The following is a 72,089-nucleotide window of genomic DNA, read 5'->3' on the forward strand; positions in this document are numbered from 1 at the left end:
CCGCCGCGCAGATAGTGCCAGTCAGGTTGACCGGCACACATGAATTCGGAATTGAGGTAAGATTAGTATAAAAGTATGCATATATAGATTACATGTTTAGCGTGCATGTTAGGAAGCCTGTTAGATTACATTAGATATGTATGTTGGCTTCGAACCATCCGACTGTGTCACATCGGTATAGGCTAGAGTATGACTAGCAGTTGGAGTATGACCAGTATGACCGAGTATAGGATGACACTGTATCACATCGGCACAGGCTAGAGTATGACTAGCAACTGGAGTATGACCAGTGTGCTGAGTATAGGCTGATACTTAGGTTGGTGGTTCCGTACTATTTGACGTATCACATCGGTACAGGCTAGAGTATGACTAGCAGCTGGAGTATGACCAGTTTGACCAAGTATAGGCTGATATTGTAACACATCGGTACAGGCTAGAGTATGACTAGCAGCTGGAGTATGACTAGTTCGACCGAGTATAGGCTGTTACTTGTCAATAGTACCGTCCCTATGAACGTTCAGGACTCAGTATCGTGTTGGACACGGTAGTTAGGGTTATGGTCAGGGGTATGGGCGTCTGATCATGACCGGGATTTATGTATGACTATTATTATGCTTTTCTTACTGAGTTTGTCGACTCACAGTGCTATGTTTATGTGTAGGTAAGGGCAAGGCTAAGGTTGATGGACCGTGAACGAGCCGGTGAAGATTGTACATGTCTGGCGGTTAGGCCTGGAGCGTACGATCATCGGGACAGCGAGGCTATTTTTGTAGTTACTCGCTAGGCGACAAGTATTCTGTATAGACAGTAAACTTTTGTAAATGGTTTTTTAATCGGGATCCCGAGTATTTTGTATAAATATTTTACAAGTTTAATTAAAAAGCAAAAATTTTAATTAATCACGTTTTCCATAAACCTCGTTGATTAGCAACGAGTTGCACAGTATGTTTAAAAATCACGTAATACGCCTATGCTAGTTAGGGTGTTACATATATATATGGGTTATTTGTGGCAAAACCCCCTAAAGTAGGGAGGTTTTTGCAACTAACCCCCAATTCTAAAATTTTTGCGGTAAAACTCCCTAAACTCAAGTTCTGTTAGCAGTTAGCCATTTCCGTCCATTTTTGGCTGTTAACTGCCATGGTGGAATGTCCACGTGTACACAGTGTACACGTGGTACAATTTTATTGGTCCACGTAAATAAATATTTAAAAAAATAAAAAAATTAATTATTTTAAATAAAAAATAAAAAAAAATTATTTTTCTTTAAAAATTAAAAAATTAAATATTTAAAATACAATTTTATAAAAATAAAAATTAAAAAAAAAACCCTAACTCCTTTCTTCTTCTTCTTCTTCTTCTCTGCTAAAAACGACACACACACACACCCGCCTCCCCTGGACACACACACACACTCCCTCTCACCGATTCAGTCTGCGCAGCCACACCTGACCGTCCTCATCCAAAGCCCTAAACCTAATCCACCATAACCATAATCCACAATAACCCTAGAATCCCCAAATCTCCCAAACCCAGATAATCGAATCCCCTAAACCCAGATCCCCGAATCCCCCAAACCCTCGACGACCCAGAACCGGCTCCATCTCCTCGAACCAGCGAGAGCAATCTCCACCTCTCCGACACCGAGGCTTTCATCATCAGAATCTCCACCTCTGCCATCGCCGGTTGGGTGTTTGAAGTGGTTGATATTAGGGTTCCGATTTTGGAGGTCATGGATGGGTGTTTGAAGGAGATGAGGAAGACGAAGTGGTGGTGGAGATTGAGAAGGAGAAGAAGAGTGGGAATGGGACGGCTTGACAGAGAGAGAACGAGAGGAAGAGTGGGAATGGGTTAGGGTTATTAGGGTTTATTTTTTATTTTTTTATTTTTTTAAAATTGTTTTTTTAATTTTAATTTTTTTTAATTTTTAAAGAAAAATATTTTTTTTATTTTTTATTTTTAAAATAATTATTTTTTTTATTTTTTTTTTAATATTTATTTACGTGGACCAATAAAATTGTGACACGTGTACACTGTGTACACGTGGACATTCCACCATGGCAGTTAACAGCCAAAAATGGATGGAAAGGGCTAACTGCTAACAGAACTTGAGTTTAAGGATTTTTACCGTAAAAATTTTAGAATTGAGGGTTAGTTGCAAAAACCTCCCTATTTTAGGGGATTTTGCCGCAAATAACCCTATATATATATATATCTATTCTATATAAAGTGTGCCTATATAACTGAATTTCTTAGTTTATGAGAAATTCATGGGTGACTTTTTATTTATATTTAATAAAATAATAAAATATTATTTATATATAATAAAATAAAAATAAAACAAATCTCATTAATATTTGAACTGATATTTGATGCTAATTATTCGACAGTCACAACCCTCTATCATAAATAGGCACGTGCCGAGGCATTAATATAGCCATTAATATTGCCCAATAGGTACTAACCACACAAATAATCGGTTTTGGGTTTGTAATTTGTTACTGATTTAATTTTTTTTTTTATATATATATATACATATGCAAAAGTAACATAAATAGACTACATATATTTAATAAACACACATAATATTCACGTACTTAATTAATATATTAATTACTTGATATAAATTAATATCATTTATTCTTTTGGGAGCTATATATCAAATAATTAAATTAAATCAGACAAATATATTATTATTTATGAAAAAATTAATTGTTCAATATGACAATGAGCATAATTTTTTCTTTAAATTGTCTATAGCTAGCTACGTCTTTTTAATCTTTTTTCTTTTAAAAAAAAAATATATGATCAAACCATGGACTCTCTAAATTAATATAGGTAAGTTTTGATTATATAGCCATTAATATTTGAACTGATATTATTTATTTTTTTATTAAAATTTCTTTAAACTAGAATTCTAAATTGCATTACTAAGAACAAAAAAAAAAAAATAATTTTAAGCTTTAAGTTGTAATACATATAAAATATATAAGATTTTTTCTAAACCTAAAATTTTTAATTTCATAATAATTAACAATCATTTATCTGTTTTTAAAAATACTTGAGCTTACCAAAATCTATAAGAACAAAATCAATGAAGAAAATTTTAACAAAAAAAATGAACGAAGAAAAAAAGTGTCATAAATATTATTGAATAATGGCAATTGCCAACACAAGAATTTCAGCACAAAAAATTATACTTGACCCCTAGACAATTATCATGATCTTCCAATCCTAATAATATAAATAATGAACAACACCTCATTAGTTATTCTAGGAGAATGATGCATGGTAATGTCAAAAAAATCATTAGATGACAATAATATTTCTCTAACAGTGATACCCTAAGTAAGAACTAAGAAGTATTGTAGCGTTTTATTTTTAAGAGCATGAATAATATTAAGACAATTGGATTCCACAATCAAGCTCTTATTCTCCTATTTAAAAAAACACATTAATATACATGTAAATGATTCTTAGTTTTACAATAATAAATTATTAATAAACTCACAATTTCATAAAATTATAAAGTAGTAATTTCAATTAATTTTTAAAAATAATTTATAATTTTTTTAAAATATTGGTTATAATTATTATTTCCAATTTTATAAAAAATAAATATAATTTTTTTTAAAAAAATAATTATTAGAAACTTGCCATAAAAGGTTATTAGATTGTTACCTTATTAATTTTTTTTAGTGCCCATCTATGGGTTTTACCCATTTAGAAGTGTTCCATATATATATATATATAAAGTATTTTAACTAAAACATTTCACATTATAATTTGTGAAAAATAGATTTTTTATCTACAACTTTTAGATAGATGTTATCTTTAACTGTCAATAATTTAGAGATTGATTTTTAATTTTCTTTTTTATTTCACACACATTTAAGTTGTGTTTTCTTTAGTATTTGAACATGAATTTTTATTTTATTTTTGGATTATCTTAAGAGCATATGACACTTAAATTATCAAGTTTTCTTAAACACTATAATATATTACATCCAGTATTTACTTTTAATTGTCAAAATTATAAATTACATTATTTAAATATACATAATAATAATCTCACCTAATAAGTAATAATATTTTTTCTTTAATTATTAATTATATTTTTTAAATAAAGTAAAAAATACCTAACATAAAATTAGTATACGTGCCCTCGCACGTAACTTTTTACTAGTATATAAATAAATGTGGAACATTTAAATTGTAACTTGCTGGTTTTGTAAACTTCATATTTCAAGACAAGAGTGTGGTTACTCTTTACCCCCATTAGTGATAGAGGTATTACATGCCTTTAGAGCTATCTGAAGAATTATTCTTAAAGTGGCCCATAAGTTACTTAATTATGCAAAGCTTTAATTTTAATTCCATAGAAGTATCTTAACTTAAACCTAAACATTCCATAGTCAACAAATTCTCTAAAATCTTCCCATATATTTTCACACATTTGTTAGATCAAAATCTGCAAAAACACAAGGAGGGTATTTTGTTCTGGTGAGAATGATTCATTTACTTTTCATGCTTGTAATTGGGGAAATGGCACTAATATTGACCCTAATGTTCAAAAGTCCTATAAGGAAACTGGTCATTTTGAGTATGGATCAGATGAAGCAAGGGAGAGGGCCATTAGTGATGAAGAGTGTGGGAGGAACAATGGTTGTGATATTTATTTCAACCATATATGTTGTCATGGGTATCCAAAAACGTTCAACTGATGCAGCAGGTGTGGTTAATCCCACTGATGAGGTTCTAAAAGCACAACATCTTTTACAGGCATCTCTTATAGGTATTACTAATTAACTTTTATTTGAAATCTCAACTTATCACCTTTATTTGGCTAGGTTTCAATTTTTATATATATTTTTTAATACTCTGTCATACTTTTATTTTGATTATCTTTAGCCTTTGATTTGAATCAAAACCCTCCAAAAATATAAGGAAAGAAATTTGAACCAAAAATCACACCTGAAATGATGTTGGGTTACCCTAAAAAAGTTAAAAATAAATGATGTGGCTTAGTTGTAATTGACAACATTTTAATTAAGCATGTTATGAATTTGAATGAAAAGTGAATAGTTTTATGAGTTGAACTTTACTTTACAATTTTGAATTTTGATTAAGTACATTGTACTTGATTAAAATATAAATTAAACTTTCTATATATATAAAAAAAAAATAGATAAATATAGGTGGCGTTTGGTAATACTTTTATTTTTAAAATTTTTAATTCACAAGAATGAAAGTAAAATTTTTGTTTTAAAAATTTTATTTTTAGAAAATTAAAATGTATTCTATAACAACTTTTGTTTTTTAATTTTAAAAACAATTAAAAACAAAAAACAAAAGTGTTCTATAAATTTCATTTTCATTTATTGATTTTATTTAAGTCGGGAGTGGGTCCAAGTCTGGGATCGGGTCTAGGTTCGATTTCTAAGATCTAAGTTGAGTCGGAGTCTAAAAAATTTATTAAAAAAACTATTTAAAAAAATTTTGAAAGTATTTTTTTTTTTCTGTTTTTAAAATTTAGATTTTTAATTAAAAAATTAAAAAGTAAAATCAGTTTTATAAAACATAATTTGAAAAAATATTTTTATTTTTCTAATTTTAAAAATAAAATATTAATTAAAAAAGTGTTACTAAATTAACCAGTCAGTTTCAAAGACTAGTGCATGTACTACTGACACAAAATGCGATAAAATAGACATTCCAATATTCTATTTTTTCTTTTCAGTAATTTTCATATATTTTTTAAATAACCACTAATCAACACATTGTCTTTATAAAACTTAAAACCAAACAATAAAGAATAAATGCAAGGACACATGTTTTCGAAAATATATTTTAACAAATGTTAAATATTATAAGGACAATCCAATTCATTTGACTCTGATTTAATGTCCGTCTCCTTGTTTAAGCCATACTAAGTTTGATTATCTGCAAAATTGGCTTCATTTGATTCAATAAATCTCGATATGATTGAGATTTAAAATGTGATTATTGTGACAATCTTTAGCTGTTTTTTTTTTTTTCTCTGTTCTTTAAATAGGGTTCTCCTTGTTTCTTGCATTGATGATAGACAGACTACATTACTACATCCGAGAGCTGAGTCTACTCAGAAGAGCTTTGGAAGCATTTAAATGAAGGATGAGCTAGATTGATAATATAATAATGTGTCAAAAGACCTTAAAAAGGGTCATAACTGTCCTTCAATGGTTTCTCTATGTAGATATACAGCTCACAATGATTAATGGCTTTTCCAACTCAAGCATACTGGTTTTTATGTATAGCAGACCACATAATACATAATTAAGTGGGTATAACTTCTCACAGTATGGATAGAAAGCAAAATAATCAAGACCCAACTCAGCCTATCACTGTAAAACATGTGACAATGAGTGTTTTGGTAAGGATAAGGTTATTACAAAATGTTAGCACAACCTATCCACTTGGGAAAGTATACTTACCAATTTAAACAATTTAATATGCTCAAAGAGATTTTGAACCCTTATCTTCATAACATGCAATTACAGTCAAATAAAAGCACCTCTCTGTTTGTTTAAAAGGCCAATACCCTGTCTTTATTGATTGACCTTCCAACAGCACTTAGGGAATGAACGAAAGAAAAAAAGAAGGCTAATCCCAGTTGAGATTAGTTGACTTTTTAAAAATTTTAAGTTTTGGTTTTAGACTTTTTATGCATAATTTATTCCATTTTCCTTTAGAGCCGCCTGTGGTCAAGTGAGAAAAGACAAGAACAAAGGTTATGGTACAAGTGGATAATGGTTGCTACACAAATTGAAATTATCAAAACAAGTATAAATATATCCAACTGTAACCCTTCAACTGCCAATTATGGGTCTACAAGCAAATACACGAACCATTATTTAAATTATTTTAAAAAAGAAATGATATTTTGAACATTAACAAGCTGCTAAAAAGGGTCTTCAATATTTAATAAAAAAATAAACACAAACCTCTTTAAAATAATCACATAAAGGTTAATAGTGAGATGAAAAGGAAAGCGTGCTTAATACTTTTCTAAGTCGGTTGTCCGTAGCTGAGTGGTGGAAACAAATTGAATTCCCCACTAATTGTGTTATGTAGATTGGAACCATAGATAGTGATATTCAATTTCTCTATTTCTCTCTCTTTACTGTTCCATTCCAAACCAAATGCCGGTTTTAGATACTAAGACCAACTTGGGTTAGTGTGACAGGAACCACTTCTTTGAGATCTTATAGGCCATTTCAATTGGAGTGCGGGCAAGTTGCACAATTGGATTAGTAAAAATACAAGATATTTAAAGAAGAAAGACTACAAAGACTTATTAAAAAAAATTGCCTTATTGACATGGTAGAAGAAGCTGACCCACAAGAGAAAAGTCTACTGAGATTGATGGTTCTAACTTATAATTTGTACCAACCTTAATAGGGTAGACTGATCTAGAAATTGACTTTCTAGAATTCATGTTATTCTAATAATAAAGAAGAAAAACTAATGATAATAAATAGTAACAACAACAACAATAATAATATTCTAGACAGCTCAAGCCAGCACATGAAAATCATTAGTCCCTCGACACTTTCATTTTTTGTCCAAGAAAATATTAAGAGCAGGGAAATATGTAGACTGAGAAACAGTTAAATTGTACAAGTTTTACCGAAGATTGATGAATATTTCTTATTATTCTAAGTTCGATCATTAATAATAACCAAACTCGAATTCATTTTTCTCATTCAATAATTTTGAAGATGTGTTACCCTGTTTTATGTTCTGTTATTCTTTAGTATTATTGAACTATTTTTCAGTGATCTAGACTTTGAAAATATGAGAGAAAGAAACAGAGATAGAGAGAGATTGAATCTGTTATTTCTCATTCATTAGAAAAAAATGAATACAGGGCAGCCTCTTTTATAGAGCAAGGCAAGCAAAGTTAGTTAGGAAAAGAGTAACTAACTTATCCAACTAATTAACCACTAATAATAATATTAACTGATTCTAATAGCCCCCTTAAGATGGAGTGTAAATGTTAATAACTCCCATCTTGGATACAATGTTATTGAAATGAGAAGGTTGGGGAGGCTTTGTAAAAATATCAGGTATATTGTTGTGGGAGCAGACATGCATTAGTTGGAGGGTGTCATGTTGGACCTTTTCTCTTATAAAGTGACAATCAATTTCCACATGTTTGGTGCGTTCGTGGTAGACGGGATTTTCACTAATGTGAATGGCAGCCGTGTTGTCACAGTATAGCTTTGGTGGAGAAGAGATGGAAACGCCAAAGTCTTTGAGAAGAACAAGGATCCAAGTGAGCTCTGATGTAGCATTGGCCATGGCCCGGTATTCAGCTTCAGCAGACGAACGAGAGACAACGTGTTGCTTTTTTGATTTCCAGGGAATAAGGGAACGCCCAAGGAAGATACAATACCCTGAGACCGAACGCCTTGTGTCTTGAAAACTACCCCAGTCGGCATCAGCAAAGAAGGAAAGTTGTACATTGGCTGGGGAAAGACTTGTTTCGGCGTAGGCAGTGATGTTGGGGGTACTATTGGAAGGGAAAAAAAGCCCTTGGCCTGGAGTTTTTTTGAGATATTGTAAAACTCTATGAGCAGCATGTAGATGAGGGACTCGTGGACAAGTAAGGAACTGACTGATATGATTAACTGCGTAAGTGATGTCCGGTCGTGTGATAGTGAGGTAAATGAGTTTACCAATGAGGCTACGGTAGGCAGTTGGGTCAGTCAATGTGGATCCTTTGTCTTTGCTGAGTTTCACATTGATTTCCATAGGAGTAGAAGCTAGTTTAGTACCAAGAGACCCTGTATCAGTAAGTAGTTGTAAAGTAAAGGGTCTTTGGGAGAGTGAAATGCCCCCCTTAGTTCGACCAATTTCAAGGCTGAGGAAAAAACGAAGTTTTCCCAAGTTTTTGAGTTTAAATTTTTTGTCCAGGGAATCTGTAAAAGTTGCTATGTCAGATGTGTTGTTACTTGCAACAATTATGTCATCCACATAGATGCGAATTGCTAAGAAACCTGTAGAGGTGTGTTTAATGAATAATGAGTTATCGGATTTGGATTGTTGAAATTCATATTGAATGAGAGTGGTGCTGAGCTTAGAGTACCACTGCCGTGAAGCTTGTTTGAGGCCATATATGCTCTTTTTGAGTTTGCAAACCGAGCCAGGTGGGGCCTTGTAACCAGGGGGTATGGTCATATAGACTTCTTCATGAAGATCTCCGTGGAGAAATGCATTGTTAATATCTAATTGGTGAACATGCCAATTATGCATTGCAGCAAGAGCCAAGAAAATTTTTAAGGTATTGAACTTGGCAACGGGTGCATAAGTTTGGGAGAAATCAATGCCTTGCCATTGGTTAAAACCTCTGGCAACAAGGCGAGCTTTGAACCTAACAACATTTCTATTTTCATCATATTTGACTTTATAAACCCATTTACATCCAATAGCCTTTTGTCCAGGAGGAAGCTTGGTGATGATCCAAGTTTTGTTTTTTCTAAGGCTTGAGTTTCATTGTCCATAGCTTCAATCCAATGTTTAAAGAGGGAAGCTTCAGCATGGTTTTTAGGTTCACAATGGGAATATGCTGCAAGAACCGTAGCTCGAAAAGGAGGGTGGAGTTTAATGTATGATAAGAAAGGTTCAATCGGGTGAGAAGTTGATTGAGTATGGCATACAAAATCTTGTAAGTATGCTGGTTGTTTACTGGTTCATCCAGTTTTGAGGGGTGCAGCGGGAAGAGGATATTGCTGGTGCAGCCATCCGAGGCTGTGGCAACTTGCTGTGGTTGTTGCTGGTGTGAGAAACCAGCAGATTTGTTACTGGTGCAGCCATCTGAGGCTGTTGCAACTTGCTGTGATTGTTGTTGGAGTGAGAAACCAGCAGGTTGTGTTGAGTTGTTGCTTGTGCAGCCATCAGAGGCTGGTGCAACTTGCTGTGGTTGTTGCTGGTGTGAGAAACCAGCAGGTGGCTTTGGTGGGTTGTTGGTGCAGCTATCTGTGACGGGTGCAATATTATTTGTGGGCTGCTGGGGAGAAGGAGCAGCCATTTTGGAATGTTGTTGTTGTATTTGTTTAACTGTGGGAAGTACAGTTTGAGGAAATATGTCATCCATTTGTGATGGAGAAGTGGTGGAAAATAAAGAAAAAATTTGTTCATAAAAGACCACGTCTCTTGAAATGTATACTTGTTTTGTTTCAATGTCCATAAGCATGTAGGCTTTCATGCCTTGGGGATAACCAATGAAAATAGAAGCCCTACTGCGTGGTGTAAATTTGTTTCTTTTAGAGAGAAGGGTTGAGCCATAGGCTAAACAACCAAAACTTCTTAGATGCTCATAGTTAGGAGCCGTAGTATGGAGGACTTCATATGAAGTGAGTCCTTTAAATAACTTTGACGGTGTCCTATTAATGAGGTATGTGGTAGTTTGTACTAAGAACGACCAATAAGACAATGGTAAATTGGATTGGAATCCAAGTGCACGAGCAACATTTAGAATGTGTTGGTGTTTTCGTTCTACCACAGAATTTTGTTGTGGTCGTTCCACACATGAGTGGTAATGAAGTATTCCCTTGGATGTGTAAAAAGATTGAAGGTTGAGTTCTTTTGCATTATCCGATCGAATGGCTTTAACATTGATTGAAAATTGAGTACATACCATGTTAAAGAAAGTTGGAATTATGTGTTGAACATCATTTTTATATTTGAGCATATAGACCCAAGTAAAGCGAGATTTATCATCAACAATGGTAAGGAAATACTTATATCCTTCAACACTAGTGATATGAAAAGGATCCCAAATGTCCATATGCACTAAATCGAATATGTGTGGCAAAATTGTTGTTTGAAATAAATGGTAATCCTTTTTGTTTAGCCAATTGACAAATATGACAATGGTTATTGGTAAGAGTAGAAGAGGAAACACTCTCTTTATTTAAGAATTTTGAAATGTTTATAGATGGGTGACCAAGGCGATTATGCCAGCCGTCTACATTTTTGTTTTGAAACTGAAAAAAAGTAGCAAATGCAACAGGGTCACGGGCCGGTGCACGGTTTGCTGGTGCATTTTGCTGAAGCAAAAAGAGCTTGCCAAACTTTTCAGCTTTCCCAATCACCACATTCGGAAAAAGATCCTGAATGATACCAAAATTTTGATAAAAAATGACCATATTAGAACTGTGATGAACAAGTTCAGACATATAAATGAGATTAATATTGAATTAGGGTACATATAATACATTATGCAGAACAAGATTATTGTTAATGTGAATGGTACCCGATTTTAATACCTCAGTTTTGTGGCCATTAGGAAATGTAACATACTTAGGAAAACGATGTTGAGAAAAAGAGGTAAAACAAGAGAGGTTAACAGACATATGGTGGGTAGCCCCACTATCCAAAATCCATGTAAAAGGAGATAGAAACCTGTTTTTACCTGCAAGATTAGAGGCAGAAGGAGTCATGGCAGCAAGGTCAACATGAGGAATAGAATTGCTTAGTTGTTGACTGAGAAGGGAAATCAATTGCTGGCATTGAGTTGAGAGATCAGTGGGGATAGAGGGGATCTCGACATCAGTTTTGGTGCTAGCAAGGTTGACCTTGGCCTTCCCTTCCTCTTGTCTCTTCTTGTCACCATATCCAGTAGGAAACCCATGTAAAAAATAGCATTTATCAACCAAGTGACCAGGTTTGCCACAGTTAGAACAACATGGATGGGGTTTCTTGGATCTTGGATTGGTGGGAATAGAGGTTGAAGCAGCATCCATGGGGAAAGATTCAGAAGAACTAAGAGATCTTTGGCGTTCTTCTTGGATGATCATGGCAAAAACCCTAGATAAGTTGGGTATGGGTTCATTGAGAAATATTTGAGCTCGAACCGAGGCAAAAGATTCATTAAGTCCAGTCAAGAATTGGAGGACTTGGTTTTGATTGTAGTAATCTAAAAAGATTTTCATTGCACCACAAGTGCAAGAGGTGATGGGTTGAAATTCCTTCAACTCATCCCAAAGAGATTTCATCTTGGTAAAATAAGAAGAAATCGATTGATCTCCCTGTTGTAAACGGGTGAGTTGAGTTTGTAATTGAAAAATGCGAGGGCCATTGCCTTCGTTAAACCGTTCAGCTAAATCATTCCACATATCAATTGCTAAATCAAAGTACATGATGCTTTGAGCAATTTCTTGAGAGACAGAGTTAACCAACCAAGACATAACCATATTAATGCATCTATGCCAAGAATTGAAAGAGAAATTACCGATTTCAGGGCGAGGAAGAGAGCCATCGATAAATGCAATCTTGTTCTTGGCAACAAGAGCCATGGTGATGCCACGTTTCCAAGACTAATAGTTGTTGCCATTGAGGATGGTGGAGACAAGCACCAGACCAGGATGGTCACCTGTGCCGAGGAAGAAGGGGTTGGAATGGTCATCGTTGATAGATCGATGAGCAGGAAGAGTGGAGGTGTGATTAGCATCGTCAATGGCGGAAGGATCTTGGTTGTCTGGGTTGGAATTACTCTGCGATGGAGGTCTAAGATTGGTAGTTCTTCGTGGAAGAGCAGAGTTGTTCACGGTGGGAGTTGTAGCAGGTGGATCAGATGTGATCTCAGGTGCTGGTGTATCGATGAGTGATGGAGGAGCACCATCCTGTGATCGAGTAGAAGGTCTGGCCATGGAGGAAGTGGGCAGAGAAACCTCTGATACCATATGAGAGAAAGAAACAAAGATAGAGAGAGATTGAATCTGTTATTTCTCATTCATTAGAAAAAAAATGAATACAGGGCAGCCTCTTTTATAGAGCAAGGCAAGCAAAGTTAGTTAGGAAAAGATTAACTAACTTATCCAACTAATTAACCACTAATATTAATATTAACTAATTCTAATAGAAAATAATCTATACCTAAATAACAATTATCGTTAGAAATAAATGTGTTAGAAATAGATAGATTTATCAAGTAATTGAGCAGTGTGTTATGAAAAGGGTCTTAGAGCCTGTTTGGCTGTGTTTTTAGTTTTTAGAATTGTGTTTTTAAAAGTGAGAATAGAAATTATTTTTTGTCATTTTAAAAATTTAATAGTGTTTGGCACAAGTTTTTTAAAACTATTTTTAGATTTTTTTTCTTAAAAAAAAAATTAATATTTTAACACTATACAACGACAGGAACCCATTTAGGTCCGCGTTCGGGTTTGGTTCTGGGACTAAGATCAAAGTATGTGAGCAAAAATGTAAAATATAGTATGTTCGATAAAAAAATTATTTTTGAAAATTGAAAATAACATTTTGATATTTTCTGTTTTCTAATTTTTTAAAACTCAGTTTTTAAAAAACTGTTTTTAAAAAATTTTGCCAAACAACCCCTATTAGTTTTTAAAAATTGTTTTCAATTTTAAAAAACTTAAAACAGTTTTTAAGTTATGAAGTCAAACAACCCCTTAGTTACAAAAGAATATTCTAGATACTATTAAGTTTGTTCTTGTTGTTAAATTCCCACATAAGCAATTCTTTTAAGCACTATCAACTACATAGGAGAACCAAAAAGCTACAACAATATTAAAATGTTGTAACTGCCCAACTCATCAACAAACTCATTCACTGGCATCTAACAGTTCTCTACCTCTATAAAATTAAAAGAAGCTTCAGAAGGCAGTACTACCTGACTAATCTTGCATCTCAATTAGAGAGAGAAGTAGCTTGAGGACAGAGAACCAAAAAGAAAGAAAAATAGAGAGCTAGAAAGGGAAAAGTTTGAGAGAAACTTTGTAAAAGAACACAGAAAGAAACAGAGAGAGGTTTTTGAGATTACCTAATATGATTTGTAGCTCGAGTATTCATTTGATTTTTGTAACCTGCTTATGATTGATATTGCATCATCAAGCATCTAAGGCGAGCTTGACAGAGACGTAGCCCTAATTTTTGGGTGAACTCCGAGATCAAATCTCTTTGTGTTCTTGTATGTTTGTTTTGTTTATCTCTAAGCAACAAACATTGATCTAGATCTTTGTTGTTGTTTGGTTCTGGTATTGTGTCTGGGTTTTGCAGGTTCGAAGGCTAGGGTTTGAAGCTTGAGATTGAGCTTGTAGAAGGAAGAAGAAAAAGTCTTATTCGAGTATGGTTTTGGGGTTGAATCAAAAGTATTCTTGATTCTTCATATCTTTGATTTTATATCAAATTGATACTGTGTCGTTTTGGGGGTTGCAAACTCCATTCCGTGAAGTGTTTGTAAAGGTCATTATTTACCTTGGTTTCTAACTTGTTAGTTTAGTTGGTGTAGGTATATTCTCGGTATTGAATTTCCTACAGCGGTATCAGGGCTTGATTCAAGCTAGGAAGATTTAACAAAATTTGGAAACAAGATCAAGAAACAAAAAAGAAGGCAATTTGTTCTATTGGGAACAGATAAATAAGATTACTCTAACCTAAAACTAATTTGTTACATTCTTGTTTTGTGTTGCTGTATTTATGTAACATTTGTAACATTAAAGTGGATGTAGAAAAATTTGATTGAATAGGAGATTATACGATTTAGAGGAAGAAGATTTGAACCCTTCTTTCTTAGAACAAGCTACTAAGGCCAAAAAATACATAGCAGAAAGAATTACTTGAAACTGTTACTGGACTAATCATTTTTAAGTTGTATGATTCTATTATCAAGATAGTTGACAAAGTAAATACTCTAACACATATATGGAAAAAACTAGAAGACCGGTTTCAAAGGAAATCTTTGATTATCAAGATCTTTCATAAAGAAAGAATCTTTGGATACAAGATGAGCTCCAACAAGGCTCCTGATGAAAACTTAGATGTGTTTCTAAGGTTACATATTGAGATGGCCAATTCTAGAAAAAATGAGGCGATGAGTGATGAAAATCAGGATATCATCTTCTTAAACTCATTGCCTGAATCCTATAGAGAGGTGAAGAATGTCATTAAGTATGGCGGGACAAAGATTAGACTGGAAGAAGTGACCTTAGCCTTGAAGTCTAAAGACTTAGAGATCAAAAGTGAGAAATAAGAAGGTTCTAATAGTGAAGTGAATTTCAGCAGGGATCACCGCAAAGGAAATAACTACATCAAAGGAAGATCTAACTCTAAAGGTCCACCAAATCCTAATGGCTGCTACAGCAGTGGAAAACTAGGATATTTTAAAAGGGATTACTACTTTCTAAATAAAGGAAAACTTAATAAATATAAAGGGCAGAGAGATAATTCAAACTCTAAACCTCATAGTACAGGCATTGGTGCAGTATATATTGATGCATCATCTTTTAATGATGACTGGATTTTAGATTCTAGGTATACTTTCCATATGAACAATGGCAAGAGTTACATGTTTGATTATAGGGAATGAAAAGGAGGGAAAGTGATCCTAGGGAATAATTTGACTGGAGAGATTAAAGGCTCCTGATCTATAAAATTCAAAATGTATGATCGCATAATCAGAATCCTAAAATAGTAAGGTTTGTGCCTAATCTATCTAGAAATCCAATTTTCATTAGGGTGCTTGATGACTTGGTTATTGCGAGTAAAGTAGAATCAGGTCAAATGAAGCTAAGCAGTGGAGTTCTAGCAATCATGAAAGGCATCAAAAATGGTGGACTATACTTTCTACAAGGTACCCCTATTGCTAGTTGCAACAACATAACTCTTTTGAGTTGAAGCGTTTCCTTGCTTACTTTGTGATGTATCTTGTAGAGTTCTTACGGGGAGACTAGCATGACTCCTGCTCCGGCTCTCTTTGCATGTGTTCCATCCCTACATGGGTAGTTTAGCTCATCTTTAAAATCATCGTGGATGGTTTTAGCTTCTGCTTGAGTTTCCATTCCAGGAGCAATAGGCGTCTCTTCCCGAACCATGAGCATTGTCTAAACCGAGACATTGTAGCATCTCCTTACACTTTTCTAGTCACCTCTGATTACCCCAACACATCTGTTGTTGTAGAGGAACTCCATACATAAGTGTCGTATTGAAGTTGTTGCTCTAAATTCCACTACGACTGGGCGTCCTAGTATTGGGTTGTATGTCGTGGGGCAGTCCACTACTACAAAAGTACAATGCTTGAAGGCACAAATATTATTTTCTCCTTTATGAGTGACACGTAGCTGGATTTTCTCCATTGACATCAAGGCATCCCCATTAAAGCCTTGCAACTAGATAGGGCAAGGTGACAAGTCCGCCTTAGTGATCCCACTCGCCTAAAAGGAAAATTTGAACAATATGTTCACAGAGCTTTCGTTATCCACCAAGATCTTGAAAACTCTCTTGTTTGTTATCTGGGCTTCAATGACCAAATGGTAATAATGGGGAAAATGCACTTGTTGGGCGTCCTCTTCTGTGAAAGTGATCGGCAGACTCATTGTCTGAAGATGCTGGGTCGGTGATTGTACTAATGCACATGTTTTCCCCTCTCTTTCTAACTCCCTCAGGTACCTTTTCTAGGAGTTTTTGGTGCCTCTCGCAAGGTGCAGTCCACTAGATATCGTTGTTACATTTCCATTAACTGGTGGTGGAGCTAGCCTTAGGGGATATAGGTTTCCTGGTCCTGGAGCCACAATAGTTACCGCAACCAAAGTTGGAGGAGCAGGGAGTGTTGGAAGCTTCATTCCTAGGACTTTAGGGTGACCAACCCCCTGCGGAGGATTTATGGTACCTTGCTGTCCGGGAACAAACATTTGTTCATGAACAACCCCTTGTCGGAGATATATGACGGGGATTCAGAACCATTTCCCCAGATGGCCTGCTCTAACCATTTCTATTTCATCTTTCAGGTGCTTGTAATCATCAGTGGAGTGTCCCACTTCTCCATGATAATCACACCTTTGGTTCGGGTCTCTCTTGAAATTTCCCCCTGAGATGTCTGTGGGTGTTTCCATAATGGACCATATTGTTGGTCACTTTATAAAGAATTCTCGCGAGTGTCCACCAATCTAGAGTATTCAGTGTATCTTGGCTCATATTCTTTCTTGGCTTTCTTGGAATATTGCTCTGAGATCGACTCATGTCTTGTTTAGGAACATCCTCTTTCGATTGTCCAAGAGCCACATTACATCCGATTTGTGTTGCTTTGTACCCAAAGAAATGGGTTTGAGTAGGTGCATGCACCAACATGGGGGGTCCCATAAATCATAAGAGTATATAGAGTTCTGGGAACAAGAGTGGATGAGGAAAATTTGAGAGTGGAGGTTTCTGGGGCTCGTGTCGGAGGGATTCCAAATGCTTGTTAATATGCATCCTCTAAGCTAATAAAGCCTTATGCCTAAGCCATAAACTGGAACAGTGTCTCACCCTCCTTCTTTGCATTTGCCCCCATTACAAAGATCCTACTACGAGTCCAGACTGTAGGGCCATGAGTTTCATGTTCTCGTTCACTTTGGACTTAGTTTTCGCTTCCATCATTCATTGAATGAAACTTTTCAAGCTTTCTCCTACTTGCTGTTTGATGTTGGTGATGGATCCCATCTCAAGTTCCTAGTCACGGGCGACTATAAATTACTTCCAGAAGATGGATTGCAAATCCTTCCAAGAATGAATGGATCTGGGAGACATTTCCACCAATCCTCAACAAACTTGGTGAGAGTCAAGGAAAAGCATAAACACTTGGCGTCATCACTTACCCTCGCCATTTGCATCATCTTGTTATATTTGGCCAGGTGAGTCTTCAGATCTATGCGCCCATCATATAACTCGATTTGGGACATTTTGAAGTTCTCTGGGAGTGGATTTTCTATGATCCTCCTAACGCAAGGCTTTGAGTCTTCATCTTCAGAATCAGTTAGGGTCCCACTTTACTTTCAGACCAACTTAGTTTGTGTTCTTCCAACCTCTCTGTATCACTGTTCGGGAGATCCCTTCCATGGACCTTATCATTCAAGTTGCTCCTGAGGTCATTACCACGTGGCCTCGCCTTCTCACTTTTTGCTTTTTTGTATTTCGTGTCTAAACGCCTCTTGAGGTCCACAGTGGACCAATTGTCATCAGAATACTGTCCCTCTGCCCCAACATCCTGGTTTACTGAATTACTAGGGCAGTCCTTCCTTCCCTTGGGTTTTGTTATTTTTGTACCAGCCTCCTTTGGCATCACAAGGCCTTTTTGGGCAGAATGACATCCAAGCCTAGAGGTGTTGGCCTTCTTATGTGCCTGAGAAGGCCTGTTGACTTGATTCATATTCTTCTGAGGAGGTTCAAGAGCATGAGAGTTCTTAAAGTCACCCACTTTTGTTTTCCTTTTGTCCTTTGTGGGAGCAGGTTCCAACATTAGCAAAGTTTTCCTTGGTATTTCCTCTGACGCACTCCAGCAAAGGGTCATTGTTAGAACCTTCATCATCTAGATCTCTGAACTTTGTCTCACCGGCAAGCCATCATTTTCTCCATCTTATGAGAAAACTTCTCTTGACGGGCTAACTTTTGTTTTGTTTTGAGTAGCTCATTGGACACTCGGACCACCTCGGGGTCATGATCATAGTGATAGACGTGTTTGTAATATCCATCTTTGACATAATCGTCTTTATTTTCATGCTCTTCATAGTTCTCAGCATCCCTATCATCACCAACGTGATCATGCACGTTGTCTAAGTTATCCTCTTGATCATTCACGTTGGACGTATCCTTGCCTTTCACACCGGTCGGTTGAGTGTGCCTTGGAGAGAGGGGATCTACATCTTATATGACCGTCTCAAGGTGACCTTGAAAATTCTTTTTGAGAATCATCTTTCGAGTGAACACCATCGCATTAGCTATGGTTTACATCTTTCTTTAGCTCTCAATGAAAGCACTAAAATATTTACCGAGATTTTAAGAAACTAGATATTTTAGGAGCTAAAGAAATAATAATTTGCAGAAATTAAGAGAGGAAGATTTTTTACGTGGTTCAAGTGTTAATAAATATTAGTCCATGAGTCAGTCTATTAGCCTCAAAGGGAATATTGATGTGTTTACAATATTTTGCAGGAAACCCTAACTCTTTACCCTTAATTTATTTTCAAAGAAGAAGAAGATCAAGGGCAATCTCAGCAGAGTTTTAGCTATGTGTTTTTGGCTTGACCCCTTTGCATGAGAATAAAGGGGTATTTATAGGCTAAGTGGCGGGTATGGACAAACCCATCACCCACCTAAGATTTCTATATTAATCCCACTGTTGGAGTAAATTACATGCAATGTAGAGCTCTCTAGTTGATCCCGTGGGTAGCATTATGCCCGTGTGTGTAGCAGCTGGATAATGGGGACCATTTTGTACCACTTGGACACGTGTCACATAAAAGTTTAACCTTTGAAATCAAGGGATGCGTATCATTCAAAGCTTGTTCCTTTATAAGCTAAAGTCTGTAGTGTCCATGTGGTAAAAGGATGGTGGTGGTGCATGCACTACCATGCTCAGATGTAGGAGACAAGATCAGATTCTGCCAGGAAATAACTGTCACTTTGATGGCCTGTTGTGTGGAAAAAGTCAATATCTGCGATACACAGTGAGGGTCAATGTCCACTAGGTCCTTCAAATATAAGCTTGGTGATACTCCAAGCAAACTTCCCTGTTTGATTCTTCCAGGTTCGGGAGACAAGCTTCCTTTTCTGCCATCTGAATTTGGGAAGCTAAGGTAGTCGTGGATAGGCTTTTACGTGCCCCTTCATTTTGGAAGATTCTTGGTTCGAGGATACCTTTCAGTGACAGAGCAATTTTAAAGGACTTCAAGTAATAGACGATTAATTTTACCTTCTTTAATAAATGTCATGTGTCATACCTCGTAGAAACGCAGATAACAACCATGGGTAAGGGAAAATGGTGGTTTTACAACTAAGAACAATAGGAATGTTATGTTTTAGGAAAATACTTTCCCTTGTTTACCTAATGGAACTCCTAGTACAAGAAAAGAAGATACTAACCTTGCAGGTACAAAAGTTCAGACAGATTCTGTTCAGGTGGAACAAAATGAAGATACACATGAAATGGTTCAGATGGAACCAGCTCAGACTCAATAACCTGACAACATTGTTCAGGTGGAAGAAATTGACACTCAACAAGAGATCAGGGATGAAGGCACACAAGAGGACCTAACATATTATCAATTGGCAAGGGATAGGGCTAAGATGACTCAAAAACCTAATCAAAAGTACAATTGTAACATCTGGTGTGAAGAGTTGGCCTATGCACTAGTAACAAACTTGGAAATAGACAACATGGAACCTAAGACCTATGAAGAAGCGGTTAAGGGGAGGAATTCCAAGGAATGGAATAATGCAATGCATGAAGAGATGGGATCTCTTAAGAAGAATAGATCAAATGGATGTCACCACTACCTTTCTACATGGAGAACTAGGAAGAGATACATGACCCAACTAGAAGGGTATTTAGAGAAAGGGAAAGAAAACCATATTTGTAAGTTGATTAAGTCCTGGTATGGAATTAAACAGCCCCTAAGGCAATAGAACAAAAGGTTTGACACTTTTAAGATGAAACAAGAGTTCTCAAGAAGCTACTATGATACTATTTTTTACTATAAAGGCACTAATGTCAACAGTGTCATCTACTTGTTGTTATATGTAGATGGCATGTTAATTATCTTTAAGGAAAGGTCTAAGGTTGATGGAATGATAAGGTTACTAAAGACTGAACTTGAGATGAAAGACCTGGCGATAGCTTCTAAGACCTAAGAATTACTACAAAGAGGGACCAGAAGCTTGGGGAAGTGTTCTTAGCCCAAGAAAACTATATTAAAAAAATCATAGAGGAATTCTCTATGAATGGATCAAAAACAACTTCTCAATCTATTACTAGCTAGTAAAGACTAATTAAGGATCAATGTCCTAAGATAGAAGTAGAAAATAAAGCCATGAGGAAGGTCCCTTCTACTCAAGTTTAGTTGGAATAATAATGTACCTAATGGTTTATACAAGACCAGACTTGGCTTTTGCTATTAGTACCTTGAGCAAGTACATGTCTAATCCTGAGAAAATTCATTGGCTAACAATGAAATGGGTTTTTAGATACCTAGCTAGAACAACTAAGATTGGCCTAGCCTACAAACAACAGAAGAACAACACCGCTATTGAAGGCTATAGTGATGCTGGAGGTAGGGATAGTAGAAAGTCTACATCATCCTATATTATCGTGCTTGGAGGAAACTGTGTGAGTTAGAAACTCTAACTTGTAGTTGCTTTTGTCAACTACAGAATCTGAGTATATATCAACTATAGAGGCAATAAAGAAAGCTATATGGATGAAAGGATTATTAGAAGAAATAATTACTGAAAGAGGTACCTAGAGTCTACTCAGATTGTTAGAGTTGTGTTCATCTATGTAGAAGCCCAGTGTTCCATGACAGAACTAAACATGTAGAGATAAAGTAACTTTATTAGGGACAATGTGACATAAGGGGAGGTACAGATTGTGAATGTCCCCGCAGAGGATAACCCAACAGATATGGGGACTAAGATTGTGACTATTAGCAAGTTCAAGCACTGTAGGAACTTACTGGGAGTTGACACAGGTTGGTGATTGAGAAACGAACTCAAGCTTGGACCCTTAGAGACAAAGGAAAACTAATCTACGACTGCCCATATAAAAATTTAGGCAAAAATTGTTGTTAAATTCCCATATAAGTAGTCCCTTTCAGCACTATCAACCACTTATTAAAATTACATAACAAAACCAGAAAGGTACAACAATATTAAAATTAGATACAACTAACTGCCCAACTTAAGAACAGACTCATTCACTTGCATCTAATAGTTCTCTACCTCGATAAAATGAAAAGATGCTTTAGAAGAGAGTACTATGTGATCAATCTTGCATCTCAGTTAGAGAGAGAGAGGAAAGAGATCGAGAAAGAAAGAAAGAAAGACAGAGAGTTAAAGAGGGAAAAGTTTGAGAGAAACTTTGTAAACGAAAACAGAGAGAGGATTTTGAGATTACATGTTGTAATTTGTAGATGGAATCTTCATCTGATTCTTGTAACTTGTTGATGATTGATAGTGCACGATCAAGCATCTAAGACGAGTTTGACGAAGACGTAGCCCTAATTTTAAGGTGAGCTCTGAGATCAAATTTCTTTGTGTTCTTGTGAGTTTGTTCTGTTTATCTTTAACCAACGATGATCATCTAAATCTTTGTTGTTGTTTAGCTCTTGTTTTGCTTTTGGGTTTTGCTGGTTCGAAGGCTAGGGTTTGAAGCTCGAGATTCTTAAAGAAGGAAGAAGATGAGGTCGTATTCAGCTAGGGTTTTGGGGTTGATCGAAAGTATTCTTAATTTTTCGTGTCTTTGATTTTATATATACATTGTGGTTTTGGGGTTGCAAACTCAATTCCGTGAAGTGTTTGTAAACGTCATTTTCTACCTTGATGTTTAATTTGTTGGTTTAGTTGGTATAGGGTTATTCTCGGTATTGAATTTCCTAGTGTTCTCTTACTACTTCCATACGTGATTAGCTTTTTTGTAAAAAAAAGAAAAATATAGTGATAAAAACAATTGGTATCGAACAGGACTAATTTTTTCATTTTTTCGCTTCGAAACTTTTGCAGGTACAATATCAATTTCGACATTCTCAAATGCCACTAAGAAACCTCTTTTTCTACCAACTTTAACAGAACTACTACTAATAGTATTTACATAATCAAACATTGAGCTAGGAAGCTCTTCCAATTGAACTCCCATAAACGACATCTCTAAAGTGTCGTTTATATCACAAAACTCATCGCTTTCTTCAACGACATTACTCCTAACTGTGATCCAATCTTGGTCCGAAGACCAATTCGAAATTGTAAAGACAGAGTCACCACCAACCAATCTTTCTATTCTTTCAGAAGCAGAGCTCAAAGAAGAAATTTCATGGTTCTCTTCATCAAACGAGTCCCAAACATTGTGATCAAAAACACTCTTTGGAGAAGAAGAAGAAGAAGAAGAAGAAGAAGAAGAGGCTACAAGCTCCTTCACTTGCTCTGTCTCAGATTTCATCTCCTCAAAAAATGGATGTTTCAGAAGCTCAGCAGCTGCCATTCTCTGTTTCGGATCTTTTTTAAAGCAAATTTCCAAAAAATGCTTAGCTTTCTCGGAAAACCAGCTCGGAAACACTGGTAAATCATCTGAAAACCCGATTCGGTAAAGAGCTGATAAGGGGTCATCTACCTCCGGCCAAGGATTCTCTCCAGTGGCCATTTCAATGACTGTGCAGCCAAGAGCCCAAATATCAGCTTCAAAACCCTGTTCTTCTCCCCTGACTACTTCCGGTGCCATGAAAACTGGTGTACCGGAAAACTTACCCAAGCCCGAATCTCCATCGCCGGTAACTTTCCCGACCGTTGTAGCACAGCCCAGATCGGAAATCTTGACGTTCTTACTTCCCATCAAGATATTCGAGCTCTTGATATCGCAATGGACCAAACCATTCGAGTGAAGATACTCCAAACCATGGAGAATCTCCCATGTGTACCTTCTGATCTTGGTCTCGTCTAGCTTCCCTCCTTGCCTCCGGATTTCGTCTCTTAGAGTGCCACGTGGGAGATACTCCATGAAAAGATTGTAGAAAAGGCAGTCGTTCTCGTTTGTGATATCAAAGCCCATGTACTTAACGAGGTGAGGAGAGTTTAGGTTTGAGAGGAAAGATTGCTCTTTTTGCAAGAGTTTGGAGAAAGAAAGCTCGGTGGATTTGACTGCGAATATGTCACCGGAAGATACTCCGGCGGCGAGGTATACAGCGGCGGTGGAGCCCCGGCCAATCATGTCTCCTCTTGTCCATTCCATAAGATCAATAAGAGAAGAAACTGAGAATTGGGAGTGTTTGAAAGTCTATTCTCTCTTTTTTGGGGGTTTTTTGGTGTCTTTAAACTTTAGATTACTAAAGCGTATATATATAGGCCTGTCACGTGTTTGGTACTTTGGTTTGCTCAATAGTCTTAAATCAACCTTCAAATGGCATGAAAGAAAAAGACTTGAAAGAAAAAAGTAAATTACAAGTTAGTTGACCTTTCCCACTTGCCTCGTAAACTCAAAGTCTCGCTGTGTTCACATTGAAAATTCATCATTCCGTGTTTTGTTTATTTTTATGAATTTGACCTCTTAAGTTGGATTGACTTTATGTTAAAGTCAACTAGAGCATTGGATTGGTTTTGTTTGGTTTGGTTTAGTTTTTATATATTTTAATAATTCAACCCACCCAAAAAAAGAAAGAATGAGATAAGTTCAAAGAAATGTCTCTTGAGTTATTCCGAAAGAACAAAGCATCTTCATTACTTCACAAGTACGTCAGCACAAGAGCCGCGGCCATTAGTGGAATATAGGCTAAAAAGGCCATGCATAAAGAAAAAGAGGGTCACCGATTAATTAGTATAGTATTATCATGTATTATAGAGAGTCACTGACAAAGGGATCCTAAATAACTGTGAATTAGTGTATAAGCTACACAACCCCACCATTGGAACAAACCACACTTCAAATAAAAGCCCTTACCAGAGAATATCAAAGGAGTTTAGCAAGAATTTAATTGGGAATTAAATATCTAATATGGGTCAAACCGAAAGGAATAATTTAAAGTGATTAGAGTGCTTACGAGAAACAATGCATACAACCAAGTTGAAAGACAGCCGTTCTTCATGATAAAATTGCAATTTAAATTTAAATTATTTTTTTGAAAAAAATAAATTAATTAATTTTTCAAAAAGGGTAAAAAAACTGAACTTCCGGATCTTGTGGTTCCATAACCATGTTGTGAGAGTTGAAATTAAGGTAGATCCACTAGTTGTGGCTTGTTTATCGGGGTATGTGGATGGAATACATGTAATGAGAATCCTTATGGTTTATTCACATTCCAAACTACCAAATTTTGTGAACCACATAAGGCCATCATCAAGGGCTTTGGCAGTGGCGCTTATTATTCAGAATTTTAGGAGCCAAATTGATTATGTTATTAGCATAAAAGGCCACTTCTAGAACTAGTTTTGAGTGAAAATATTTAAATATACGAGTTAATTGTGGCATAACTACTTATAGGGTCATCTCACTAGTAATTAATTCTTCAAAATTATTTTTTGACGGTAAAATCTCTAAATTCAAATTATGTTAACACTTATTCCTTTCTATTCCTTTTTAGTAGTTAATTGTTAAGTTGACTGTCTATGTGTACTTAGGATATTATCCACATGGACACGGTGTACACATGTTATAATATTATTGGCTCACGTAATTAAATATTTTAAAAAATATATATTAAAATAAATTTACTTAAAATAAAAAATAATTCATTCTAAAAAATAAAAAATAAATAAAAATAAATTTAATTATTTCTTTTTCCATATTTTTCCTTTCTCTTTTTTCTCACCCTCTCTATCTAAATCTCAAATCCTATTTTTCATAATCATCCATTGCGCTGAAACCATCATAACCATCCATTGCGACAAAACCACCATTACCCACCATCTTCGCAGCCTATTTTTCATAGTCAAATCACAAAGAAAAGGTTAAACGAAAATAAAACAAAATTTAAACAATCCAGATTTAACAAACAAACAAACCCCAAATCTATTTTACCATCTCCTCTCTCTCACTTTCGATCTCTCCCATTACTCCACCACAACCATAATTTTTTTTTTGTCCTTTTCTCCTTCTTCATCCTTTCTTTCTTGAAACTCTAATTTCTCAATCTTGCTTTTTGGGTTAGAACTAGTGGAGAGGTGAGAAAAATTGGAAGGAATGTTGTTAATGCTTGTTATCTTATTTTTTACACTATGATGTGGCATATAGTTGAATGACACGTGTCTTGCATTTCTCAATCTGGGCAGATAGTTTTAGTCTTAGCAACTCACAAGGATTGATATGAAGGTCTAAATTGTACATACATAGCAGGATGTCCGGATAGAGTCATCAATGGACATTCGACCAGCTCAGTCCTGTGATCAACTCGCATGCACCGACCAAGAGATATGAGTTGGTAATTTTAGTAGTGATCGATGATATCTCCAAGCTTGCATGACAGGAAGTAATCCGTACTTTTGTGGGATTGATCGTACCTTCAAAGAATAAAGGCAATCAGCCTAGACTTGCCTGATTTCTTCATTGTAATTATGGAAACATATTATTTTCCTATTTTATTTCTTATAGATTAAGAGAAACCATTCTATGTAATTAACCCCTATAAAATGGTGGTTGCATCTCACTATTGGGGGACACAAATTTAATTAAAGATAACACTCAAGAGAGAAATATTGATCTAAGAGAGAATTACTCAGAGATCATTTGTAAAAGCTTTCAAGAAGGAATACTTCATTCTTTGTCTCACAAGTTAATACAATAAAAAGATGAGTAGGTTATTAATACTATCGCAGGGTCCAACCTCTAGAAATTTTGATATTTTCTTTACTAATTATTGTTTGCTTGCTATTATTTATTTAATCTAATCGATTTAATTAAGATTCACTGTCGTTGGCTAAAAGCGAGGTTAATATTTTGGTGCTTCCATTAAGAGCAAAGAAACAAGTTTTTGTCTTAAGTCTTTTACAGGGCACAGGATGTTTGTGCAAACTCGAAGGGGAGTTCAAATTGATCCAGTCGATCTAATGGTGACAGATCTAAACGTGTAGCCACCTAAAAAGGCAAGAGATGTACCAGGGACAACCCTTGGACAAGTCAATACTAAACCACCAACGGTAAGCCATGGAGTGACTTCCCCTCTGCCTAGGTTCAATCCAGGTGTGCAAGAAACTGGGAATACCAGTACGAAGATCGAGCAGATCACTCCTAGCACTGAAATCTTGTCCATCACAAACAGTCAAAGGCCAATTGAAGATGATACTAAGCTTTAGAACTTACGAGCTACTTTACGGTTAATGCAAGGCCATAATAACATTCTGCACCATGAGCACACAAGATATCCAAAAAACTATCAATGTCGATAATCATTATTATATGTTCAAAAGTTTAATTCCCATGATTTGTCAGTTCACTGGATTTAGACTGACATGATAATCGGCGATAAGGTATACTTACACCTTGGATAAGTGTTATATCCTTTCCAGAATATTGGCAAAGTTTACCAGTATCGGATGTATGAAGTATACATTTGAAGGAACCGATATTGATCTTTGATAAGATATCATAAACTTACTGTTATATCTTTCTAAGTCAATATCAATGGTTGATCTTAGGTCTATGGATCTTAATCCTGATATGGTTAGGTTCAACTTAGCTGTATTATTTATGTTCTTCAAGTTGTTTATGGATGCTAACCTATGGTTCTGGCAGATATTTACATCTTGGGAACCTTGTAGTTCAATTGAGTGGGATCGTTGATCATATATATATATAGAATCTATAGCTTCTATAAGTATTAAAAAGTGAAATGATGATTTCCTTTGAGCTTGGCTGAATAGAGTTAAATGATTGAGGCCTTATTTCAGTAATTATATTAGTTTACTGAAGTATCATTTATACGTAGATAAGTGTTTTAAGGATAAAATACATTGAAGGGTAGAACGGTAAATTTTTCCCTATTCAGTGTAGATCATCTATAGAGGATCTTTGACAATTATGACTGTAACAATGGATAATCATAACGTATCTATATCGTGGTACATATAGAGCGTTCTATATAATTGAGAGTGCTATTCAATTCCAAATCTATAGTGGTGCAAGGAAAAATTAATAAGTTAGAGAATTTACTTTATAAATTCTAGATCTACTTATTTAAAGCTTGGTCATATAGGCCCATAGTCCCCTCACTAGTTGAGATAACACTGCTTGTAGACTCAGTTAATTGATTTTAATTAATAAATTATAATTCTAAAATTAGACTATGTCTTATTTATGAATTTTTACTAAGCAAGGGCTTAATTGTGAAGAAAAGAGGTTTTGGGGTCAGTTTATTAATTAAGAGACTTTGCATGATCTAATTAATAAATGATATAAATGACAATTTTATTTGAAAATTAATTATAATTATTAAATAAATAGTTTTGGCATTTATAGGATTGAATAGGAAAATATGGTATTATTGAAAGAAGAATAAGTGGTTAAAAAAAGTAGCAAAATTGTAACTAGAGATTGCTCCTTTTCATGTACGACCATTAAGTGATTTTTGCCCAGTATTTTATTCTTTTTAATGCATATAATTCAGCCCTAAGCCCTAGTTGAAACACTGAAAAAGGAACATGATGTTATCATCTCATTCTCTTGTCCACTTGACTATTCAACCTACCAAATCTAGTTTTCATTCTCTGACAACTAGTAGATAAGAGACACCTTCAATAGTGATTTCAAACCTCCTTCATTTTTTTTCACCATATTCGAAACTTTGAGTGATAGAGTGCCATGCCCACACATAGCAAGTCAAGTACTCAATCATATTGAGTAAGACGGTGGTAACCAAACCTGAAGGAGAGAAAGAGATCTAGGTTCAGATCTTGATAGTGCTCTGCTACAGAAAGGAATTAAGGGCTAGAGATCTTAACGGAATGGGTCATTGTATTCCGCTGCCACCAATGTATAGTTTATTTAACCCTTATGTGTTTATTTCATTGTTTTAGAGATATTCATAATTAGGATGTTAATCAACATACTTGTTAGTAAATCTAGATCCTGGTAAAATATTCCCTAGTTGTTGTTGCAGGTCAACCACTATTTGGTTAAGTTGTTCAACCCGAGGATTGGCCTCCTCGGGGTCTTTTAAATCTAAACGTGATTCCACATGTGAAATTTTCTCATTAGTTTATTACTAGGAGCTGTTGGTGGCCTTAGGGGACGAGCTGTGGAGCTGGTTTCAAGACCTCACATCATCTACGATGTAGGTGTAGTCCCATCACCAGTTTAAGTGACTGGCGTGCCCCCAATTTGCTGGCCAGTTGTTTTGATTATTCTTTCAACACTTGAGGACTGTGTTGCCACCATGTAGAAAGTGATTTGTAGACACAAATATCTTTCCACACCCACTTGCTAGATTGGCGAGAATGTATTATGAGTTAAGTATAAATAAGAGAGACACAACAATTTATAGTAGTTCACTCCCTGTGTCACGACAATAATGGAGATACATCTACTTTGACTTTTATTTCTCACGAGATAGATTAAAGAAAAATAGCTAAGTCTGAAAGCTCTAATTTCTATAGAGAGAAATTAGAGAGAGATGATCTGACCTTATGGGTACTTTTTAACTTAAATTAGAAGCTATGAATCTTCTAACTTCATAGCTTCTGGTCACTAAGAAAAAATAGACAAATGGTCGAGACGGAATCAAAATTAGATAAGAAAAACCCAGTGCACTAGGCCATATGTCAACCTGAGCATTGAGTGCTCTTTTCAAAGCTTCTAGGTTGTTGTTTTGATACTTCCAAGGTTCTTTAAATCGAGGAAGAGGTCTCCTATCCCATTTATGACCATTTCAAAGAGAATTCTCGAGCCCAACACCAAGATAACTTGGGTGCTTAGCTAAGCTTTCATGCCCTTAGAATTGTCATTTTCTCCTTAAATTTATTTTTATCTTCATTATTTCTCATGACGGAAAAAATGTTCGGAGCGTTTTTTCAGAAAATTATTGGAAACATCTTGGGTTGACAATATGTCAACCTGGGCATTGGGTCCAGTTTCAAGCTTTAGAAAGTTTCGTTCCCTCCTCACAAATACTTGCATCTTAATCTTCCATAAAAACGGAGAATATGCCTGGAAGATTTTTCCGAAAAACTTCTAGAAAATGGCCGAGGTTGACAAAATGTCAACTTTGGAGCTGGTCCTTCATTTTGGCCTCCAATTGGGTCTGTTTCTTCCTCAAAAGTACTTTTTTTTTTCTCATTTTGGATGAAGACAAAGAAAATGCCCGAGATGGATTTTCGGTTTGATGCTCGGAAGTGGTCCAGGTTGACAATATGTCATCCTAGGCATTGGGTGCCTGTGCCATCTGGTGCTTAGTGTGCTAAAAAATGGAAGTTCTCCAAATCTGATTCTTATGCCTCAAATATATTCATGACATGTCTAATTCATGTCCCAATACAAAGTTTGACCCATTTTTACTAAGACAACATCGAAAACTGAAACCCTACTTTGGTTGTCAACTTGGACGCGAGGTGAAACCCTAGGTGCCCGGGTTAATTTATATGGTGTCGTTTCATGTATTTTTCAGCTCCTGATCCTTGAATTTGGATGCTTCATGTTGTTATGGTACATAATACTAAAAGATAGTGAGTTGGAAACAACTTGGCAAAATCTAAACACCCATTTTGGAGTTCCCAGAGTCAACCTAAGCATAGGGCTAGGGACCCCTCTCAGGTCGACTGCTATGACTTGGGACTACTCAACTCTGAGATGTTTTCTTTCTTACCACGTGTAAAATATTGATGTCCACATCACCGAGATCAATTTCCGGGTTAACATTTATATATATATAAATTATTGAATATCAAATATTAGTAATTTAACATTCAAGCATATATAAAAATGTTCAACTCTTATTCATAAACAGAAATGTCTTCATAGGCTTTTTAGGGCATAAACCCTAATCAAGGGTAGCACAAGAGCAAAATTATTTTCCTGTACTGGGTACGAAGGTGGGTCGATCAGACCTAAACATGAGTGTCTCCGACAAGATCTCATGTTGAAGTCTAAACTTGCTTAAAAAAATGTCTTGAATGACACGAAGACCTGATCTTCGATGAGGAACTCACAACGATGAAAAGACAACAGAATAAGGACTAAGATATAGGGTTGGGAGTTTCGGGTGGTCCCAAGTTTGAAGATGGCATTTATCACACCATCGTGTGGCCAGAAAAATCTCGACCGAAGTTGGGGTGGACAGCTCATGAGAAAGAGAAAGAGCGAATGGGGGAAAGAGAGTGTGAGAGAGATTAAAACGGGAGAGAGATAGAGTGCGAGGTGGTTAGAGAAGGGGGTTTGGGGTCCGCCAGCGACAGCGTGTGGCTTGTCTGGTATGGCAACCGTGAGCTGCAAAGAGAATAAAGTAGAGGGAGGCAGAAGAAAGGGTGGAGGAGATAGGGTTTTTTTTTTTTTTTTAATGATTTTTGTTTGTTTTAATTTTAATTTCTAATTTATTTAAAAGAAATTATGATTTATTATATTATTTTAAGTTTATTTTATTTTAATATTTTATTAGGTGGACCAATTGAATTGTACTATGTATACAATATATACACATGGACATTTTACCATCACTCTTAACAACCAAAAATAAATAGAATGACAAATTGCTAACAAAATGGGCTTGAGTTTGGAGGTTTAATTGCTAGTTAAGGAAGTAAAACTTTTGAAAATTTTCCCGTAATTAACTCAAATAAAAAATATTGAGAATGAGAAAACAAGAAAGTAAAAGGTATGAATCCATAGTGACAGTGGGAAAAAATTGATTTCTTTTCTTTATTTGTACTTTCGTTTTGGAGTTGGAGATCAACATCATTACATGTCATAACAAAACTTGTTTCACAACTAATATTTGTACTAATAGATTCAACAGAATAATAATAATCAAACGACATTTCATCAAATAATGAGGGATAAACAATCTCTCCTTGTTCGTGAAAAATTGAATCGAAAGATGTTGTAGTAGTAGAATCCAGAACTGGGTCTTCTTCAAAATCATTGCTTCTAACAGTGAACCAATCATCATTATCATCACTACTCCAACCCCAATCAGGTGTGCATGGAAGACAAGAAAATGTGTCACCACTACCAATCAAAACCTTTATCCTTTCCTTAGCTGCTGAACTCAAAAACGAGACATCAAGTTGAACCTCTTCATTACTACTACTACTATTATTAGACTCCGACAGTTCCAACAAATCCCACAAGTCTCTATCCAAAACACCACTAGGAGATGTCTTTTGGGCCTCATATTGTCCCAAATGAGACTCCAACACTTGAACAAATCTGTGGCCAACAAGTTCCTTAGCTGTCCACCTCTCCTTTGAGTCCCTCTTTAAACACATGCTCAAGAAGTCCTTTCCTTCCTCCGACAGCCAACTTGGAAGCTCTGGCAAGCAATTCCTATATCCTATATGGTAAAGCGCCGAAGCCGGATCATTCAACTCCGGCCAAGGTCCACCACCGGTGGCCATCTCAATTATTGTACATCCTAAAGCCCATACATCAGCTTCAACACCCTGCTGTTCCCCACGCGCCACTTCCGGCGCCATAAAAGCCGGTGTCCCAGAGATTTTAGATGCAGCATCCCACTCGTACAAATCTTCATCTTCGATCCAATCAACTCTTCTCACCAATTTAGCACAGCCCAAATCAGCAATTTTGACACCCTCTTCACCAACCAAGATATTCTGGCTCTTGATGTCACAATGAGCTAGTCCTTTCCCATGAAGGTAATCCAAACCTTGAAGAATCTGATACGTGTAGAGCTTGATCAAAGATTCATCAAGCCTCCCTCCTCGCCGTCTGATCTCATCGGAAAGTGTGCCACCGGTCATATACTCCATGCAAAGATTGTGTGTGCGAGAACAGTTGTTTTGATCATTTGTAGTGACAAAATAATCCAAGTACTTTACAATGTAAGAAGAGCTTAGCTTTGAAAGAAAACTCTTTTCTTTCCTCAAGAAAACCAAACAAGAAGAAAGATCCGTTGACTTAACGGCTAATAGTTCGCCTGAATCGTTGTCCGTGGCGAGATAGACTGTTGAGGTGGCTCCACGGCCGATCGGGTGTCCTCTTTTCCACTCCATGGAACAGAGTACATAGACAGAAGTAAAAGCAAGTGAGAAGCAGAGCTATTTTTTTTTTTTTGGCCTTGTGATCTACCTTCGGTTTAAGGAGAAAAGAAAAGAAAAAAGAGGCTTGCTATATATACAAATTAAATTTAAAAAAAAATAAAAAAGAATATGCTGTTTTTTGAGTACTAGTTTAGTTTAGGGTACCATAATCGATGGTACTTCGTATATAATTGGGACATGTGGCGAAAGGAGAGAGTTTGACATATCTGGCCGTCTAGGAGCCGCAATTACTTATCTTGGGAATAAAGCCGTCCACATGGCGACACGTGAACGCTTACGCCTTGCCTTATTAATCCTAGTTTTAAAACAGAGGTTTACTTTAATTTTATTTGGACACAATTCTAAAATTCTTTTCTTTATTGTTATATATAAATATCGTCTTAATTAAACAGCTCAAGTCATTTCATTTTTTAGTTTCTGGATAAGACTTTAAAATGCTTTTCAACGCGGAGTTTTAGATTCTTAATTGTCATTAGGACATAACGAATTCACACTTGAGTTTCAAACTACATATTAGTTCTGTTTTCCTAGGATTTTGTCAAATATTGGAAATAAGTTTCAATAAATGTGATACAAATTTTCTTTCGATATTTTCTTTAGTTAGTTGTTCCTTCAAGAAATTAGAGACCAAATATTACCAGCTGTGATCCAGAATTTACCACTATACTGTTATCTACACTCTCGGACATCAGCAGTACAATATTTATTTTATTATCTTTATGTTAAACAAAACAAACGATAAATATTCCTCTCCAAAAACGTAAAGGCAAATAAAAGCAAAGGAGACACATATTATTAATTCTCATGTGTTATAATTAATATTTGATTAGAGATAAACGTGTGGTCCATTGAAACCACAAATTTATTTATTAAGTGACTTTTCATGAAAGGAATCTGTCAAAATCCAACAAGAGTATTGAGATTTAGCCAATTCTTTTCCTCATTATCTGCCATTTTAGCCATCTCTAACTCAAACCAATTCAAAAAATTTTCTTTTTATGAATATCTTTTCCCCTCAGATAATGTATATAAAAATGTTTGAAGAGCGAAAAAAAAAAGAGAATGACTTATTGGCTTTGCTTGTTACTTGATCACTAGGATGAAAATTCTGTTGAAAGTGATTCATTGTGTCGGTGCCCATATAAATATATTTATAAAAGAAATATTTACAGCACAAAAAGAGGGCTAAATGAGTTTTTGTTTTTTTAAACTGAAGCTCCTTTACAGCTATAGACAGTAGACACAGACACAACACAACTCAATCTCATCTCACTTTAATTGAATTGTATTGTTTAGAGAATAGGGGACCAACCGCCCCAACACAAGTTTGAGATGGTTTCCAGTCTGCCCATTTAAATGCAGCTCAAGTGCTCCTGTGGATGTGAATGCGCAGCGCAAAGCAATAACATTCATTCGTACATAAACAATATAAATCTCACCTATTGGTTGTCTTCTTCTTCTAATTCAAGTCAAGTCATTATTATATTTATGATTTATGACACTTTTTACGAGAGAGAAAGTGTCCAACAATTTTTATTACTTGGCTGTTTTTCGAAATTTGAACTACCTACGTACGTTGACGCCAATGCGTGTTGCAATAGCTCTGAATCAACCATTCTTATTTTATTTATATTAAAGTCAAACAATAAGAACTATCATGTATTAATTAATGTTTGCTGAAATTGAAGGTTGTTAACTGCTAATAGAGGACAGATGGCCCTTTTTAATTGGAAAAGGGAACGATTGACTTCCTTATAGCTTTGTACAATGGAATTGAAATGCTTTAAATTTAAAAGAAATAAGATTATTTTTTATAAGTATGACTCTAGTAGAGTTTACCATTTAATTCTTTTTTTGTTGCAAAACTCTCTTACCAATTATACAAATTGTTTGCAAATATTCCTTTTAGTTACATTACGCTAATTTATAAAACAATTTGTAGCTATGAGTTATAGGCATGGGTAAAGCTACTTTGAGTCCAAATAAAATTATTGTCCCACCTAAATTTAGGACCCGTTATAAGATATTTAGGACTTAAATAAAAAAATTTAGGCCTCCATACAAATACGTCTCATTCAATATTATTAAATAATATTATTTAGTGTAGTTACAAAAAATATATTGATAGAGGGCACATTGCTATTAGGTAATATGGTGCCTAACACCCCTATAGGGTAACATCCTAAAAATAGTTAGCAATTTTCTACAATCATTATTAAGGTAAAATAAGTAAGACTTGATATTAAATTGCATCAATAACGATTGACACCTCTTAGGGGTGCTAGGCACCATGAGGACCCTGAATGAATTTTATTTCTAGTTTCGCCCTTGGTTATAAGTATTGTTGCAGTATGATGATCTATTTAACAACTTTAACTAGCCAAACTTCAATATATTGGTTTATATCATACAAATATTAATTCTAAGAATGCATACACATATTCTCACAATTCATCATAATTCATTATTAGACTGTTATTTATACATTTATTTTTTATCTAGACTCTTGAACTAAGCTAAATTAATATTATGTTAGTGCTACATCAACAAATTATTTATAGAAATTGAGCAAAATATAACTAAAAAAATTAATTATAGCAATTTTTATAGTTTAAGAAAAAATTTTGCAACAGAAAAAAATTCATGGGAAAAAACTTTACAAAGTTCATAGTTCAACGACAAATTTTATTTACTTAAAAATGCATATGCCCAGTTCAATCCACTAGTATTGTGTGGCCAATCCTTCAAATTGGATGACTAGGCTACTAATTAATCAATCCTTAAAATGTCTACACTACCCACTGTATCAGGAAATCATGCTCAACGAGTTAGGAGACTATTGGACCGGTTAACGGCGATAAATTTAGGGGGTAAGTTGAAAAGTACCCCTTTTATTAATCAGTTAATCAAATTTATCTCTAATTTTATATTTATTTGAAACATACCTTTTTTTATATGAATTGTACTCAAAATACCATAATGAGAGTCACATGGAGAGTATCCTGAAGTGATAAGGGCAAAATTGGTACAATGTTTAGAAAAAGAAGTAAAAATGATAGACTTTAAAAAAGAGGGTAAAAATACAATATAAAAAGGGTATAGAGTATAATTTCTTCTAAATCTAGACCAATTTCTTATGGGAAATTTGACAATATATGCTTAAAAATAGCATATATTGTTTTAATATACTAGGTAAACAAAAATAAAAAAAAATACTCTCCAATTAACTTTAATCCCAACATTACCCTCCCCATTTCAAACTTTCACTCTCCCTCTAACTCTCACTTTTCTCTCTCTCTCTCTCTCTCTCTCTCTCTCTCTCTCTCTCTCTCTCTCTCTCTCTCTCTCTCTCTCTCTCTCTCTCTCTCTCTCTCTCTCACGCAACCCAGACACCCCACTCACCCCACTCACTGGACCACCTCACGGACCACCCCCTCACTCACCGGACCACCCGCGACACCCCATTTCTTCTCCACTGACGGACCACCCCCTCACCACCCGACCCCAGACGTCCAGAGGAAATCGCGAAACCAATCTCAGACGACATCGCGAACTCTTCGAAGAAGAAATCATGAAACCCCAGACGACCAGCAGAGGACATCGCTACCACCGGAGACGAGATCGAGAAACCCCAATTCGCGACACCCCCAAACGAAACCCAGATCCAAAACAATAAAAAAAGGTATTTTTCTAAACTTTTTTGTTGTTTCATTACTTTTTAATTGTTTGTGCTTCATTGTAAAGTAATGTAGTTAGTTTATGTTCAATTTGTTTGATTTCGTTTGAATTTCATTGTTTTGGTATATTTTCTGGTTTTTGTGCAAAATTTGCGACGTATCGCGACTATGTTCACGACATAACGCGATATAGTCTAGAAAAGTTGGGGATTTTATGATAACCGTGTTTTTCACGACGTGTTGGCGATATACTAACGACATAATTCGCGATATTGCATTTAGTACGTAGGTTTCATGATTTTTATCGACTTGTATGTGTGTTTGGCGACATGTTTGCGATCATATGCGACATGATTAGCGATATATAACAGTTATACATAGGACTAGTTTTTCATCCTCCTTTTTGTGTTTAGCGATTCATTAGCGATATATTAGCGACATATTTGGCGATTTGATTAGGATTATGTTTCACGATGTATAGCGACATACTGCGACATGTTTCACGACATACTTCTAACAAATTTGTTGACAATTTTGCAGATGGCTCCTGAACTTAAACTTCCAATTTCCTCGCATTTCACGGGACGTCTTACCTATCGGGGTACAGATAGGTTCAGATATATCAAGGCCAAGTTTACTGAGATGGATTTGGTTGACACAGTAAAGGCTAGTCCTTTCGGACACTTTTGGGAAGCTGGAGAGTTGACTTTCTCCGGCGCGTTGGTCCACAGCCTCCTTGTTGCTATATTTTTAAACGCTACGCAAGTATACGCAATCAAGTAGTAAAATCTCACACAGGTGAGGTCGATCCCACAGGGAATTGGATTAAGTACCACTAAATTATACTTATGATTCTATTCGGTAAATCAAAAGTAATTATGGTTTAAAAACAGTAAAATTTGAAAGAAATTCAGAAAACTTAATAACACAGTTTAAAGTTGAGCAAGATGAGACGATAGGGAGGAGAATCCTGTTGTTGTTTACCCAAATTGTTAATGATTAATTACTATCCTATTCTTGGGGTGAATGACAGATTATAAAATAACCTAGCTCCTTTCAGATCTTCTAGATTCTAAATCACGTGTTATCTAATTAATTCCTTAATTAAACTAACATGAAATCAGCATTAAGCAATAATCTACTCGTCACATAAGTCATGTAAATACTTTCGTTTCACATAGAACATCGATTATCTTAATTTTAGCATTCTCAATTCTCACTTTTCAGATTTTGAATTGAGATCATAGAGCATGCACAAGGTGATCAATCTTAAACATGAAATTAAACACAAATTAAGATAATTTCACACACACAAGAATTGAGGAATGGTAATTAAACATTAACTAGGAAAACATTAAACAACAATCATCATCCTCCCTAAATGGGAAATTTAGTTCAGAAACAAATCCATAACCATTCCTATAGCAATATTCAACATAAATAAATTAAAGAAGAATAAAGAAAAGAACTGTTTTAGGATGAATTCTGGATCTTCACTTGAATCTCTATGCTCTTCCTGCCGCTCTCAGCTGTGTTTTAGGGTTCCAAATCGCTCTCCCTGACTTCCAATCGCAGTTTTCTATTTATACTTGAAATTTAGGGTTCGATGGACGAAATTACCCCCGGTCCGTATGGGATCTCGCCGCGGCGACACTTCCTCTCGCCGCGGCGAGAATGTGCCAAATTCTGCCTCTTTCTGCTTCTCGTATCTCGCCGCGGCGAGACTCTTCATCGCCGCGGCCAGATATGCAAAAACTCATAAAATGAAGTTTTTCTTCGGCTCAGCACGTTTTTCAGTGAATTTATGCACCCGAGACCTCTTTTACTCCAAAGAACCTGAAAACATAGAAAACAAGCGTAATTCCGTCCCAACACAGCTAAGAATGCACATAAATCGGATCCAAAACATAGGCTAAAAATAGCCTAACAAACTCCCCCAAACTGACTCTTTACTCGTCCCCGAGTAAACTAAGACTAAACTAAAAAAAACTAAAAATGATAGCTGAACTTTCCAACAATTAAATTGTTACCACCACCTGCACAACTTCAATCCCTCAATAACCAGAATTTCGACTTGCCAACTCTAAGAACTAAGTTGAATGTGCAGTTTACAAGTAAGTAATTCATACAAACATAAAGCATCGCAATTCCCATCAATATCACAACTGTTCTAACTTTCCAACATCCCACTAACACATGATCAATAAGTTTGAATGACATACCTCTCTCCACTAATGTTGACAAATTTCTACCTGGAATCAATAGGTCTTTTTCGGTTAAAATCACATGGCTTAGGTACATGGGTAGATGAGAAGTCATTTAGGCTAAACTATACCATAAGCACTATTAACCAAGCAAGCCTAGACATTTATTTTGCTTTCTTTCCATATATCCCAAAAACAGAAATAAGAGATTGCAATTTTTTTCTTGTGCGTGCACCTCATAATTTTCTTAACTTTTTTTTCAAGAAGACACATTTTTTTCCTTTTTTTTTTTTCATAGGCACAACACACAATATTCTTATTATTTTTTTCAATCTCTCATTCCTACACTTTATATTTTTTTTTTTTTCACTTACAGCACTTATTCCCCCCCCAAACTTGTTTCAAGGCTTATGGCATAACAAAATATGTTCAGGGTGAAAAAGAGTTTAGAATAACGAATTCAGCTCCGTGAAGTGGTGAAAAATTTTAAAACAGGCTAAGGCTCAACTTTGGGTATACTATGGATAAAACTTTTCTAGGTAGGCTTGAAAGGCTCAATCGTTCCAAAGAAAACTTGCCTAAATCACTTTCCAAACAAAAATCATCAAGGATTTCGCTTCAAGAGAGTATGTCAAACAAATTCTATTCCATGTTCAACCAGTCATTCCACAATCCAAATAGAACACAAGTGATATGTGAGAATAGCAAATGTTTTAAACCTACATGAATCACTTCCTAGCACACATCCAATTTAATTCAAACAGTTGCAAGTCAAGCACACAATTATGTTTCAATCCATTGCACAAGTGAATAACAACAATTTAATCCATCTTTCAATTTAGCTATCACGCAAGACTAAAAAAACTAAAACAAACTAAACTAAAACAAATAAACGCGAAAAAATAAATTAAGTTTCCCCCCCCCAAACTAAAATGCACATTGTCCCCAATGTGTGAAAATAAACCAGGGTGAGAGAAACTTACCTGAGCGCCACATCAGTATGGCGGTGGAGGTGGTGGCGGGTAGAATCCACCTCTCGCATCCATGAGGGCCTTTGTGCCAAACGAAGAAAACTGACCTCCAATGTTGCAAATTTTAAAGCTTTCCTTAGATTGAGAGTCACCTTCATATTTCCCACACAACAGTCTTTTCATACGTCGTCGAACAGTTCGAAATCGTTCTTTAGACTTCCCTTTCGTCTTGTTGGTAGTGACTTCTCGACCATCCTTTACAACTTCCAGTCGACAACAAGTAGGAATTTCAGTTGCAGCAAATACTTTGAAAGTCTCTTCTTCTTTTTGAACACGCAACTTTAACTCCCCCTTCTGTACATCAATTAATGCTCTTCCCGTTGCTAGGAATGGTCTTCCCAAGATGATAGGAATATTCTCATCTTCTTCCATGTCAAGTATTAAGAAATCAGCAGGGAAGATGAACTTACCAACCTTTACCAAGACATCTTCAATTATACCCCGAGGATGAGTCAAAGACCGATCTGCCATTTGTAAAGTAACTGTTGTGGGTTTTGCTTCCCCTAATTTTAATCTTTTGAACATTGATAGGGGCATTAAGTTGATACTGGCTCCCAGATCACATAAAGCTTTTGTTCGTATAGAACCCCCTATTGAGCATGGAATGTTGAAACTACCCGGATCTTTAAGCTTGGGCGGTAGTTTCTTTTGCAAAATGGCGCTACACTCCTCAGTTAATGCCACTGTTTCATAGTCCTCCATTTTTCTCTTCTTAGACAATATCTCCTTCATGAACTTCACATAACGGGGCATTTGTTCCAAGGCTTCAGCAAAAGGAATGTTGATGTGTAGTCTTTTAAAGACCTCTAGAAATTTTGTAAACTGCTTGTCTAGATTGGTCTTTCGGAGTCTCTGAGGATAAGGTATCTTCACATGATGATCAATACTGATTGGTGGAGACTGTTGTTGTGGTGCAGGACTATCAGTAGCCTTCTTTTCTATTGACGTTGGAATTGGTGCTGATTGATTTATAACTTCTTCATTTAATGGTTGTACCACATCAGGCCCATCATAATTCTTTCCACTCCTCAAGGAAATTGCTTTACATTGCTCTTTTCCTTTTTCCTCACTAGTGCTAGGTGAATTTCCTTGAGCTTGGTTCGCCACTTGAGTAGCCAATTGTTCCATTTGAGTTTCTAGAGTTTTAATAGAGGCTCTAGTTTCCATCATGAATTGGAGCAATAAATCAGCTTGGATATTGGAGCCATTAGGACTTTGTTGTTGGCTTTGTTGGGGCTGATTTCTCTGCTGGTAGAACCCCTGTTGGTTGTGCCCATAATTATTATTTTGGGAGTAGTTCCCAATGGCTTTTGCTTGATCCATTGGCACATTATCCACATCTGCCTGACACTCTGAAAAGTGATGGTTGCCTCCACATATCTCACAAATAACTTGGGCTTGTTTAGCTTGCCCTGCAATCAGCTTTGTCAAGGCCTCAACTTGAGCTGTCAATTTTGTGATGGCATCAACCTCTAGCACACCAGCTACTTTCTTAGTTTGACTCCTTTCAGTTGGCCACTGCTGATTATTTAGAGCCATCTCCTCCAATAGATCGTAAGCCTCATTAGCACTCTTTCTCATAAAAGCTCCACCAGCTGCTGCATCTATCAGAGTTCTAGTGTTACCAACCAACCCATTGTAGAAATTGTGAACCAGCATCCACTTCTCTATGCCATGATGAGGGCATTTTCTGATTAGATCTTTAAACCTCTCCCAAGCCTCATGGAGAGATTCATTATCTTGCTGACAGAAGTTGTTGATTTCACCTCGCAACTTGGCTGACTTTGCTGGAGGAAAGAACTTTGACAGAAATTTTGTTGCTAAGTCTGTCCATGTTGCTATAGAATTTGGTGGCAAGGAGATCAACCAACTCTTGGCTCGCTCTCTCAGTGAGAATGGAAACAGTCTCAGACGGATGGCGTCATCACTAACTCCATTGACTTTGAAGGTCTGACATAACTCCATGAAGTTCGATAGATGCAGATTGGGGTCTTCAGAAGGGAGTCCACCAAACTGGACTGAAGACTGCACCATTTGTAGTATGGCAGGCTTAATCTCGAAATTATTTGCATCCACTGCCGGTGGCCTGATACATGACTGCACTCCCGTCAGAGTAGGGAGAATGTAATCTCTCAAGCTACGGCCATTAGCTTGATCTTCCACGGCACCACCATTATTACCGTTATTTGGAGCATTCGCATTCACATTAGCAGCCATGATTTCTGATGTTTCAGCAGTTGCTGAAACTCTTTCTTGCCTCTTGTTCTTTCTGTTTCTCCTACAAGTCTTCTCAATTTCAGGGTCAACTGGTACTATGACTGCTTGTCCTTCACGGCGCATACACTTAGAATTCCTGAAATAGATAGAAACAATCTTGCAAGAACAGATTAGAAATTAGCAAGAAAAAAAAATAAACCAAAGTAGAAGTTAGTATAATTTTATGTAATATTAATCTTTAAACAATTCCCCGGCAACGGCGCCAAAAACTTGTTGCTATATTTTTAAACGCTACGCAAGTATACGCAATCAAGTAGTAAAATCTCACACAGGTGAGGTCGATCCCACAGGGAATTGGATTAAGTACCACTAAATTATACTTATGATTCTATTCGGTAAATCAAAAGTAATTATGGTTTAAAAACAGTAAAATTTGAAAGAAATTCAGAAAACTTAATAACACAGTTTAAAGTTGAGCAAGATGAGACGATAGGGAGGAGAATCCTGTTGTTGTTTACCCAAATTGTTAATGATTAATTACTATCCTATTCTTGGGGTGAATGACAGATTATAAAATAACCTAGCTCCTTTCAGATCTTCTAGATTCTAAATCACGTGTTATCTAATTAATTCCTTAATTAAACTAACATGAAATCAGCATTAAGCAATAATCTACTCGTCACATAAGTCATGTAAATACTTTCGTTTCACATAGAACATCGATTATCTTAATTTTAGCATTCTCAATTCTCACTTTTCAGATTTTGAATTGAGATCATAGAGCATGCACAAGGTGATCAATCTTAAACATGAAATTAAACACAAATTAAGATAATTTCACACACACAAGAATTGAGGAATGGTAATTAAACATTAACTAGGAAAACATTAAACAACAATCATCATCCTCCCTAAATGGGAAATTTAGTTCAGAAACAAATCCATAACCATTCCTATAGCAATATTCAACATAAATAAATTAAAGAAGAATAAAGAAAAGAACTGTTTTAGGATGAATTCTGGATCTTCACTTGAATCTCTATGCTCTTCCTGCCGCTCTCAGCTGTGTTTTAGGGTTCCAAATCGCTCTCCCTGACTTCCAATCGCAGTTTTCTATTTATACTTGAAATTTAGGGTTCGATGGACGAAATTACCCCCGGTCCGTACGGGATCTCGCCGCGGCGACACTTCCTCTCGCCGCGGCGAGAATGTGCCAAATTCTGCCTCTTTCTGCTTCTCGTATCTCGCCGCGGCGAGACTCTTCATCGCCGCGGCCAGATATGCAAAAACTCATAAAATGAAGTTTTTCTTCGGCTCAGCACGTTTTTCAGTGAATTTATGCACCCGAGACCTCTTTTACTCCAAAGAACCTGAAAACATAGAAAACAAGCGTAATTCCGTCCCAACACAGCTAAGAATGCACATAAATCGGATCCAAAACATAGGCTAAAAATAGCCTAACACTCCTCTTACGAAAAATGAAAGTGGACACAGAAAAGGAGGATGAGGTTTGGTTTCATGTAGGGAGAAATGACATGAGATTCGGACGGATAGAGTTTGGACTCATTACTGGCTTACCTATGGGTAGTGCCCCTACAGACGAGGAAATACACGCCAAGTCCAACGACCATCTAGTTCGGACTTATTTTGAAGGGAAGAGTTCTGTTCAGTTGGACTCCCTTATGCTCCAACTTGAGAGGTGCGAAGATAAAGATGATGCCTACAAGCTTGGACTGATTGCTTTCATTGAAGGTGTATTAGTATCAAAGGAGGGCAATGTCCAAGTTTGGCCTGAGATGTTGAAGTTTGTTAACGATCTCGGATTCTTCTTTAAGTATCCGTGGGGCGAGCGCGCTTTTTCGTAAGCTGATGGAGACATTAGGAAAGAATATGCAACATTACAAGGATAATGTTGACAAGAAGAAGGGGAAGAAGATTGCTCAGGAGGCAAAGTACACTGTTAGTGGCTATGTACCTGCCTTTCAGTAATGGGCATACGAAGCAATTGAGAAGTTGGAGAAGAAGTATGCCCACTGCAACGGGACCAAGTTCCCCAGAATGTTGAGCTGGAAAACACCGGAGGGCCAGCGGAAACAAGATGTCAAGGCAACCGACATTGCACTGTTATTCAACAGTCGGGTATGTTTCTTTACTGTTCTGTATTTTTTTTTTGAATTTATTGAAAATGAACATTCGCGACATTGTTCGCGATATGTAGCGACATTATGCGATGTCGCAAAAGAAATTGCTGCATCGCTTATCGCGACATATGTCGCGACATGTTATCGACATGTAGCGACATTGTGCTGCTTTTTGCGATTATCATAATTTTTGACTTCTTTTCACAGTTTTTAATTATTCTGTGTTTTCTTTTTTCTTTCAGTTGGTGGTGAAGAAGTGCTTGTTTCCCCGGCCCAGTGAAGAGGCACATTTCAAGAGTATTAATGAGGGTAAAGCCCCTCTTTGCTTTGAGATGGATGTGGAACAAACGGTGGACGTTGATGGTACACAGGAGTCTGTGTTTGAAACTCAAGCGAAGACCATCAACGAGGCCGTGACAAAGGAAAATTTAGTTCCACCACCACTGGCACCTGAAGTACACGAGCCATCTACTTCAGCAGGTCCTTCTGCTCCAACCAGTACAACTGTGGACACTGACCTTGCAAAGAGGTTGGATAGCATTGAGGCCCGGCTGGAGAAGCTTGAGTCCCAGGAGGAAGCCGTCATGTTGGCACAGACGGGGTTAGTAAATAGCCATCTCAGTATGAGGCGGTCCTTCACAGAGAGTCAGAAAGATCTGAAGGAGACTCTACTGGCTAAGATGGACGAGTTGATGGCAATGGTAAAAGGAGCGCCCACACCTGGAGAGCCCACACCTGCACCGCAAAATGAGGAACAAGTGGAGAGTGATAACGAAGATGTCTTCCCAGAAGATTGGGAAGCAGATGATAACGAGGCACCGTCAACTCCATTGGAAGCAATTATCACGGCCATTGGTGATACACAATCACAGAACGAAGTCCTACTTCTACCTAGACCCCCAGAAAATGTGCCATTTGTGAGGAAGAGGAAGCCGCCAAAGTACTTGAACGACTACACTGCGGAAAAGAAAAAGAGGCGAGTTCTTCCAGAGAACGTAGACCTGGAGAGACCAGCAGACCGTAGATTGCTTCGTACGTTCAGGAGGTGGTTGATTGGAGACATTCCCAATGCCCGACCTAGGAATGTGAACACCGGTGTTGGCGATGTCAAGTTCTTCACAACAATGTTTCTAAAGGCGGAGTGGCTTCACGATGATGTAAGTATTTAATAATTAATTAGTATTTTTGATGTTTTTTGCAATATATATTTTATTGTCGATGTGTTAGCGACAATGTCGCGACATTTTCGCGACATTGTTGCTGATACAGAAGTTTTTTCTTTCTGGTTTATTTGTCGACATGTCGCGATATTGTCACGACATTCTCGCGACATGGTAACATTTTTAGTACGTTCTGTTTAACGACATGTCGCGACATTGTCACGACAGTGTCGCGACACTAGGCAAATTCTTCTCACGACATTGTTCGCGACGTTTTGCGACTTTATTTACGACTTTGATTAATCTTCTCTTTTTTGTATGCAGCACATAGATGCCATATCACACTTGATGTGGAGGAGATGCCATCATTTTCCAGAGTTGTACCCTCAGCCAGGTGTGATTTTGGACACAACACTTCCACAATTCCTCATAGGCATTTGGGGCTGCGAGACTGGTGACAGAAGTACGTTTAAATGGCCAGATGCAGTGAAGCAGTACTATCTGGGCATGGAGAGCCGTTACATGCCATGTTGGAAGGATTTGAACTTCATATACTTCGTCCTGTACTTCGATCATCAAAAACATTGGGTTGCTGTTGAGATAGATATTGATATGTGGCAGATTCGGGTGTACGATAATGACTAAGCATGCACCACCGACGCACAGTTTGATGCCATCATGCTACCTTGGACTCAGTTGTTTCCACATCTGCTGAGGTCTACTGGCTATTATGATCAAGTGAACAACAACATTCTGAATGTGGACTTAGGGGACAGTAGCCAACTCAGATCAATGCATGCTAGACGCATGCCAAGTGAGGTGGTTCCCCAAAGTAGAACAAGGTAATTGTTAATATAGTATATTATTATTTCATTTTCCATTACTCTTTAAATGCAGTTCAGTCTCTAAATGTGTTTGTTGTTAATTTTTCAGTGGTGATTGCGGGGTGTATGCACTTGAGTACATCGAACACCTAATGCTGAATCGATCCTTGGACAACATTACAGATGATAACATGAGAATGTTCAGAGATCGGTGGTGTGTAGACTTGTTTTATCAGAACTTAACGTGGTAAAATAGGTACAAGGGTTGTAATTTTTTTTTGTATTTTAAGAACTCCATTACAATTGTACAAACATAGTTGCGTAGTTGTTTTTAGTACTGTACAGTTTTTATATATCGAAAAGTGTTCAATTTTAAAATTTTTACTTACATGTCGCTACAAAATCGTTAACATTTCGTTAAATGTCAAAAAATATAGATTCTGAGTGTTTGGTTTCATATCGCTAAAGCACCGCGAACATGTCGTTAAAATGTCGATAGTAAAATCATGTTTTGACTCTTCAGTTGATGTCGTTAACATGTCGCAAATAGGTCGTGAAACGTCAATACAAAAGACGTTTCCACATTAAATGGTAATTAATGTGTGACATTTATTATCCCGCCTAACCAACTACTTCACTATGTCGATAACATGTCGCCCGGTGTCGCGACATGTCGCGAAAATTGCCAGATTGCTTTGTGCATGACAAACATGTGTACAATTGTGTAATTCAATTTTTACATTTATTATCCCACCTTCCCAACTACTAGTTTTGTCTATAAAAGCCAATTGTCTATCTCATAAGTTACATATTTTCTTAATTTTTACCCCTACAAGATAATTCTCTTAGCAATGTCTACTAGAAGGAACAAGGGCAAATACCCGATTCTTACTCCTGAAGAGATCAAGCAGGAGCCTGATTGTGGGGAAATTACGCCTCAAATGCAAAAAGTGCTTGACGACATGAAACGTTTTGAAGATGAACGGCCTATGAACGAGTGGAGGTTCCTACAACTTGAAAAAAAATTTAACAAAACAGGTGTATGGCCGGCTCCACCACCAGGGTTCCCCGAAGGCTGCCGTCGCTGCAAGTTAGGTTATTTTAATGGTAAACAGGTAAAGCCTGGATCTCTATGCAAATATTGCAAGGCTACATGTCGCTACATGTCGCTAATGTAATCGTTAAACGTCGGTAGATATCGACTTTTCACTAAATGAATAAAAGTTCCATTAATGTCGCAAAATGTCGCAAAAGTAATCGTGAAACGTCGTGATTTTTAAATTTTTTCCAGAATTGATAAAAGTTCTTCCTACATCGCACCATGTCGCTAGTGTAATCGTGGAAAGTCGCAATTTTTAAATTTTTCCAGAATGAATAAATGTTCTTCCTATATCGCAACATGTCGCTAGTGTAGTCGTGCAAAGTCGCGATTTTTTAATTTTTCCAGAATTAATAAAAGTTCTTCCTATATCGCGACATGTCGCTAGTGTAGTCGAGGAAAGTCGCAATTTTACGACTTTGTCCAGAATAAATTAAATTTCCAAACATATCGTGAAAATGTCGCTACATATCGCAAAGTGTCGTGAAATACACAATTATATACAAAAATCTGAGATAGTGAGAGTAAACAACCACATACACAGAAAATAATGTCGAAAAAATGTCGATAAAACATAGTCATACATAAAAAAATACAAGTAACATGTCATAAACCATAATAATAATAATGCATGCAATTCAAAAACGAAAATGATGCTCAAACCCTGGCCTTGCAAGTAGCTTTGTTGTGTCCCAATGCGCCACAGTTTGAACATTTACGTGGTTCCTTGACTTTCTGACCGTTCGATGGAAATCGGTTAGTCCGTAGTCTTCCTGCATTGGACGACCTACAGGTTTCTTCTCCACTGGTACACCGATTCTCATGTTCTGCAAGTGTTCTGGAAGCACCCATTCATCCTCCTCGCCCACAAGATTAATTGTTGCATCGTAAGTATTCTTCCACGTCTCCTTTGTGTAATATGGGGATGACAGAGCGTAGAGACTGACATTCTGAGTAAGCACTGCGGCACATGCATGGGGACAAGGAATTTTCAACAATTGGAACATGCCGCAAGTGCATGTTCTCTCAACTAAGTTTACATCTCCGCCTTTTTCAAAGTCAGAACCGTCAGCACCTCTTCCAACATTAAACAATTGTGCACCGTTACGTAGGACACTTCTACGTCTACCATCCTCGTGTTGCTTTATCAAATCTTCCTCAAAATGAGTTGCCAAAGGGGTAACACACTTACTTGCCTTCTCGAGACGGTTAGCAAACCAATTTTGTAGTGTGAACCTTATGAACTCAACTATAGTAGTTATTGGATATGCCTGGAATTCTTCAGTCACGTTGTTAAGGCTTTCTGCAGCGTTGTTTGTCATGATGTTGTACCTGTCTCCTAGACAATAAGGACGAGCCCATTTTTCTAATCCTATATTGTCAACATAAGCAGCGATGGGAGGATCCATCTGTCGGAGCACCTGCAAATGTGTATCACATTCCCTCTTCGACCATGCGTAAGCGGCCAGCCATATTTGCGTGTTACATACATCAGTCTTGAACTTGTGGGTGACATTCATAGAAATATGTTTGTAGCATGCACAGTGGCATGCTTCGGGGAAAATAACCTCGACAACATGTTCAATGCTTTGATGCCTATCCGATACAAACACTAAGTTTTCAACCTCCCCAATCGCTTCCTTTAACTTCTGCAAGAAATACTTCCAAGAGTCATGATTCTCGCTGTCAACAATTGCAAAGGCAATCGGAAACAGTTGGCTATTTGCATCGTACGCTACAGCAACTAGCATTGTGCCCCCAAACCTTGTCTTCAAGAACGTGCCGTCGATACTAATCACAGGACGACAAAACTTAAATCCCCTCCTACAAGCAGCCAGTGACAAGAAACAGTACTTGAACCTGTTATCCTCTGTGATAATGTCTGTAATAGTACCTGGATTCTTCTGTTCCAGCACGTAAAAGTAACCAGGTAACTGACTATAAGCCGCCCGGCGTACCCCTCGAATACATAAGTGCCTTCTCTCGGCACCTCCAAGCCTTCTCATAGCTCATCTTGATCCCATACTCCTGAAACATATCCCTTTGTATGTCTTTAGCTTTGTACTTAGTTCCATCTGATTTGAACTTGTTCTTAAAGAGGTGGCCAACAACCCACGGTGCTGCTTGACGGTTATCAGCATGTCTAGAATCCAGGCTACATGTGTGTTCGTTGTGGAATACAGTAACCTCAAACATGTCACAACGTGCCCTCTTCCTCCCCCTCACTCTCCATTTGCAATCTGAACCCCTGCAAGTTGCATAAAAAACATCGGTCCCAGACTTCTTCACCATGAACTCAAAATTCATTTTCAATGCAAACCTTCCAACCACATTTTTCAATTCAGTCTTATTTGTATACAGCTTGCCAACATATATTTCCCCTGAATGTGTACCAGTAAGAGAAGTTGTATAAACATTATTTTCCTCTATGTCTTCCCTTGTCCACACAATAGGTTTGAATTTTGTACAAACTTCAAAATCAGATGGTACAGTACTACGAGGAGGACACAGGCGGCGCTGCGGGTGCACAGTGTTTCGTGATTTTCACTCCGAGGGGTTCTTCTTTCTTGGTCTTTCCTTTGCTCCCTTGGACGTGGTGGAGATGGTGGAGGTAGTTCTAACCTTAAAGAAGGTACCTCTATAGGTTCATGAACTTCCAACTCCGCATCACCATCCTCGTTCAAATCTACTATAGGATCATTGTTGTAAAATGCACCATCAAACTCATTGAACTGGTCAAATCCATTGTCAACCCTATTATCCTCATCTATATTAGTAGGGGCCTGCTCATTCATCCCTATGGCTGGATCTGTTTCTGGGACAAAACTCCCAACAACACTTCTTGGGAGGACAGTTGGCGGAGTAGGCCCCAAAAGCGCATGCCTTTTAACCTTAGTCACAAACAGTGGCAGCAAGTTCTCCACAGTCATTTTTGCCTTCATTCTTAAGAACAATCTTACTTGACTATCTTTCACTAAAACTTCCGGCGGTATCATATTGCCTTTCATGTACATATAACACACCTCTATTTTTCAGTTCATACACAATAGGGTCTATATCCAACTCTTCATACAAAATATCTTTCATCTTTTCTAAAGTAGTGTCAACCTCAAACATTAACATCTTACTTTTTGGATTATTGAATATCCAGTTGAAACCTTCAACTGCCCAAGCCCCATCATATAGTACAACTACAAACACATTTGAATCTGCAAACCAAAATGACCACAAATTATAAAAAACCAAGATGTTGCAAGATATCGCGAACCTATCGCCACGTATCGCTAACCAATTACAAAAAATATATGTCGCCAAACGTCGCGAACGTGTCGAGAAAAATAAAAATATCCACAATATAACACAATAATTCTATGTGTCGCGACTTGTGTCGTGACATGTCGATACATGTCGTTAAATGTCATCCCTAACCTCGTGTCAGCTCTTAATCGCTAAATGTCGCTAACCATGTCGAAAAATATCGCTAAAATTGCAAAAAAACAGTAAAAACGCAGACTTGCTGCATTTCGTGTTTCATTGACAAAGGGTGTCAAAAGGGTACATAAAAACCACGGATATGTGTAGATCTATTACTTTCAACATAAATACATCTAAATCAAACAATAATTACTAAAGAAATTACATACCCATTATTGTTTAAAGGAATGACTTTCTTAGAGCTTTGGTTGGGTTTTAAGTTCCCTTTGAGTAAGGCGGCCGCACACTAGCTCCGGTGGTGGCAATGTGTGTATTCTAGAGAGAGAGAGAGAGAGAGAGAGAGAGAGAGAGAGAGAGAGAGAGAGAGAGAGAGAGAGAGAGAGAGAGAGAGAGAGAGAGAGAGAGAGAGAGAGAGAGAGAGAGAGAGAGAGAGAGAGAGAGAGAGAGAGAGAGAAATCCGAGAGAGAGAGAGAGAGAAAGTGTTATGAATTTTTGTTTTTTATTTTTTATTTGTTTAGGGGTAAAATTGTAAAGGAAAAATGGTTTAAGTATATTTTGCATGATGTAAAATATGCTAGCATATTTTTAGTGTACCATTTATTTTTAAGCATATATTGTCAAATTTCCCTTTCTTATTTGCTCCTGGCATACTAAGTAAATAGGTTTGAAATATAAAATATGTAACTTTTGGGAATTTAGAAGGATTCTTGTGATTCTAGCACAAAATTAATAGAGTATGAATACATATAATGATCAACAACAATGGGAATAACAATAAAGGAGTCAAATCAATAATAGAATAAGAACATTAACGATGTTCTTTTTATAAACAACAAGATTAATTCAAAAGAATAATTAAAAATAAAGATTAACACAAATAACATAAAGATTAGTTTAGAAAACACCACCATTGAAGTAAATCCCTATTGTCTAGGAACACTAAGTGACTTTTTAATTACGGTGTTCACCTTTGCTAATCAAAGTGTTTCTCAAAAAACGTGTCAAATTAAACTTTTATTTATACTTTTAACTTTTATAACTATACATATATATCAAAATAAAAAGTTGGGATCCCACTTTAAAAATTGATAAATATATTTAAAATACACTTTACAAAAATATCGCACAGCTACTACAAAATGAAACCCAACTCGTCCTAAGACGAAACTCTTCAGGTCAAACCATGTAGACATATACAGTCATCCCCGAGTTCTGAACTCACTACTGCTCCGCCTTAGCCTTTCCTTTACCTACACATGCAAATAATAACTATGAGTCGACAGATCAATTAGAAAAGCATATCACATAATATGTCACCAACTTATATTTAGGTGTCCATACACGTATCCACAAGGCTTAACAAATGATCAAGAACACTCTTAACAGAAGTACGACCTTTGTACCATATGCACTAAGTATCGCTACTATAGTAGTGTTTGTAGGGTTGAATTGTACTCTCAATACTATTGAGTGTTGTGCACATGCACAACGTACTTTAACTGTTCTAGTGTTGGTAACACCATATCGTACTCTTTGAACCTCATATACTGTACCAATGCACTCGAAACCGCTACCGTACTAGTATTGGTAGCATAGGAATCATATAAACATCATGCATATAATACACATACACATATACATATATATATTCTATGCTAATCTTATCTCGTTTTTGAATTTAAGTGTGTCGATTGACCTAAATGGTAAATTGCGCGCTGAACAGAGGCCCTATGCCACAATTACGAAAAACGGGTAAGTAACTTTCTAAGACCTTTTCGAGGACCTAAACTTGAAACTAAAAATTTCTCTATAGTTAATTAGCATGGCAATACCCTAAATATTGAGAAAACATGAAAAAATAACATAACGGGAAAACTGCCAGATTAACGGTAGGCCATTTTAGTAAAATGGCAAGCCATTTTTCTAGGTTCCCTGCCAGTAAAAAGGATATATCATTTCCACAAAAATTGCTGGCTATTTTCAGTTGTAGAAAACAACAAAGCCTCAAATCAACCCCAATTCGACCCTGAACTTCAACACAAGCTCCAAATCAACTAATAACATCACAATAGACTAGTTCCAAGGAACAAAACCTCAAAATATGTAGAAATTCTAAAATCACCATTGTTGAGTCAAGTTTGAACTCTTGAACTCAAACTTGCTCAACTCAACAAACAACCAGCCAAATAACTTCAAATAAGCTTAATACATCATCAATTTAACTCAGAAAACTAAAGCAAAACTCAATTAACATAAACAACAACTATTTCTCTATTATGCATGTTTGAACCTAGCTAAAACTTACAAAACATAAAGGAAACTATGGCTAAGGCTTACCTTTGGATCTTCAATGTAAAGACCGTCTAGTTTTAATTTAGAAATTAGCAGATAATTAGGGTTTAATTATGAAAATTATTTATTAGTATTGAATTAATTATTTATAATGATTTATTTGAATTCAAAATGTATTTTTATGTCACATATAGAAATTTCATAATTTCGCATATTTTGTGTCTGGCAACATTGGAACGCGGTGTTTGGCTATTAGAATCACATCTTAGTATTTTTAGTATAGCTGGACAATAATTTAGATATTAGAAATGTCGGGAATAGTCGGGATTTTAGAGTTTCCCAAAATACCCCTAGCTGCTCTTTTATGTTGTTTTGTGGGGAAATGGCAAAATGCTCATTTTGTCCATTTATGCTTTGTCTTTAGTGGTTTTTAATTTAACTTAATAATCTGATTATTAGTATATTTTGGCTGAGAATTAAATTAAATAAAAAAGAAAGAAAAAGATTTATTTACTCATTATTTTCAAAATAAGGAAAAGCTCATAAAATTACATTTCTCTCTCTCTCTCTCTCTCTCTCTCTTTCAACTCTCTCTCTTTTCGAATCCCTTAGACCAGCTAGGATTCTGAAATTTGTTGCTCAATTTTGTAAAATTATAGCAGCTCTAAGTGAATTCAAGTTAAGGTAAACTTCTAGACAACTTTTCCTTTGTTTTTCTTGAATTTCAAGTTATGAAATTACGCGTGTTTTGAGAGATTGAGTTCTATAGTGTCTGTTGATGTTTGATTTAGGTTTCTGCAGTTAAGATATGTTAGAATATGTTGTTTTAAGCATGAATTGGTAGTTTTTTGAAGGTTTAACCAAGTTTTGAGTTTTAGAACTCAAACTTGGAGCTTTAATGGTGAAATTCAAATCTGAGCTTTGATTGTTGTTTTGTTGCTTGGAAAATGTTTATTGGGGTATAATATGTAGGTCTGGAAAGTTTGATTGAGTTTGGGAACGATTTGGTTAGGGGTTGAATTTTTGTTGGTTTTCTGGGTAAAACTGGCTAACCGACTTTACACTGCTTGTAAAACCGGTTACCCAGATTTTGCAGCAGGGGAAACTCGATTTTCAGCTTATCGTTTCGCGTCAATTTCAGGTCTCTAGTCGGTTGATTCCCTGCCAGTTTAGGGTATTGTCATATTAAGTTGCAGTAGATAGGTTTTTGGTTTAAAACCTTAGTCCCGGTTGTGATTTAACGAGTCACTTATGCGTGTTATTATTGATGTGATTTAGGAGCCAATAATTCGTCGAGCAGTTTTCCACTCAGGTTGATCGGCACACATGAATTCAGAATTGAGGTAAGATTAGTATAATATCCTGCATATGTTATTACATGTTTAGCGTACATGTTGTTATTGCCTATTAAATTACATTGATAGCAGTAATAGTATACATAGAGTTGTGTTGATTACTGATAAATGTATGTTGGCTAAAATATTGATCGATGTTGTCACATCAATATGGCTAGAGTATGACTAGCATATTGAGTATAGGCTGACATTATGGTTGATTATGAACGTTCTAGACTCAGTACCGTGTGGGACACGGGGATTAGGGTTATGATCGGGTGTATGGGCGCCAGGTTATAACCCGAGTTATTTGTATGTTTATGTTATGCTTTTCTTATTGAGTCGGTCGACTCACAATGCTGTCTTTATGTGTAGGTAAGGTCAAGGCTAAAGTTGACGAGCCGTGAGTACAAGTAGATGAAGATTGTACATGTCGAGGCGGTTAGGGCTCAAGCGTACGATCTTTGGGACATCAAGGCTTTTGCTATATCGTCGCTAGGCGACAAGCTTTTGTTTATGTGTATAGCAAATTTTTAAAAAGTGTTTTGTAAACGGGATCCCAGAATTTGATATATGTAATACTTTAAGTTTTTAATTAAATAAGTAAATTTTAATTAATCACGTGTTTTGTTAACCTCGTTGATTAGCAACGAGCTGTACAGTACGTTTAAAATCATGCTAACACGCCTATGCTAGTTAGGGTGTTACAATTTGGTATCAGAGCCGCCAGGTTGTCTTCTGAAGATCGTCACGACATGTACAATCATCGTCAGCAGTCAACGTGTTTTACGGTTCAGTAAGCTTTTATTGCTTAGTAGTTTATTTTTTATAGTATGATTTAAGAAAAGCCTGTTAGGAAGCATGGTAGTAGCTTGATAGTAGAATAGGCACATGTTTTTAATTTCTAAATAAGCGACATTAGTAAGTTCCCTTTGATCACAATCTGAGAACACTAGCTCTTGGTTACGCAGGCTGTTCAAATTAGTATGGACGCCACGCGAAATACCCGGAGCCAAGGCAATTCGGTTGGATCTAATGAAGGTCAGGGAGCACAGATTCCCCCAAATGTCTATGGCCGAGGTAGAGGCCTCAGGGGCAGGGCACGTGGCCGGGGTGATGTTAACCCGTCATAGGTTGCCCAAGAAGCCCAAGCTACTCAGGATGCCCAAAATTGGAAAAATAGGTTTTCAGCAATGCACGCCAGGATCAATGAACAAGATAATGAGATTCGACAGTTGAGGCAGCAGGGTGCTCCTGCAGTGCCTGCTCCAAAAACTCCAGTGGTACCTGCCCCTGCTGTCCAGGCCGAACCAGTGGTGGTAGTGAATCGGATGGAACCTCTGTACGAAAGGTTCCGCAAGCAAGCTGTTGGGTTTTTATGCCCTAAATAAAACTCATTTCAATATAATCAGATTTACTTGCTTATAAAGATCAGAAATAACATTTAATGTTGCATGGTTCACATGATTTATTTCATGATTATATATATAATGTATGAATTCTATTTAAGTCCAGCACATATGAATTTGTTAATGATTATAGTGTTGTCAGCACAGTGGAATATAATCTTAATTATATGTTCGAAAGTTTATTCCCTGATTTGTCAGAACACTGGATTTAGACTGACATGATAATCAACGATAGGTATTCTTACACCTTGGATAAGTGTTATGTCCTTTCCAGGGCATTGGCAAAGTTTACCAGTATCGGATGTATGGAGTATACATCGGAAGGGACCGATATTGAACTTTGATTAGATATATTAAAATTTACCATAATATCTATTCAAATCAATATCATCCGTTGATCCTAGATCAAATGATCTTAATCCTGATATGTTTAGGTTCAATCTCAAGAGTACTATACATGTTCTTTGATTTGTTAGTTAAGCCTACTTTTGGGTCAGGGGTGATACGTACATTTTGGGAACATGATAGTATAATTGAGTGGGAGCGCTAACATAAATTTGGAGTCTATAACTTCTATAGGAATTTAAAAGTGAAACGATGATATCCTTCGAGCTTGGCTAAACAGAGATAAATGGTGGAGATCTCATTTCACTTCGCTGAAATATCATTTATACGGAGCTAAGTGTTTTAAGGATAAAATACATTGAAGGTGTAACGGTAATTTAGTGCCTATTCAATGTAGATCATCTAATAGAGGGTCATTGATCACATTAGGATTATAACAATGGATAACTAATGACGTATCTATATCGTGGAACATATAGACCGTTCTACATGACTGAGAGTGCAATTCTAAGTTCTAAGTGTGGATTCAATAAGGAATTAATAAGTTAGGGAATTTGCCTGGTAAATTCGGTTCGACTTATTGGAAGCTCGGTTTATATAGGCCCATGGTCCCCATACTAGTTGAGACCATACTGCTTGTAAGACTCCCTTAATTGATTTTAATAGATCAATTATAATTCTAAAGTTAGACTATGTCTACTTTGTGAATTTTCACTAAGCAAGGGCGAAATTGTAAAGAAAAGAGATTCTAGGTTTATTTATTAATTAAGAGACTTTATATGTCTAATTGATTAATATATTGAATGACAATATTATTTAATAATTAATTTTTAGTTATTAAATAATTAGAATTGGCATTTAAGTGGTTAAATTAGAAAATTGGCGTTTTTGAGAAATTGGGATGGAAAAATGACAAAATGATAAAATTGCAAAGTGGACCCAATCCAACATCCTATGGCCGGCCACACTAAGCTTTTATCATTTATTTTTTCATTATTTTAATGCCAAATAAATCTAACTTAAACCTAGGTGGTTACCTATAAATAGGTAGTGATGGCTTCAGGAAAAGATGATGCTTCTCATTCCTTCAGAGAAAATCTTCTAGCCGCCACCTTCTCTCTTCTTTTCTTCTTCAATTTTGAAATCCTTGAGTGATAGAGTAGTGCCCACACACATCAAGTGGTATCTCAATCATAGTGTGTAAGACTGTAGGAGATTCCAATCAACAAGAAGGAGAATCAACATCAAAAGAAGGAGAGAAAGAGATCCAGGTTCAGATCTTGGTGATGCTCTACTACAGAAAGAAATCAAGGGCTAGAGATCTGAACGGAAGGAGTCATTATATTTCGCTGCAACCAATGTAAGGTTTCCTTAAACCCTTATGTGTTTATTTCATTGTTTTAGAATTCATATTAGGATGTTAATTAAACATACATGGTAGTAAATCTAGATCTTGGTAAAATATTTCCAAAAACTGGCCTCAGAGCCATGGTAATGATTTACTTTCATGAAATATGAATTAAAATGATGTTATGTGTTGATTTGGATGGTTTCATGTGGTTTATGTGCTTATTTGATGATAGTTTAGAAATCGCAATATATGTTACAGAAATATTTTTTATTTCGATCTGGAATTATTTTTTCTGGAAAGTAGACAAAAAATAATAAATTTATGCTTTTATAGAACCTAATTTGGATTTTTTATGAATTAGTTATGATTTTTTGAAGTTGAACGAAAATATCAGGGTTTGAAAGCACACTCGCGCGCGCGCATGGGACAAAATCCCTTCAGACAAAGCCTTGTCCGAAGCAAACCTTTGCCCCGCCCCTGTCCCTTGGTCAGATAGGCTGCATGCAGCCTTGATGCTCGGTCAGACACCCCAATCCGTGCGCACAGGGGTATGCAATGCGTACCCCTGTGTCTCAAACTTGTTTTCGTCATAACTTTTGATTCAAAAATCGTTTTTCATTGAAACAAAAGCCAATTTTTTGTAGAATTTTATGTAGAATCTGAATTTATAATAAAAAATCTAATTGTAAGAATAAAATTAATTTTTATTAATTTTTTTTTAAATTAATTAAAATTAGTTTCTGATATTAGTAGGCTTTGAATTTTGAAAATTTGATTTCTCACATAGGAGCCTTATGGTTAATTTTTGAAATTTTAGATTATTTTATTTATTTTAATTAGAAGATCAGATATTATTTTTTATTAAATTTGAATGATCTTACTTTGATATTAAAATATTATCTTTTAAAATAATCTTGTTCAAATTTCAAAGTTCGCTAACCATGTCATTTTTTTTCAAAATTTGTTATTTTTTGAAATATATTTTATTAATTAAAATTATAAGATTAGGAATATGTTAGGTTTAACATTTTATCTTATTAGACATTTTTTTTATTAAAATTATATTTTGGCAAAAATAACATGAAATTTGAAAACTTGGTTAGTTTAGTTTGAATAGATATTTTAGGGTTTCAAACCTTAAATTTTTCAAACTTATTATTTTATTTTTTTAAATATTCTAACCATATAAAATATCTTATTTTTCAATTAGTTTATTTATGTAATATTTAAATTTATTAAATTATAAGACGTAGAATATAATAATGAAATATCTAAATTTAAAATTCAAGATATTTTATTATATTATCTTATTAGAAATTTTAAATAAATTTAAATTTTGAATAAACTTGATATTTGAAAAATTGGTTAGATATTTTTTGATTTTTTGTTAGAATTTAGGAAATTTAGGAGTTTGTTGAATTTTGAATTTTTTCAAATATTCTCTAACAACCTAAATTTGAATTCTAGTTAAGATATTTATTTTAAATTTTAAAATTGAGATATTTTAGCTTACTTTCCAGATATTCCAAATCAGTTATTTGTTTGTATTGTTTGTTTATATATTAATATACAATTTTTTTTTCAAACCTATTATTTATTTGATCTAAATTGCTATGATTAACTTGTTGACAGATCCAATGATCTAATTTTAATCATAGTCAAATTATTAATAGATCTTATAAATAATTTATAACAGATAATTTTTGCTATTTGTTTCATCTGTGTAAACCTAGTAACATGATAGGGCCCATCCAAATCATTTGACCTGTGTGAGCCTATATCTTTGCTATTGGGCTTAGATGCATATAGGAAGCCCATTTAAGTTTTACTCAGTAAATGGACTAGGTTCCTAAAATAAATTTTGACATAAGTAAATTTATTTAGGCCCAATTAGATTTGGGCTTATTCAATGAATAACAATTGTTTATTTAAAGGTTAAATTCCTCTTTTTGGGCCTCGTGTGAGAGTTGGGGGCCAATAGAAGTGGGTACGACATACTGAACCCAGCTCCCCCTCACATGAACTACCCCAATTGTGAAGGCCCATTCGCCTTATTTAAATAATTGTATTAGGTTAATTATATTAGTCTAACCTAATTAAAATTGAATTAGCAACATAATTAACTTTTAAAATATATGAAATTTATTTTCATTTAATCTTTTAAAGTTAATTTTAGAAAAATACTTAGTTAATGATATATATTCTAGATAGTTATTTTTAGTACTAATTATATTTCTAATATTTAATTAGGAAAATATCATAGATTGTGAAATTAATTGTTTAATAATTAATTTTGGTACAATCTAAGTTAAGTATATTTTTCCTAGTATTAAACTAGAATTAATAATTATGTCTTCTCTATACTTAATTATTTATTTCTTGAATTTAATACATTTAATTAGATTGAAAATTTAAATATCTAAGTTGATTTTCATCATGATACTTAAATATTATTATTTCCATGTTATTTTATTAAAATTGAAAATTATTTTAAGTTTGAAATCTTATTTCAGAATAACTTATATTTGAATAATTTTCGAAATATATTTTATTTTATTTTATTAATCTTTTACCCACAATTTCGAAACTGAATTTCTTAAATGCAGAAATTTCGAATTCTATTTGAAAAATAGATTAAAGTTGACAATTATTTATTTTAATTTTGGACCAACTTAAATCAATAATTTTTTCATTTAATGATTAATTAAAATAAATGAAGTAAAATATATTATAATTAGAAAATGAATTAATTAGTTAATGAAAGTCTAGATAGATATTATCAGTTTTGCTTGAAGTATTTTTCTAGTGTATTTAATTAAATAGAAAATTAATATTTAAGTTGATTTTCATCATGATACTTAAATATTTGAAATTTTTCTTTAATATTTAATTAAATAGGAAAATTATATTTTTTGTTGTAAATTAATTTTTATTAATTAATTTTGGGCCAACATAAAATTAAAAATATTTCCAGGATTGATTTTTATTTTATTTTAACAAGCATTTTCTCGAAAATAGTATTTTTATATACTTCAATTTTTTGAAATGCAATATATATTTATAGAAAATTAAATTTGAGTTGTAAATTAATTTAAATTAATTTTGAAACAACTTAAATTGAATAATTTTCTAAATATTTATTGGAAATTATTACTAAGATGGAAATAATTCATGTTATTTTCATATCCATCTAAGTATAATTTATAAATATTAAATTAAAATTTATATTTAGAATTTTTCATTCTAAATTGGAAATTTAAATTAAAATAAATATATATTTAAAATAAATTGATTAAAATAAATATTAGAAGAAAATACACTTTAAATAATGAGCTTTATTATTATGACATTCGATCTCCATTGTTGGTTTTACATAGCTTTTGTTTTAGTGAATAATCCTCCCTAATGGAAGAACGTTCATTAGCAAGTTAGCACCGTTTAATCTCGAAAGATAAGTATATTTGTAAGTGTTTTATATAGTGTTGATCACCCTAATGGTAGCGACTGTATTTCACTTACAAAATATGAAACAATGGTGGAAGCTCATAAGATAGAATAGCCTTGACTCTCGCCTAAACGGGACAACGCTGGATTCCAATCTCAATCGAATAAAAGGTTGCTAGAATATATATTATTTTAGATGAGCTGACAACTCTATTAAATGGATGGTAGCTTTGACTCTCGCCTAAACGGGACACTGATATCAGTTTGTTGAAAACCTTGGAAATTATTTAGGATTGTATGTTTTAGTATTTTCAGGGTCCATTCCTACTTGCTATATGTTTAATAATTTCTGAATTGTGTATGAATTTATATTGAACCATCTTATTTTCTGTTATTAAATTGTAGTTTAATTTCGAATCTTCATTGTTGGTCTAACTTAGTTTGTTGTTCTAATGGGACAAATCCCTAATGGATTGTCAACATTAGACAAACATAATAGTGTTAGATCTCGAAAGATAAATATTGTAAATACAACATCTAGCTGTTCATCAATTGATGACACCTTAGACTAGTATTTACAATATGAAACAAGAAGATTGTATAAATAAGATTACTTTGACTCTCGCTAATCGAGGTATCGTTGCATTCTTATTTAAAAACGAAATTATCCTAATTCCTCTTAGCTTATTCATTTCGTATTAGCTCAATAACATATCATTGGATGAATGGTCTATAAATCTTTTCATGTCATTCTATATTTTCTCTTAAGAAATTAAATGACGCTTATGATTATATTCCCGAAATTCTATCCCGAATTGATATAAATCCTCAATCTTAGAAATCTCCTACCTGTATAGGCAAATAAGACTTAGAGTTAAATTAGTAGTGGTGGTCCAAGAAAGAATTACTCATGTATATTTGGTATAAATTTAAGTCTTTGACTTTAAATTTTAGATTCCAAATAATTTTTTTTAATACAATACAGTTTCACTTTCACAAGTGTTTAATAACTATTTTCTATCAATGGATTCAAACTGTATGGAATATGAGTTTAGTATTCTGTGACCAGGATCCAGTTGCACTATTCTAAGAACTCTTTAATGTAACTAAACCTAAGTCATTAAAAGACTACAACAACATTTTTTTTTAAATCTATGGCATTTGTATCTTGTTCATAGTGGTTTTGACAAGATCAATCTCTGCAAAGAGTTAATATGCCTATATCTACTGAAAATAAGTTCATCTCATTCGCAGATGGATGTACATTCAGGGGTGGATATGAGCTTTTCGTTGTATTCTTAAAACGATCACTCTAGATTTTACCTTATGCAAAGAAATTTGAAATGTTTGAAAAATTTCATGAATTTCTAGCAATGGTGGAAAACCAATAAGGTAAGTGGTTAAAGATCTTGCGAACTGATAGGGGTGGAGAAATAGTTAGTAGATATGCAGTTCAAAGATCATTAATTTGATTTTTGAATAATATCCAAACTTACCTCCCCAGAAAATTCGTTTTGCATATTATTGATGATTAGTTACTAGTCGTTGCCTAAGTCCTTCTATGGTAATACAATTTCAGAATGATGCAATGGTTGTATACTTAATGTAAATCATTACTAGATTCATGGATGACCTAATCAAAATCTTAAGAAAAGCTAGAACTGTTAACCATGGTTTGCATGTTTGTTTGCTATTCTAAGTGATTAGGGGTGGAACATCCCATAGTCAATAGATAAGAAAGTGTTTGTTTAAACAAATACTACTTTTCTAAGAAAATGACTAAGTCTGAAAATAAAGTAGCAAATAAAGAAGATAATTTTTTTCTTGATTCCAAAAGTGTTCTATCATCTTATTTGACATATAATAATCTCACTGCCTCTGTTGTCTTGACACAACCGAAGAGGTCAATAGCATTTAGTTTTCTTAGACATAATTCACGGTACCTTGTCGTAGTGGGAGAGTTTCAAGGAACTTCACTTCGTATGACTTGGAAGACACTATCGATTAAAATCCATTGTGAGTTTAAACAAGTAATTGATTGTCAAGATAAGAAACTAAGAAGAAAAGCCAAGAGAACTATGGTCTAATCCTTTCATATGGAGTAACCTAAAATTTTTGATTACAAGTACGTGAAAGGAGATTTTAGTTTATAAGTCTATTCAATGGACTTAACAAAACTTCCTGTTCCTAGAATTATAGGTTTGAGTTTATCTAAACCTATGGCTTGTGGTATGCATGGTAATTACTTACTCTAATGCAAGCAACTTACTTTAGTAAGATGCTGAAGCATTTTCTTTCTAATGGCAATCTATAGAAGCTTCTCGACTTCTAGGCATAGATTTTATTTATCTAAGGAAAAGTCTCAACTATTCCAGAAAAGATAAATCCATGAAAGAATTTCTTAAATCAACAGTGAGAGGTCTTAGATATGCTTTAGTATGCCTTAGACCAGACACCTGCTGTTGAGTGGGAGTAATGAGTAGGTATCAGAATAATCCAGGAGAGGAACATTGGAAGACAATCAAGTAGATCTTAAGATTAAGAAGAAGAACTATATGTTAGTCAATAAGGGTGTGTTTAAAACTCTTAGACTACACCACATCATATTTCAAGACTTTCCTTGGTGCTAGAAAGTTTGCTGATAAAATGGTGATTACTCTGGGGGTGGAGTAGTGATTTTGGAGAAGTGTAAATACGTATCTGAAGTCTCTTAGTCTACCAGAAAGAGATTGAATGTTAAAGTTGCAGGAAAGGTACTTATTCAGTCTAAGGAAAGTTCTATACATTTGTGGCACCGTTCCAACTTGCCTTAACTACTAGTGTTACTTCCTGAATAACCAAGAAGTAGTTGCCAAAACTATAGAATCCACTATCCCAAGAGAGTAGACATATAAAGAGGAATTTCACATTATCAATGATTTTGTGATTAAGGAAGAGTAATGGTGGAGAAGAGGTTGCGTTTAATTCAACCTGTCAGATCCTATTACGAGGAGTTTACTACTATTACACTTGATTTGTATATCAAGATGTTAATGATTATTTGAAATGCACATTTTGTTTTATATTAGTGCAAGTGGGAGTTTGTTGGGTTTTATGCCCTAAATAAAACTCATTTCAATATAATCAGATTTACTTATTAATAAAGATCAGAAATAACATTTAATGTTCCATGGTTCACATGATTTATTTCATGATTATATATATAATGTATGAATTCTATTTAAGTCCAGAACATATGAATTTGTTAATGACTATAGTGTTGTCAGCATAGTGGAATATAATCTTAATTATATGTTCGAAAGTTTATTCCCTGATTTGTCAGAACACTAGATTTAGACTGACATGATAATCAGCGATAGGTATTCTTACACCTTGGATAAGTGTTATGTCCTTTCCAGGGCATTGGCAAAGTTTACCAGTATCGGATGTATGGAGTATACATCGGAAGGGATCGATATTGAACTTTGATGAGATATATTAAAATTTACCGTAATATCTATTCAAATCAATATCAAGTGTTGATCCTAGATCAAATGATCTTAATCCTGATATGTTTAGGTTCGATCTCACGAGTATTATACTGTTAGAAATATTTTACTAGGATCTAGATTTACTACCAAGTATGTTTTATTAACATCCTAATATGAATTCTAAAACAATGAAAATAAACACATAAGAGTTTAAGAAAACCTTACATTGGGTGCAGCGGAATATAATGACTCTTTCCATTCAGATCTCTAGCCCTTGGTTCCTTTATGTAGCAGAGCATAATCAAGATCTGAATCTGGATCTCTTTCTCTCCTTCTTTGATGCTGATTTTCCATAGTCTTACATACTATGATTGAGGTACCACTTGATGTGTGTGGGCACTACTCATTCACTCAAGGATTTCGAAATATTGAAGAGAAGAAAAGAGAGAGGAAAGTGGTGGCTCAGGAATTCACTATGAAAAGAATGAGATGCAATTGTGTGTTGTTTCCTAAAGCCATTACTTTCTATTTATATAATGCCCTCTAGGTTTAGGTTAGAATTGTGTGGCATTAAAATAATGGAAAAATAAAATGGTAAAAGCCTATGCATAGTGGGCGGCCCATATAAGGAAATTGGGCCTCACTTTGCAACTTTCTCATTTTGCTATTTCTCATTCCTATTTTCTCAAAAATGCCGATTTTCCAATTTAACCATTTAAATGCCAATTCTAATTATTTAATAACTTAAAATAATTATTAAATAATATTGACATTTTATATATTTATTAATTTAGACATATAAAGTATCTTAAATAATTAATAAACCTAGAATCTCTTTTCTTTACAATTTCGCCCTTGCTTCGTGAAAATTCATAAACTAGACATAGTCTAACTTTTAGAATTATAATTGATTAATTAAAATTAATTAACTGAGTCTTACAAGCAGTATGGTGTCAACTAGTATGGGGACCATGGGTCTATATAACCAAGCTTCCAATAAGTCGAACCGAATTCACCAAGTAAATTCCCTAACTTATTAATTCCTTATTGAATCCACTCTTAGAACTTGGAATTGCACTCTTAGTCATATAGAACGCTCTATATGTTCCACGATATAGATACGTCATTAGTTATCCATTGTTATAATCCTAATTTGATCAATGATCCTCTATATAGATGATTTACACTGTAAAGGGATTAAATTACCGTAACACCCTACAATGTATTTTATCCTTAAAACACTTAACCTTGTATAAATGATATTTCAGCTAAGTGAAATGAGTACTCCACCATTCTTTTCGTTTCGTTAAGCTCGAAGGAAATCATCCTTTACTTTCTATTCGCCAGATAGAAGCTATAGATTCCATATTTATGTTAGCACTCCCACTGAATTGCACTACTGTGTTCCCAAAATGTACGTATCACCCTGACCCAAAAGTAGGCTTAACTAACAAATCAAAGAACATGAATAACACTCTTGAGATTGAAGCTAATCATATCAGGATTAAGATCATTTGATCTAGGATCAACAGGTGATATTGAATTGAATAGATATTACGGTAAATTCTAATATATCTTATCAAAGTTCAATATCGGTCCCTTCCGATGTGTACTCCATACATCCGATACTGGTAAACTTTACCAATGTCCTGGAAAGGACATAACACTTTACCAAGGTGTAAGAATACTTATCGCTGATTATACCATGTCAGTCTAAATCTAGTGTTCTGACAAATCAGGGAATAAACTTTCGAACATATAATTAACATTATATTCCACTGTGCTGACAACACTATAATCTTTAACAAACTCATATGTTCTGGACTTAAATAGAATTCATACATTATATATATAATCATGAAATAAATCATGTGAACCATGCAACATAAAATGTTATTTCTGATCTTTATTAATAAGTAAATCTGATTATATTGAAATGAGTTTTATTTAGGGCACAAAACCCAACAAACTCCCACTTGCACTAATATAAAACAAAATGTGCATTTCAAATAATCATTAACATCTTGATATACAAATCAAGTGTAATAGTAGTAAACTCTTCGTAATAGGATCTGACAGGTTGAATTAAACACAACCTCTTCTCCACCATTACTCTTCCTTAATCACAAAATCCTTGAGAATGTAAAATTCCTCTCTATATGTCTACTCTCTTGGGATACTGGATTCTATACTTTTGGCAACTACTTCTTGGTTATTCAGGAAGTAACACTAGTAGTTAAGGCAAGTTGGAACGGTGCCACAAATGTATAGAACTTTCCTTAGACTGAATAAGTACCTTTTCTGCAACTTTAACATTCAGTCTCTTTCTGGTAGACTAAGAGACTTCAGATAGGTTTTTACACTTCTCCAAAATCACTATTCCACCCCAGAGTAATCACCATTTTATCAGCAGACTTTCTAGTACCAAGGAAAGTCTTGAAATATGATGTGGTGTAGTCTAAGAGTTTTAAACACACCCTTATTGACTAACATATAGTTCCTCTTCTTAATCTTAAGATCTACTTGATTGTCTTCCAATGTTCCTCTCCTGGATTAATCTGATACCTACTCATTACTCCCACTCAACAGCAGGTGTCTGGTCTAAGGCATACAAAAGCATATCTGAGACCTCTCACTGTTGATTTAAGAAATTCTTTCATGGCTTTATCTTTTCTGGAATAGTTGAGACTTTTTCTTAGATAAATAAAATCTACGTCTAGAAGTTGTGAAGCATCTATAAATTGCCATTAGAAAGAAAATGCTTCAGCATCTTACTAAAGTAAGTTGCTTGCATTAGAGTAAGTAATTACTAGGTATACCACAAGTCATAGGTTTAGATAAACTCAAACCTATAATACTAGGAACAGGAAGTTTTGTTAAGTCCATTGAATAGACCTATTAACGAAAATTTCCTTTTATGTCCTTGTAATAGAAAATTTTAGGATACTCCATGTGAATGGATCAAAGTATACTTCTCTTGGCTTTTCTTCTTAGTTTCTTATCTTGACAATCCATTACTTGTTTAAACTCACAATGGATTTTAATCACTAGTGTCTTCCGAGTCACAATAAGGTGGATTCCTAGAAACCCTCCCACTACGACAAGGTGCCATGAATTATGTCTAAGAAAACTAAATGGTATTGATCTCTTCGGTTGTGTCAAGACAACAGAGGCAGTGGGATCATCATATGTCAAGTAAGATGATAGAACTCTTTTGGAATCAAGAAAAAAATTATCTCCTTTATTTGCTACTTTATTTTCAGAGTTAGTCATTTTCTTAGAAAAGTAGTATTTAAACAAAAACTTTCTTATCTAATGACTATGGAATGGTCCACCCCTAGTCACTTAGAATAGCTAACAAACATGCAAACCAAGGTTAGCAGTTCTAGCTTTTCTTAAGATTTTGATTAGGTCATCCATTAATCTAGTAATGATTTACATTAAGTATACAACCATTGCATCATTCTAAAATTGTATTACCATAGAAGGACTTAGGCAACGACTAGTAACTAATCATCAATAATATGCAAAACGAATTTTCTGGGGAGGTAAGTTTGGATATTATTCAAAAATCAAATTAATGATCTTTGAACTGCATATCTACTAACTATTTCTCCACCCCTATCAGTTCGCAAGATCTTTAACCACTTACCTTAATGGTTTTCCACCATTGCTAGAAATTCATGAAAATTTTCAAATATTTCAAATTTCTTTTGCATAAGGTAAAATCTAGAGTGATCGTTTTAAGAATACAACGAAAACTCATATCCACACCTGAATGTACATCCATCTGCGAATGAGATGATTATACTTTCAGTGGATATAGACATATTAACTCTTTGCAGAGAATGAACTTGTCAAAACCACTATGAATAAGATATAAATGCCATAGATTTATAAAATATGTGGTTGTATCTTTTGATGACTTAAGTTTAGTTACATTAAAGAGTTCTTTGAATAGTGTAAGTGGATCCTGGTCACAGAATACTCAACTCATACAATTTGAATCCATTTATAGAAAATGGTGATGAAACACTTGAGAAAGTGTAACTGTATGATGAGTAATTCTTTCTTGGACCACCACTACTAATTTAACTCTAAGTTGATTTGCCCATACAAGTAGGAGATTTCTAAGATTGAGGATTTATATCAATTCGGGATAGAATTTTGGGAATATAATCTTATTCGTCATTTAATTTCTTAAGAGAAAATATAGAATGACTTTATATGATTTGTAGACCATTCATCCAATGATATGTCATTGAGCTAATTCGAAATGAATAAGCTAAGAGGAATTAGGATAATTTCGTTTTAAATAAGAATCCAACGATGCTCCGATTAGCGAGGGTAAAAGTAATCTTATTTATACGATCTTCTTGTTTCATATTGTAAAATACTAGTCTAAAGTGTCATCAATTGATGAACAACTAGATGTTGCATATACAATATTTATCTTTCGAGATCTAACACTATTATGTTTGTCTAATGGTGAAAATCCATTAGGGGTTTATCTCATTAGAAAAACAAACCAAGTTAGACCAACAATGAAGATTCAAAATTAAACTACAATTTAATAACAGAAAATAACATGGTTCAATATAAATTCATACACAATTCAAAAATTATTAAACATATAGCAAGTAGGAATGACAAGTGAGAATACTAAAACATACAATCCTAAATAGTTTTCAAGGTCTTCAACAAACTGATATCAGTGTCCCGTTTAGGCGAGAGTGAGTGATACCATCCATTGAATAGAGTTGTCAGCTCATCTAAAATGATAAACATTCTAGCGACCTTTTATTCGATCAAGATTGGAATCCAGCGTTGTCCCGTTTAGGCGAGAGTCAAGGCTATTCTATCTTATGAGCTTCCACCATTGTTTCATATTTTGTAGGTCAAATACAGTCGCCACTATTAGGGTGATCAATACCATATAAAACACTTACAAATATACTTATCTTTCGAGATTAAACGGTGCTAACTTGCTAATGAACGTTCTTCCATTAGGGAGGATTACTCACTAAAACAAAAGCTATGTAAAACCAACAATGGAGATCGAATATCCTAATAATAAAGCTTATTATTTAATGAAAGTTGTATTTTCTTCTGAAACTTATTTTAATTTATTTATTTTAAATATATATATTTATTTAATTAAAATTTCCAATTTAGAATGAAAAATTCTAAATATAAATTTTAATTTAATATTTATAAATTATACTTAGAAGGATATGAAAATAACGTGAATTATTTCCATCTTAGTAATAATTTCCAATAAATATTTAGAAAATTATTCAATTTAAGTTGTTTCAAAATTAATTTAAATTAATTTACAACTCAAATTTAATTTTCTATAAATATATATTGCATTTCAAAAAATAAAGTGTATAAGAATACTACTTTCGAAAATGCTTTAAAATAAAATAAAAATAAATCCTGAAAAAACTTATCTTAATTTTATGTTGGCCCAAAATTAATTAATAAAATTAATTTACAACAAAAATATAATTTTCCCATTGAATTAAATATTTAAGAAAAGTTTCAAATATTTAAGTATCATGATTAAGAATCAACTTAAATATTAATTTTCTATTTAATTAAATACACTAGAAAAATACTTCAAGCAAAATAGATAATAACTATCTAGACTTTCATTGACTAATTAATTAAATTTCTAATTATAATATATTTTAGTTCATTTATTTTAATTAATCATTAAATGAAAAAATCATTGTTTTAAGTTGGTCCAAAATTAAAATAAATAATTTTCAACTTTAATATATTTTTCAAATAAAATTCGAAATTTCTGCATTAAAGAAATGCAATTTCGAAGTTGTGAGAAAAAGATTAATAAAATAAAATAAAATATATTTTGAAATTTTTTCAGATTTAAGTTATTCTGAAATAATATTCCAAACTTAAGATAATTTTCAACTTTAATTAAATAACATGAAAATAACAATATTTAAGTATCATGATGAAAATTAACTTAGATATTAAAATTTTTAATTTAATTAAATGTATTAAATTCAAGAAATAAATAATTAAGTATAAACTTAATTATTAATTCTAGTTTAATACTAGGAAATTATTCTAAACTTAGATTGTACCAAAATTAATTATGAAACAATTAATTTCACAATCAATGATATTTTCCTATTTAATATTAGAAATAATAACTAGAACTAGAAATAACTATCTAGAATATATATCATTAACTAAGTGTTTTTCTAAAATTAACTTTAAAATATTAAAATGAAAAATAAATTTCATATATTTTAAAAGTTAATTATGTTGCTAATTCAATTTTAATTAGGTTAGACTAATATAATTAACCTAATACAATTATTTAAGTAAGGCAAATGGGCCTTCACAATTTGGGTAGTTCATGTGAGGGGGAGGTGGGTTCAGTATGTCGTACCCACTTCTATTGGTCCCCAACTCTCACACAAGGCCCAAAAGAGAGGAATTTAACCTTAAAATAAACAATTGTTATTCATTGAATAAGTCCGAATCTAATTGGTCCTAAATAAAATTACTTATGTCAAATTTTATTTTAGCAACCTAGTCCATTTACTTAGTAAAACTTAAATGGGCTTCCTATATGCATCTAAGCCCAATAGCAAACATATAGGCCCACATAGGTCAAATGATTTGGATGGGCCCTATCATGTTACTAGGTTTACACACATGAAAGAAGTACAAAATTTACCTGTTACAAATTATTTATAAGATTTATTGACAATTGGACTATGATAAAAATTAGATCATTGGATCTGTCAACAAGTTAATCATAGCAATTTAGATCAAATAAATAATAGGTTTGTTTAATTTTTTTTTTTTGAATAAACAATATAAATAAATAAACAAACATTGTTTATGTAACAGATGTGAAATAAGATATTAATATAGTTAAATTATTATTCTTATACTAACCAACTAGATTTTGAAAATTTAGGGTTGTTAAAACAAACCTTAAAATCTCAAAAATAAAGGAAACTAATTTTTAAAATATCTAGGTTTATTTGAATCAAATTAAATTAAATATCAAATAAAATCAATGATTTGAAAGAAAGAATCTTCAATATCACTTTCAAATCTTATAATTTAATAAAATAAACCAATTTTAAAATAGATTTGGTTAGATAATTATTATTTTAGGAATAAAATAATAAATAAATAATAATTACCATAATTATATGTCAAAATATCTCAAATTAAGCAATATTCAAATTTCTACAAAAATATCTAAGTTATTTAAATATTTAAGATATGATTTATAAATTTCCAATAAGGAAAAAATAATATATATATATATATATATATAGAAAAATAATATTTTTAAACTTATAATTTATAAATAATTAAATATTTAACAAAATAACAAATTTTGAATTTGAAAATATTATGATAAGTATATCTATAAAAATATCTATGTTAATTTCAAATTTATTAATTATTTAATTTGTCATATAAGATAATTTTAATATAATATTTCAAATAAAAAGATAAAGTTATCTTTTAATTTAAAATATGTTAAATATCAAAATATCTAATCTTATAATTAAATAATATATAAATATTAAAGAAGTTAACAAATTTTTAAATCTCACCATAATAGGAAATATTTAAAATTGGAAATATTCCAAATAAAAAATATTTGAAAAAAGGAAATATTTCAAATTGGAAATATTTAAAATTAGAAATATTTCAAAGTAGAAAAATTAGATTTTGGGAAACAATCCCATAAAAATTAGATTTTTGGGGAAAAAATCCAAAAAATCGCAATTTGTGGGGATACCATTGAACCCCGATTTTCCAAAAATCATAACGCTTTCAATTTTTATTGGAATCGAGTTCCGTAAAAACAAAAATTGCTCAACTTTTCACAAGGAATCCAAATCAAATATTTCCAAACTTGAAAAAATATTTTTCATG

General features: G+C 34.5%; 4 protein-coding genes and 1 non-coding gene across 6 annotated transcripts; 2 read left to right on the plus strand and 3 right to left on the minus strand.

Moving 5' to 3' along the window:
- Positions 1–4,258: 4,258 nt before the first annotated feature.
- Positions 4,259–6,269, plus strand: LOC115725724 (uncharacterized). 2 transcript variants are annotated; one of them, XM_030655320.2, is made up of 2 exons: positions 4,259–4,795; positions 6,086–6,269. In XM_030655320.2, the coding sequence occupies exons 1-2, from the start codon at positions 4,510–4,512 to the stop codon at positions 6,148–6,150; spliced, it is 351 nt and encodes a 116-aa protein (XP_030511180.1). In that variant the 5' UTR covers positions 4,259–4,509; the 3' UTR covers positions 6,151–6,269. The 2 variants fall into 2 exon arrangements, with proteins under 2 accessions (XP_030511180.1, XP_030511179.1); XM_030655319.2 differs by having other exon boundaries at positions 4,269–4,795; positions 6,056–6,269.
- Positions 6,270–21,229: 14,960 nt separating this feature from the next.
- LOC115724602 (mitogen-activated protein kinase kinase kinase 18) lies at positions 21,230–23,966 on the minus strand. Its single transcript, XM_030653918.2, has one exon. The coding sequence runs from the start codon at positions 23,747–23,749 to the stop codon at positions 22,418–22,420; it is 1,332 nt and encodes a 443-aa protein (XP_030509778.1). The 5' UTR covers positions 23,750–23,966; the 3' UTR covers positions 21,230–22,417.
- Positions 23,967–31,103: 7,137 nt separating this feature from the next.
- LOC115695947 (mitogen-activated protein kinase kinase kinase 18) lies at positions 31,104–33,007 on the minus strand. The gene has a single exon (XM_030623054.2). The coding sequence runs from the start codon at positions 32,665–32,667 to the stop codon at positions 31,228–31,230; it is 1,440 nt and encodes a 479-aa protein (XP_030478914.1). The 5' UTR covers positions 32,668–33,007; the 3' UTR covers positions 31,104–31,227.
- Positions 33,008–41,296: 8,289 nt separating this feature from the next.
- LOC133039540 (small nucleolar RNA R71) lies at positions 41,297–41,403 on the plus strand. The gene has a single exon (XR_009688679.1). It is a non-coding gene; the product is annotated as a small nucleolar RNA R71 (small nucleolar RNA).
- A 6,303-nt stretch (positions 41,404–47,706) lies between these two features.
- On the minus strand, positions 47,707–49,998 carry LOC133039231 (uncharacterized). Its single transcript, XM_061118074.1, has 3 exons — positions 49,578–49,998; positions 49,046–49,449; positions 47,707–48,972 (listed from the first exon to the last, which is right to left on the minus strand). The coding sequence occupies exons 1-3, from the start codon at positions 49,996–49,998 to the stop codon at positions 47,707–47,709; spliced, it is 2,091 nt and encodes a 696-aa protein (XP_060974057.1).
- Between the last annotated feature and the right edge of the window lie 22,091 nt (positions 49,999–72,089).

This window comes from Cannabis sativa, chromosome 6 (genome assembly GCF_029168945.1).
Source record: "Cannabis sativa cultivar Pink pepper isolate KNU-18-1 chromosome 6, ASM2916894v1, whole genome shotgun sequence".
Taxonomy (NCBI): Eukaryota; Viridiplantae; Streptophyta; class Magnoliopsida; order Rosales; family Cannabaceae; genus Cannabis; species Cannabis sativa.

Excerpts from the sequence above, each read along its gene's own strand:
- LOC115725724 (XM_030655319.2), top strand. The coding sequence starts at position 4,510 with ATGATTCATTTACTTTTCATGCTTGTAATTGGGGAAATGGCACTAATA. Across the intron at positions 4,796-6,055 it reads TTTACAGGCATCTCTTATAG|GGTTCTCCTTGTTTCTTGCA; the intron begins GTATTACTAATT and ends TTCTTTAAATAG.
- LOC115724602 (XM_030653918.2), bottom strand. The coding sequence starts at position 23,749 with ATGGAATGGACAAGAGGAGACATGATTGGCCGGGGCTCCACCGCCGCT.
- LOC115695947 (XM_030623054.2), bottom strand. The coding sequence starts at position 32,667 with ATGGAGTGGAAAAGAGGACACCCGATCGGCCGTGGAGCCACCTCAACA.
- LOC133039231 (XM_061118074.1), bottom strand. The coding sequence starts at position 49,998 with ATGACTGTGGAGAACTTGCTGCCACTGTTTGTGACTAAGGTTAAAAGG. Across the intron at positions 49,450-49,577 it reads GTGCACCCGCAGCGCCGCCT|GGGAAATATATGTTGGCAAG; the intron begins GTGTCCTCCTCG and ends GTACACATTCAG. Across the intron at positions 48,973-49,045 it reads CTTGGAGGTGCCGAGAGAAG|AAGAATCCAGGTACTATTAC; the intron begins GCACTTATGTAT and ends GTGCTGGAACAG.